Source organism: Cetorhinus maximus, chromosome 4 (assembly GCF_964194155.1).
Source record: "Cetorhinus maximus chromosome 4, sCetMax3.hap1.1, whole genome shotgun sequence".
NCBI classification, from domain to species: domain Eukaryota; kingdom Metazoa; phylum Chordata; class Chondrichthyes; order Lamniformes; family Cetorhinidae; genus Cetorhinus; species Cetorhinus maximus.
Genome location: NC_135882.1, coordinates 134,766,311 through 134,838,212, shown reverse-complemented (window position 1 = coordinate 134,838,212; position 71,902 = coordinate 134,766,311). Strand labels below are relative to the sequence as shown.

At 46.3% G+C, this 71,902-nt stretch overlaps 2 protein-coding genes across 3 annotated transcripts in view; both read right to left on the bottom strand.

Annotated features, from left to right (window-relative positions):
- LOC144679917 (uncharacterized) overlaps positions 1–7,901 on the bottom strand; it is a 16,371-nt gene extending 8,470 nt beyond the window's left edge. The window contains exons 1-2 of one of the 2 annotated variants that reach the window (XM_078540881.1): positions 7,626–7,901; positions 399–601 (exon numbers count right to left, since the gene is read on the bottom strand). In XM_078540881.1, the coding sequence (XP_078397007.1) occupies positions 399–601; positions 7,626–7,663 (241 nt within the window). In that variant the 5' untranslated portion in view covers positions 7,664–7,901. Of the gene's footprint in view, positions 1–398; positions 602–7,519; positions 7,580–7,625 lie in introns of those variants that run through there. The other variant, XM_078540882.1, reaches the window with a different exon arrangement.
- Positions 7,902–11,389: 3,488 nt separating this feature from the next.
- Positions 11,390–41,727, bottom strand: LOC144679363 (basic phospholipase A2 nigroxin A-like). The gene is made up of 4 exons (XM_078539730.1): positions 41,547–41,727; positions 29,285–29,477; positions 16,092–16,207; positions 11,390–11,894 (listed from the first exon to the last, which is right to left on the bottom strand). Exons 1-4 carry the CDS (start codon positions 41,584–41,586, stop codon positions 11,761–11,763), a joined length of 483 nt encoding a protein of 160 aa, XP_078395856.1. The 5' UTR covers positions 41,587–41,727; the 3' UTR covers positions 11,390–11,760.
- Positions 41,728–71,902: the final 30,175 nt, after the last annotated feature.

Here is a 71,902-nt window from a genome sequence, read left to right as displayed (position 1 = left end):
GCATCACCCCCATGCAGAGATGAGGAGAAACTTCTTTAGCCAGAGAGTGGTGAATCTATGGAATTCATTGCCACAGAAGGCTGTGGAGGCCAGGTCATTGAGTGTATTTAAGACCAAGATAGATAGGTTCTTGATTGGTAAGGGGATCAAAGGTTACGGGGAAAAGGCAGGAGAATGGGGTTGAGAAACTTATCAGCCATGATTGAATGGCGGAACAGACTCAATGGGCCGAATGGCCTAATTTCTGCTCCTATGTCTTATGGTCTTATACCACCAATCCCAGCCTCCGCTTCTCAATCGCGGCTTGTGCCCTTCCTGCTCGCCATCAACCACAACCCACCTTCCCAGCCACATACCCTCCAGACATGAGTGCCCCTTCCTAATGTCAGCTCAAGTACCTTCCTCCTTCTCAAAGATGATGTAAGCACAGTCTTTAACACTGGTTGGATATTCCACGTCCAGCACTTCACCCCCTCCATTTCTTGGCTTCTGGAAATAAATGGTCAGTTTATCCAACATCCGTGGCACAGGGATGGTTTTGGGAACATTCAGAACCTGAATTTTCTTTGGATTTTGTAACATCATTCCTGGTTCCTGGAATCTGTGAAGCACAAATCTTTAGTTGAATTAAATTTTATTTTGACATTGTGTACATGTGTCCGAACAACGCTTAGAGCGAGCATAAAAACAGAAAATGCTGGAAAAACTCAGCAGGTCTGACAGCATCTGTGGAGAGAGAAACAGAATTAACGTTTTGAGTCTGTGTGACTCTTCTTCAGAGTTCGCAGACTCAAAACATCAACTCAGTTTCTCTCTCCATAGATGCTGTCAGACTTGCTGAGTTTTTCCAGCCCATTTTCTGTTTTTATTTCATATTTCCAGCATCCGCAGTATTTTGCTTTGAACTTAGATACAGCAGGTAAGGGAAGATGCAGAATTTTTTTAAACAGAACAGGTTGTTATGATCTGGAGTGCAATGCCTGAAGGGGTGGTGGGAGCATTATTCAATACTAACTTTCAAAAGAAAATATAATATACACTTAAATAGAAAATATTTGCAAGGCTCTAGGGAAAGAGCAGAGAGTGTGGCGAATTGGCCAACGCTTGCAAAGAGCCAGCACAGGCAAGATTGGCCAAATGGCCTACCTCTGTGCTATATGATTCTATGCGCCGCCATAAGAATAGGACCTCTAAGAACCCAGAGCTGGATAGCTGCGTAGATGAATTGAAAGTTACAACAATAAGCAGAGATAGATACAGTGAAATGCTTGTGGAACATAGTGGTTCCTGAGCAGCTGGGGAAGGAAATGGTGCAGGATGAATTAAGTCAAATGCAAGGCTGGATGGACATTGTGGGACTGGGGCAAAAAAAACTTTCTTGGACGTTTCCTTTAGAAGGTTAGGACGGTTAGGGTAGATCTGACAAAATTGTACATGGTCTGTGGAAGAAGTGGGCTTGTTGGGCTAAAAAACCTCTTCTCATTTTGTTGCTTATTACAGAATGAGAGACTGCCAATAAAGAGAGAACTTGCATTTAGCCCTGTCACAATCTCAGAACATCCCAAAGATGAAATTTTGAAATGTGGTCACTATTGTCTCGTAGGAAATGTAGCAGCAAATTTGCACACAATGAGCTCACAATGAGCACAGAGATAAGTCGGTCTCAGTGATATAAAAACAAAGTGCTGGAAAAAACTCAGCAGGTCTGGCAGCATCTGTGGAGAGAGAAAAACAGAGTTAACATTGAGTCCAATATGACACTTCTTTGGAAGCTCTGAAGAAATGACCAAGACTTCTAAGGGGCAATTGATCTTTTCGACTGTGAGTTTACACAGGGTCATAGAATATTCTGAAGTAGGGTGGACTACTGATGAAGAGTTGCAGCCTCTTCCAGATAAGTATCCACAGTAGCAGGAGCAGCAACTACAGCATTCTACACAGTCACATGCAGGTGGATAGAACAGAGGATGGCTGCAGGGCACCACATTAACAAAAGGTGATACTGTCAGCACAGGATCTCTAGTTCAAGAGTCAGTGTCTTGTACCTTTTAGAGCAGCAGTGCCTGCAAAGGCTATGGTTCTGGAGGCAGGTGGTTGCAGACTGCACCTCTTGGAGAAAGATATAACACAATCGATGAACCAACAAAAGTAAAAGCCACTTCCTGTTCCCTTTGGTGTAACAGAGGAAGCTTTTTGATTAACCTGTAGAAATTCTCCTTCTACTTCACTGACTTTTTAAATTAACTTGCAAAATTCTTTTCATTCTCAAAAAGCAAGTGTTGCTCGCAAGTATTGCATATCCCTGGTTGCCCCAAGAATGTGATTGAACCACAGCAATGTGTTGAAAGCATTCTCACAGTGCTGCTGAGTATAAAGTTCGAGGATTTTGACTCAATAACAACAAAGGAACAGCAATATAAGTTCAAGTCAGAATGGTATGCGACTTGAAGGAGAACATGGAAGGATGATGATCCTATGAACTAGAAATCCAGAGAATTGGAATTCAAATCCCACCTTATGAGTTTGAAAATTTGATTTTTTTCAAAACACAGTTCTGCACATATACATACACTTACATGCAGAAAATATCATTACTAATCTTGGAATTGCATGTACTCTTCTTCAAAAACATTATTTCTCATCACTCTCTTGTCAACATATCCATTATCGAAATATAAAGTTCGATAGGGATGAAAGGTCATCAACCCGAAACATTAACTCTGTTTCTTTCTCCACCGGTGCTACCTAACCTGCTGAACATTTACAGCATTTTCTGTTTTTATTTATGATTTCTAGCATCCACAGTATTTTGCTTTTGTAAAAAAAAACCCTAGGCAAATTGCTCCTGTCACTTTGTAATAAAAGCTCTGGCCACTAGGTGTCACTGCACCATTCTTTTCCTCACAATTTCTGAAAATATTTTATTCAAACTTTTCTTCATCAATAACTAAAATTTAAGTCCAAAATGTATTCAATTTGCCTTAAAACCTTCACTAAATTTCTTACTTGATGGCCTGAGCCCCTTTCAAAAGCCTTGGATTTGATCATTTGCTGCAGCTGAAGACAGGCCTGCAGTCTGATCATGTGCAACGTTCACAATTTCCCAAGATGCACGAGTATAATTTAAGATAGCCAACTGATAAACTGCGTCTCTCTCAATATCTACTAAAATCTGGGTGCTTACCTTTCAAAATGATTTGGAGGGGACAAATTCCTAAACCTTTATTCAAGTTTATTAACTTTTTTCCTCCAAACAGCAGAAAGAACGTGTTTGTATATGACAGAGGGGCAGACTTCTTAATCTGTTCATCACAATTAGGAAATTCCTCCTTTCGAAAGCCAGTGGGCATCATTAAACCAGCCGGAAATGAACAAACAGAAAAACTGCAGAACTGCAGCTGATGACAGAAACACAGTCCTCCGCTATCAGCTACACCATCAATACAAATGACTTAATTCAACATGCCAGAAACAGCATTTACCGATGAGGGCCCAATATTTTACCATGCAATGCTATTTAATCTGCTTCATCTGGTGTCATCACCATTCAGGCCCGATTGTGAAAGGTGTATTTGCAATAGGTAATTTTTTTAAAAACTAAGAAAACAGTCAGTGATCAGCCATTACCATTGTTTAGCGGATCCTTTCTTTGGTTCCAGTGGGAGTTGGTGTCCGGGAATGGAAACACAGCCCAGGAGTCAATACCTGGAGTTGGGATACCTGACCCAGGCCACTTGCACAGGGTTATTTCACATTATGAGAAATTCAAGGCCATAAAATCTTTCATACAAACATACGTACGTACATTGAACATACGAATTAAGAGCAGGAGCAGGCCACTCGGCCCTTTGAGCCTGCTCCAGCATTCAATAAGATCATGGCTGATCTGATTATAACCTCAACCCCACATTCCCACCTACCCCCCGCCCCCTTTCACTCCCTTGCTTATCGAGAATCTAGCTACCCCTGCATTAAAAATATTCAAAGACACTTCTTCCGCACTGCCTTTTGAGGAAGGGAGTTCCAAAGACTCAATTCTCCAAGAGAAAAAATTTCTTAACTCTGTCCTAAATGGGCGACCCCTTATTTTTAACAGTACTAGATTCTCCCAAAAGAGGGAGCATCCTCTCCTACATCCTTCCTTAAATATGGAGACTAATAATGTACACTGTACTCCAGATGTGATCTCACCAGCGCCCTGTATAACTGAAACATAACTTCCCTACTTTTGTATTCAATTCCCCTTGGAATAAAAGATAACATTCTATTAGCTTTCCTAATTGCTTGCTGTACATGCATACTAGCCTTTTGCAATTCATGCACCATGACACCTTGATCCCTCTGCATCTCAAGAGCTCTGCAATCTCTTGCCATTTAGATAACATGCTTTATTTTTATTTTTCCTGCCTAAATGGACAAGTTCACTCTTTCCCACATTATACTCCATTTACCAGGTCTTTGATCACTCACTTGACTATTTATATCCCTTGTAGCTTCCTTGTGTCCTCTTCACATCTTACTATCTTACCTATCTTTATATCATCAGCAAATTTAGCAACTATACCATTGGTCCCTTCATCCAAGTCATTGATATAAATTGTAAAAAGTTGAGGCCCCAGCACTGATCCCTGTGGCACACCACTCATCGTATCTTGCCAACCAGAAAATGACCCATTTATGTCTACTCTCTATTTCCTGTTAGCTAGCCAATCTTCTATTCATACCAATATGTTACCCCCTACAACATGAACTTCTATTTTTTTGCAGTAACCTTTGATGTGGCACCTTATCAAGGTACATTCACCAGTTCCCCTTTATCCACAGCATATGTTACTTCTTCAAAGAACTCCAATAAATTGGCTAAACGTGATTTCTCTTTCACAAAATCATGTTGACTCTGTCTGATTACCTTGAATTTTTCTAAGTGACCTGCTATATCATCTTTAATAATAGCTTTTAACATTTTCCCTATGACAAATGTTAAGCTAACTGGCCTGCAGTTTCCTGCTTTCTGTCTCCCTCCCTTTTTGAATAAAGGAGTTACATTCACTATTTTCCAATCTAATGGAACCTTCCCCGAATCTCGGGAGTCAGCACTGAAGGAGGCCATTCGGCCTATTGTGCCTGTACTGGTGCTTTGAAACATCTGCAAGTACTTCAAATTGGTATTTATGAAGGAAAAGGATGCTGACAAAATGTTGGTAGAAGCAGAGATGGTAAAGATAATGGCTGGGCTGAAAAACAATAGGCAAGGTGTACTGAGGACAGCTATGCTTAGAGTGGATAAGTTATCTGGTCCTGATAGCTTGCAAGCAGGTTGCTAAAGGAAGTGGGGATGGAGGTAGCAGAAAGGCTTACCATAATCTTCCAATTTTCCCCAGATACAGCAGGAGATCCCAAAGGTTGGCAAGTGGCAAATTATTCAAGAAAGGGTGTAAGGACAGTCCTAGTAACAACAGACAGGTCAGTTTAACAACAGTGGTAGGGTAAGGTATTAGAAACAATAATCAGGGAATAAAATCAACATGAACTTGGGAGAGGTTTGAGTTAATTAAGGAGGGCTAGCAAGGACTTGTAAAAGGCAGATCCTGCTTGACTAATTCAATTGAACTTTTTGATGAAGTAACAGAGAATATTGATGCATCAAATGGATGTTGGCTATATGGATTTTAAGAAAGCTTTTGACAAAGTACCACATAAAAGTCTGGTTAACAAAATTGATGTTCATGGAATAAGAGGGTCAATGTCAGCTTGGATAAAACAAAAACTGGCTTATGGACAGAAAACAGCGAGTGGTGATAAATGATTGTTTTTCAGACTGGAGGATGGTAGACGTGGTGTTTCCCACAAGGGCCAGTGCTAGGACCACTGTTTTTTATATTATTTTGATATTGAATTACGGTCAACGTTCAAAATGTGTTGATGATACCTCCAAACTTGGAGGTGTGGCAAACAGTGAGGATGATAACAAATGACTGCAAAAAGATATAGTAGGCTAGTAGAATGGGCAGACAATCAGCAGATGGAAGTTAATATTAAGAAATGTGAGATGATGCATTTTGGCAGAAAGATTAGCAGAAGCAATATAAACTTAATGGCCGAGCTCTAAAGAGTGTGCAGGGACAGGAGGACATGGAGGTTCAGGTTTTTTTTATTCATTCATGGGTTGTGGGCTTTGCTGGCTGGGCCAGCATTTATTGCCCATCCCTAACTGCCCTTGAGAAGGTAATGGTGAGCTGCCTTCTTGAATCACGGCAGTCCATATGGTGTAGGTACACCCACAGTGCTGCCGGGAAGGGAGTTCCTGGGATTTTGACCCAGTGACAATGAAGGAACAGCGATATATTTCCAAGTCAGGATGGTGAGTGACTTGGAGGGGAACTTCCAGGTGGTGGTGTTCCCATCTATCTGCTGCCCTTGTCCTTCTAGACAGTAGCGGTCATGGGTTTGGAAGGTGCTGTCGAAGGAGCCTTGGTGAATTACTGCAGTGCATCTTGTAGATGGTACACGCTGCTGCCACTGTGCGTTGGTGGTGCATATATCTTTGAAGGTGACAGGACATAATGAGAGAGTAGTTAGCAATACATATAGGATCTTGAGCTTCATGAATAGAATTAAGTACAAAACAAGGAAATTATGTTTAACCATTATATCTAGTTTAGGTCACAACTGAGGTAATGCATCTTGTTCTGGGTCACCAAACTTAGGAAGGATGCAAAGGCCCTTAAAGAAGCAGAAGGGATTTACCAGAATGGTTCCAGGGATGAAGGATTTTAGCTAGTGAAGGGGACTCAGATTTAAGGTTTTGTGCAAGGGATACAATGGGGGATGTGAGGAAAAGCATGTTTACACAGCAAGTGTTAATGATCTGAAACTCACTGTCTATGAGGGTGGCGGAAGCAGAGGTGAGCAATGATTTCAAGAGGGAGAAGGGGGAATGAGACTGTATCACTCTATGGAGGCTGCACAAACTCAATGGGCTGAATGGCCTCCTGCGCCATAAAAACTGTATATTATATAGTATATCTTCAATTAATCGCACTCCCCTTCTCCTTCCCCATAGTCCTGTAAAAATTTTTTCATCTGCACGATAAATTTTGTTTTGAAAATTATTATTTAATGTGTTTCCTCCAGCCTTTCAGGCAGTGCATTCCAGATCATAATTTGTCCTGTTGAAAAAAATTCTGCTTCCCTTCTCTCTCCCTGATTCTTTAACCACTATTCTCCCTCGTCTTTTCATGGGCCAAATCCGAGAGTGGCATCTCATGTCACTCGAAACTCTTTTAAACGGCCACAGCCCCTTCAACTCACTCCAGTCGAAACCCTGGAAATCTGGCATATCCCTCGGCACAGGCACCCCCCTTCCATCAGAGGACACCAACCACCATAAAAGCACATTTTCCTTGCCACTAAGTCAAAAAGCCTGACAACTTTGCCCAGAAACCGGTTCTGCTTTACGAACCAGTTTCCTTCTGACAAGTGAAAACAGAACATGCCAGAAATAGTCAAGAGGTCGCACAGCGTCTGCAGGATTTCGCTTTTCCTTGTAAGAAATATCCGACAGTGAGAGCTCAGAGGGACAGGGTGGGGGGGAGTTCCTGTCGCCCCAAGTCTATGGCTCTTACCTGTCCGGGGCAAAGCGGGCGGATTCGCGGCGTTTCATTGTAAAGATCGCTCACTTGGCCAGGCTTTCCGCTTCTGGGCTAAGTCTCCGGGCGGGGAAAACGAAAGTGAAATCGATTGTGGAGGATTTTTGCGTCAACAGTTCTCTCCAGAGCCTCCCTCGATCCATTCCATATTTACCCTCTGAGATGTTTATTTCATACTCTGAATCACAGAGTATTGAGGAGAGAAGGAAGAGTAAGCGCTTTAAAAGGGCTATGAACCCATTTTTAAAAAATGTTGGTCAATTTTGTTTTCCCTGCCCTTTAACCTTCACGCTCCCTCCCCCAGTCCCAGCCAATCCCAAATCACAGAATGACGTGACACAAAAGGAGACCATTCGGCCCATCCTACCTGTGCCAACTGTTTGGTTGAGCTCCCACTCCCCCTGCTCTTTCCCCATAGCCCTGTAAATAGATTTCCTCTTAAGCATTTATCCTTTTGAAAGTTCCTATAGAATCTGCTTCTACTGCCCTGTCGGGCACTGCATTCTGGAGCACTGTGTGAAAAACGTTTCCTCATGTTGTGCCCGGTTCTTTTACCAATCATCTTAAATCTGTGTCCCCTGCTTACTGACCTGCCACTGGAAACAGGTTCTTTTTACTTACACTATCAAATCCATTCACCATGTTGAACAACTGTATTAAATGTTCTCTTGACGTTCTCTGCTCTATGTAATAGAAGGCCTTCAGCCCTGGCACTCTTGTAGTGAATCTCTTCTGCAAATAGGAATGTCAGAAGATGAAAAAAAAAAAGGATCTGTCTAGATTACCTTCTACCATCCTTCTAGTGGAATCGTGCTAATGGAGTTGTTGACAAATAATAGAAATCCTTCATTAAGTAGATTGCAACAGACCCAGACAATATGTGAAGAGAAAGCTCCAGTGGTGGAGAGTTTTCAGAACCATAGGTTCAGTCACTTGTTTCTCCCAAGCATGTTACACTTACCACATCAAATCTCAAATTACCCACGTACTGAATCCTAAAATGTCCATTAGTTAAACATTTCCACCCACATGCCAAGGTTTTTTGACTCATAATGCCTTCCCCTTTTCCATTTTCATTCCCCTATCTTTCCCTTTCATGAAACGTGGATGATGTATTTTCACAGGTGCAGTCACCTGCTACCTCACCTCCACATCTCCGTCTTCAGCTTTGAGCCTAGATAGAGAATGATGTGGGCTGTTCATCTGCGGTTGGCACTTGAGCCTTATGCTGCTGTAAGTGGATCACAGTCACTTCTAAGTAACCAAGATCATGCTCAATACTTACTGAAAAGGGTTCTGTTACTGTATCATAGGTAGGTCGAATTATATAGGATAAATTTTCCAATTGTTTAGACCCAGGATAAAGGAATCCTTGCATTGTATCTACTTGTTCAGAGCTGCCTTAAGAGTGATTGATGCAATAGTGTAGAGGGAGCTTTGCTCTGTATCTAACCTGTGCTGTGCTTGTTCTAGTAGTTTGATGGAACAGTGCAGTGACCTTCTCTCCATCATAAGATCAAAAGTGGGGATGTTCACTGATGATTGCAGAATGTCCAGCACCATTCATGACTCCTCAGATACTGAAGCAGTCCGTGTCCATGTGCAGCAAGACCTGGATAACATTCAGGCAAGTAACATTTGTGCCACACAAGTGTCACAGACAATGACCATCTCCAACAATCTAACTATCTCCCCTTGACATTCAATGGCACTACCATCGACGACGCTTAAACGATGTTTTACCTGCCGGCCGCAATGGCGGGTTTTCATGCCATATCGTCCCAAACCCACCGCATTGTGCATTCCCGGAAAACACGCTGTTTCCATGGCAGGTGGGCTTTCATTCTCTCGCCACACCATCACCTCGCCGCTTCATCATGCCAGGCACCACATTTAAAGTACAGCCGCTTCCAGCCCAGGACTGCAGCAAAGAGGACATGGCCCCGAAAGGCAGGAAGGCTACAGCTCTAAGTGCCTTTTGGATGTGTGGAAGCCCGCTGTGATATCCTCTACCCCCACTCTGGCTGCAGGAGGGGAAGCTACGTTACCACTCCAGGTAGGCAATGCCATTCAGCCCCTCGAACCTGCCCTGCCATTTAATAAAATCATGACTGATTTGATAGTAACCTGAAAACTGCATCCCACCTACCCCCAATAACCTTGCTTACCAAGATTCTATCCACCTTTGCCTTAAAAATATCAAAGACTCAGCTTCCACCACCTTCTCAGGAAGAGAATTCCAAAGACTCACGATTAAATAAGCGACCCCTTATTTTTAAACAGTGACCCCTAGTTCTAGATTCTCCCACAAGAGGAAACATCCTCTCCACATCCACCCTGTCAAGGCACCTCAGGATCTTATATGTTTCAATCAAATCACCTCTTATTCTTCTAAACTCCAGCAGATACAAGCCCAGCCTGTCCAACCTTTCCTCATAAGACAACTCACCCATTGCAGGTATTAGTCTGGTAAACCTTCTATGACAGCTTCCAACGCATTTACATCCTTCCTTAAATAAGGTGACCAATACTGTACACAGTACTCCAATTGTGGTCTCACTAGTTCCCTGTACAACTGAAGCATAACCTCCTTACTTTTGTATTTTTGTATTCAATTCTCATCCATGCAGCCAGGGTATGGCAACCATCTCATCACTCTAAACTCACACACTCAAGCCCACCACACATTCATTGGCATCTCACTCACTGCCAGCTCAAGGGACATTCCCACCCATTCTAACTCACAAACCTTATATGTCCATCTGACCTCATCTCCTCTGGAGACGGCCTCCTCAGCCCTCACCATCTTGAGGCCACTTGCACAGGTCAACATGTGCCCCCACACACACCATGGGATATCCTCCTTCCCCAATACAGCTCTCGTTCTGACCCTCTTCCATTGCCTTAGGCCACTTCTCCCACTTCCCCAAGCAAGACCTTGCCCTGCAGCCGTTGAAAAGCCACTCACATATGGCTGATCTGTTAGGTAGACACCTAAATGCTGCCCCTCTAAAAATGCTGTGGTGCTGTCTGTGAAGCCTGGTGCTGATGACTATGATTGCTGACCGAAGGAAGGTAGGCAAACAAACCTTGAAATCCCGAGCGAAGTGCAGCCTACCAGGTGCACACCGCTTATGTGCTGTTTTCCTGCCGACGTGGGTGGATGATCCAGCCGGGGGGGGGGGGGGGGGGCGTGGGGGGTGGTGGGGGGGTGGTGTGATGGTGTGATTAGACTGGCAGGCTGGCCTTAAAATGATATGCTGAGGTATTACAATGAGGTACCCAACGCCCAATGGTGGGAAACGTGGTCCACCATCAGTGGGCTGAGCGGACAATCGCAAACTGGTTTCACGCTGTTGTGAAACCGATTGCGCCATATTGTCCGTTCATGCCACCGAACATGCCCGACACCAGCGGGCACAGAAAATCCCGGCCCATGTCTAACCATGCTATAATATCAGGAAGTATTTAATGGAGCAGTGTAGTATATCTGAGTCCACAGCTCACTGTGCTTTAACACCTCGGATTGCTTGAAGCTGCAGTCGGCACTCAAAGTGTTACATACTTTTGATTATCTTGATATCTGAGAAAAAATATCAAGCACTGAGATAAAATGACATCCACAGTAACAGGACACACAAGCATATAATGAGCAAACTGTGGCCATAGTACAGATTGTCCATTTTCAGAAGCTTTAATATTCGTCGTTGAGTTGCAAGCAAGAGAAAATACCTAAATTATTGTTAAATCAGTTATCTCTGTTCCTTGTGTCTATTCTTTTCATTTTTTTATTGAAGGAAGCCATGTGAAAGGTTCCAGACTGGCAGTACGGGACATGAGAAGGAAAGAATAACAGAGAAGATGTGTTAAATCAAAAAGTAGCAGTTCACTGAAGGCCAGTTTGCATGTCAGGTGCTATTCTGTCTCCTCTTGATTTTCAGTGCATATGTTGTTATTCCTGTTTCTCTTTGCTATTCTCACTTGCTATGCATCCTCCTTGATCATCTTGTGTGTTTGGTGGTCCTTTGCAAGCTCTGACAGCAGAAGATAGACCTCCTTTCTCAGTTTTGCACTGTTTCCCGTGTCCTCATTGTGTTTTCTGAGCCAGTGTTTAGCTGCACCTATTCTGGTGTGTGTATCGCACGTATCTGGAGCTGTAGTCAGTCTGGTAGCTGACGCAATTCGCAAACTGCCGGTCACACTCACACAACAGGTACTTGCATTTACTGCCCAGGACTCCTATGGCTGAGGAAACAAAGGTGAGGTTAGTGAATGAAGACTGTTTAGCCAGTTAGTATGGGTAGGACACATCACATAACGAGTCGATTATTGTCCAGCAACATTAGTGAAAGAGTTTCAGTCTGGAATGCTAGCCAGTCTGGACATGGGAGAAGACCGTCCAGCCTCTTAGGTTCATTCCTTCTATAATCCACATGGAATCTCCCTTCTTATAGTTCCTCTCTACCCATTTAATCTTATTCCACAAACCCTGTACACCTTACTCTTTTACAGCCCCTAGCCACCAATTTAGTCTCCTCCTGCACACTGTGCACACTCTGTCCTGTCGTGAGGTGGAAGGTTTGAGGGAGATATTAATCACCTAGTCATGGAAGCTAGGCATATGGGCAATTAAAATGCCCCATATGACTTGGCCCCTTGTAACTCCACCCCATCCCACTGCTTTCTTGTGGGCCCCACTGTCAACCCTTCTGAGAGAGACACCAGCCTAAAAACATAGGGGCTCTTCTTTAACTATGCAGATGGTGCTCCAATAATGCCAGGGCAGACCTGTTACAAAGAGGGGCTGGGGCCAGTGGAGGCCTAGAAAAGTAACTTTATTTGATTTGGGCCCAACAAGGAAATCTTGGATCCACCTGCCCTCACTTTCCGACCATTTGACGGAGACTGACAGTGAGTATGCAAGCGAGATTTGTTGCAAAGGGATAGACAGCTTTTCATCTGCCAGGGCCTCGTAGCACTCATCCCATTCTCCATTAACACCACCCCCAGGGATTCTATTCACCCATTTAATCTCCTCCCAAAGACCCTGTACTCTCTCCCTATCACGGGGCTGGATTTTCAAAATGCTTTGGCAGGGGAGGGGTGGTGGGGGCAGTGCGAGCATGGGTGTGGATTGAAGATCACGGTCTAGATATACACCGAGTTGGGATGACTCAGGAGCCCTTTAAAAATGGCAAGTGGGTCCCGATTCTGGGATTTCTGACCCCATTCTCGAGCTGTCTGATTTTCGGGAGTGCCGTTAAAGGATGCAGCTGATTCCTGTCAAAAGCCCATATCCAGTACTCCTGACCTGGCCACACCTTTGCAGGGATAAGCAAGTACTACTCATTCACAACTTCCTGTCTGGCTAGGTTTTTAAAGAGTCCTGGTTCACAGCCCCTCAGAGGAGTCATGAACCCTAATCTGCATAAGGTAACAGGTAAGTTCAAAAAGTCTTCCTCATGCCCCCAATGCTAGGCTCTGCCCTTTTACCTACAGCCCCTGGCCCCTCATGTCCCCTTCACCAAGCTCTGTGCTTCCACCCAAGCCACCGTGGCTGCCTGTGCTCTCTATGCCAGACTATGGCATGTCCATGCCCATTGACACACTGTCCACTATCTAGAACTAATGGACCCTAGAATATATAGTTGGATGTGTAAAAAAAAGCTTTGAAATAAAGTAATTCATTCATAACTTTCTCCTATGTTGAAAAAAGTAATTTCGCTGCAAGCATTCATCCAAGCCCTTTAAAGTATCAATAACAAAAACCACAAATCCTTGACACCACTTAACTTGTGCAAACAAACATTGTGAAATTTGCAGCAGGGAGCCTGAGCTGTCAATTAAATAATGTTTTCTGTGGGAGGCAGGTGTTTTAGTACTCTAATGGATATCTAGGCTCTCAGTCAAGCATACCTAATGAGGGTTGGCTGAGAGTCCAGACATCCATTAAACTTGTTGAATCAGCTGCTCCCCAGAGAAAACAGAGTTCCTGGAAGGCATCTCTGAATTTCACTGCATCTGGGACCCACTTGAATTTTCAAAGTGAGGATGAGCAGGAGGTGCCTCAGGCACCATTTGCCTCCAAATGATGGCCAGTTAAGCTGCGTGAGGATCGTGTTAATGGGGATGGGGAGGGAGAGATCGGAATTTTCAATCTATAAACTGGAAAACCTGGACACACTGGTGCAGGTTAGTGCACAGCTGTCGAGCTTAGTGCGGGCTGAAGTTAAAGATTGTTTTCATATGGTGAAAAATCTCAGGACTTGGGCCAGGATTTTAAGGCCCCTCCTGCCCGGTGGGATATTATGGTCCCGTCAAACTGAACGGAGATTTAAACGGCTCACTGCATCCGCCGAGATGAGACATGACTCAGCGGGGCCATAAAATCCTGGCCCTAGTGATCTTGCTTCGGATTGTGTACGTTACTTCACATTTGGCCACTTGACCATTTCTGTGCGTGGTGAGGCTGCTGGCTCTCTGAGGCTTCATCATGGGTCTGCTATCTGCCTTTGCCACTTGTGCTTTGCAGGCAGCTCCCGCTCCTGGTTACGTTCGGTGCCACTAATTGGGCATCAAGCTCACCAGCACCCTAATCAGAGCATTTACATTTCAGGATCGCGTCATGTGAGCAACACAAATGTTGCACGAAGCCGGGATGCAAAGATTATCCGGGCATCGGGTTCCCCACTTCAAACTGAAAATCAAGCCCACCCCACTCCATTTACTCTCCTTCAGAAATATTCTGGATAATAAATTCCTGAGTTTTCACAGAATACAGCAAAACTCCAGAATATTGTTTCATCCATCCTATTCACCCTGATCTGTCAAGCAACTGCAGGCAATAGTTCCCAGCAGCATGGAAAGCATCCTGTTACTTGTAGAAGACAAGAGCACAAGAAATTATGGAGCAGGAGTAGACCACATAGCCTGTCAAGCCTGCTCCAACATTCAGTACGGTCATGGCTAATCTTGGACTTCAACTCCACTTTCCAGCCTGCTTCCCATATCCCCTGATTCCCTGACAGACCAAATATCTGTCTATCCCAGCCTTAAATGTATTGAGCAATGGAACATCCACAACTCTCTGGGCAGAGAATCCCAAAGATTTGCAACCCTTTGAGTGAAGTAATTTCCCTTCATCTCAGATAATTGGCTGTGTCCCCGTGTTTTAGATTCCCTGCCCAGTGGAAACAATCTCTCAGCACCTACCCTTTCAAGACCGTTCAGTATCTTGTATGTTACAATGAGATCGCCTCTCAGTCTTCTAAACTCCAGATAATATAGGCCCAATTTACACAGCCTTTCATCATAGGATAACCACCTCATCCCAGGGACTGATTTAGTGAAGTCCTTGCCATTCTTTACCCAGAGGAAGATCAGCATTTGGGAGTACATGCCAGGATGGGTTCCTGAGGTCCAAAGTATGGGGGCCCTTTAAGAAACAGCTGGATGATGAAATGGGAAGTTGATGGAGTTGGTTTTCCAGAAAGTTGAGGTTGAATGGGAACCAGTGACGTGACCTCAGTCGGTGCCTGCCCCTTTGATATCCAATTTCATTCCCACTCCCTTTTACCCAGCTCCTTGGATATCCAATCTCATTCCCAATCCCATTTATCCAGCCCCTTTTTAGTGAAGCAAACTGTTTCAATTTCAGCTGCTGTTGCCGGGAGTCTATTCCATCTTCACTGCTCCTCAGACAAGAATTTTCAGCTCACCTCTCAATTCATTTACATTTTATTAACTTGAACTCCTTGTTCTTTAGTTCTGTTATCAAAGGGTAATTCAAACGTCTGAATCTTGTTTCAGTGAGTTTGATACCCACAGATAGCATGGCAGAGCTTACCCAGCCGTGTGCCCTTTGATCCTGGTTTGGGTTCCGAGATCACCATGGATACTTAAGGAATTAAAAATGAATTGTCATGAGTAACCCAGGAGAATAATCACCCGGGTTTATAAAACTATCAGAGGGGGACAGAAAAAGGTAATTGACTGACAGCCAAGAATCAACCAGAGCCTGTTGGATGTCCAATCAATGTGGGAAGGTGGTTTGATGTGAAGGCAACCATGTTGTGTGAACAATGGCGGGAGTTTGGGATGATGCTGCGGCCAATTTGATGTTGGAGGTCATATAATGATATCTCTCAGAATGTATCCAACCTAAAATGCCAACCCTATCTGGCATATTTTCTGGTATTGGAGAATTTTTATAATTTCAGCCTCTGCATCTAGAATAATGGCAAACCTGTGTAAATTTGAAAAACATTTACCTCCTCAATCCTGTTTGGATTTGGCACCAGCTGAAACTGTCATCAGCGCAGAATGGGGAGACTATTCTGCAGTTATGTCTGGAGCATGTTACCACTAGAATGGCTCAGAGGCTAAACCCTTACAGTAATTCTCACCAAGAGAGGAAGGAAGCAAGAAGGTGAGTGAACGTACCACATTGTACCTGCTGCCTTGGAGTACACTGAAAGGAATATCTCGTGAGGTACGGGTGGAAGAAACGACACTGTGAGTTCAGCCTCTCATAACATTTGTCATGTTTCATGCAGCACCTGCAGAATAAACAGACAGAATCAGCAGCCCTTTACAGTAAATAAATCAGAGACCTGCACTAACAATCCTGACAATTATGAGTTCAAACCCCTTCAATACAGTTTGAGAATTTAAATTCAATTCTGTCGTTTGCTAGTATGGAAATAGTTGTTCGCTAGTACAGAACTTGAGTATTGCTGGCAAAAAGAGACTTTTTTTGTCAAAGCTTTTTGCCTTGCATTCATCAGGGCAATTTGCAAGAGACTGCCAACGTCAGGGGAAACAACAAATTTAAACTGTATGAGCAGAGAGTGCTGATTGGCAAGTGGACTCTGATTGGTAGAGGCATTGCCCTGGATAATACACCAGTTGATGGTAGCTGACAATTAACTGCCAAGCATTGTTTGAAATTTAAACTAGGCACCTTGCCTCTGATTGGTCAAGACTTTACCCAGGGGAATGAACCAGCGAATGGCTGTCACTTATTTTGTTTAGCTGAAACAGGCACAACATGTGTACATGTTCTTTTTGTCTGCAAAGAACAGGCCCATGTGTATTAATATATGTACACGCAAATGTGCCACATTGCGAGTCTGACTGACAATCTTAAATTTGTTGTCAGCATAATTCTTACTGCACTGAGGATCTAGAAATAAAAAGCTGATATCAGTAAAAGTGACCATGAAGCTGTGAGATTGTCATAAAAACCAACTAATTCATGGTTGACCTTTAGAGAAGAAATTCTGCCGTCCTCACTGTGTGGCCTCTAAGTTTCTCAGCTGCTTCATCAATAACCTTCCTTCCATCATAAGGTCAGAAGTGGGGATTTCCGCTGATGATTACACAATGTTCAGCACCATTCGTAATTCCTCAGATATTGAAGCAGTTCATGCCAAGATAGAGAACATTCAGGCTTGGGCTGATAAGTGGCAAGTAACAAGTGCCACACAAGTGCCAGGCAATAACCATCTCCAACAAGAGAGAATCTAACCATCTCCCCTTGACATTCAATGGCATTATATCGCTAAATCTCCAATATCCACATTCTGGAGGTTACTATTGACCAGAAACTGGTCATATTGTTGCTACAAGAGCAGGTCAGAGTCTGGGAATTCTGCAGAGGGTAACTCACCTCCTGACACCACAAAGTCTGTCCTCTAACTACAAGTCAGGAGTGTGATGGGATACCCCCCACTTGCCTGGATGAGTGTGGCTCCGATCACACTCAAGAAGCTCAACGTCATCCAGGACTAAGCAGGCAATTTGATCAGCACCCCATCCGCCAATTTAAATATTCAGTCTCTCAACCACCGACGCACAGTGGTGGCAATTTGTAGAGTGTATAAGTTGCACTGCAGCAACTCACCAAGGCTCCTTCGACAGTATCTTCCAAACCCACGACCGCTACCCCTTAGAAGGACATGGGCAACAGACTCATGGGAACATCACCATCTGCAAGTTCCCCTTCAAGTCACTCACCATCCTGACTTGGAATTATAATCCCTGTTCCTTCATTGTCACCGGATCAAAATCTTGGAACCCCCTTCCTAACAGCACTGTGGGTGTACCTGCACCAGATGTACTGCAGCAGTTCAAGAAGACTACCACCTTCTCAAGGGCAACTAAGGATGGCAGTAAATGCTGAGCTAGCCAGCGATGCCCGCATCCTGTGATAGAATAAAAAAGAACTCCCAGGCAAAAGCTATTGATTCTTACCTGCCTTATGAAATGGCCTGACAAGCTACCATCACTTCCTCAGGGCAACCAAGGATGGGTAACAGATGCCAGCCTTGCCAGCAATGCCCACATCCTAAGCAGAAGGTCAACTCTATGGGTGAGACTTTAAACTGAGGTCCATGCCACCCCCACAGGTTCAGCTGGCTCTGTCTGAAGATGAGCAGGGACTCTGAGAAAACATAGAATTCATAGAATACACAGCACAGATACACTAATGCAGTCTTAGGGTTAGCGTTAGGCTCAACCAGTACATCCCAGTTTCACTTGAACCTCCTTCCATCCTTTCTCTTCTAACTCTATCAACATAAGCCTCTATTATTCACTCCCTCATGTGTTTATCTAGCCTCCTCTTATATGTATCTATGGTATTCACCTCAACCACTCCCAGTGGTAGCGAGTTCCACATTCCCCCCACTCTCTAGGTAAAGGAATGATGGTAATGCCATTGAACATCAAAGGGCAATGGTTGGATTCTCTCTTATTGGAGATGGTCATTGCCTGACACTTGTGTGACGCGAATGTTACTTGCCACTTGTCAGACCAGGCCTGGATTTTGTCTAGGTCTTGCTGCATTTGGACATGGGCTGCTTCAGTACATGAGGAGTCACGAATGGCGCTGACCATCATGGAATCATCAGCAAACATCCCCACTTCTGACCTTATGATGGAAGGAAGGTCATTGATGAAGCCGTTGAAAATGGTTGGGCCAAGGATACTATCCTGAGGAACTCCTGCAGTGTTGTCCTGGAGCTGAGATGACTGACCTCCAACAACTGCAACCACCTTCCTTTGTGCTAGGTATTACTCCAACCAGTGGAGAGTTTTCCCCCTGATTCCCATTGACTCCAGTTTTGCTAGGGCTCCTTGATGCCACGCTCGGTCAAATGCAGCCTTGATGTCAGGGGCAGTCACTCTCACCTCACCTCATATGCAACCTACTTATTTTTCTTGCCAAAATGTAATACCTCATATTTATCTATGTTGAAATTCATTTCCCAATTAAATGCTGTGCCCACTCAACAAGTTTATTGATGTCTTAAAATTTGTTGCATTCCTTGCTGGATTGACTACCCCTCTTTACCTCCCTTCCGCCCCCCCAAACAAAAAAAACATTATTGCCATCTGCAAACTTAGCAATTTTATTTTTGATTCCAAAGTCTAATATAAAATGTGCACGTTGTGGTCCCAACACTGGTCTGTGTTCCCACCTTCTGGCATTCTGAATAACTACCATTTAGTACCATAACTATGCCACTCTATGCTATACCATAACTACCGCTCTCTGTTCCCAATTCTGCTACTTGTCCCCTGGCTCTGTAGACTCTGATCTTATTCATTGATGTATTATGTAGCATCTTACCTAAGGCCTTTTGGAATTTGGGGTAAATTACTTTTATTACATTCCCTTTGCCTATGCTTTCTGTTACTTCTTCAAAGAATTCAGTGAGGTTAATCAAGCAAAACTTTCCCTTTTGAAATCCATGAGGATTATTCATTATTATATTTTCAGTTTCTAGATTTTTTTTTCTATTTCCTCCTTTAAAAGTGATTCCATTCTTTTTATAATCATCAATGTTAAGCTGATTGGTCCACAGTTCCCTGGATATGTTCTATCTCAGTTCTAAAATATAGGTATAGCGTTAGCTATAACGTAAGGAAAAGGTAATGGATTAGCTACAAGTTCAGAGCAGTTTATGTTACGTGGAAACTGGATAGGTGCAATACTTGCTAATTACATCAATACTTGTTAATTGCAGTGACACACTGCTGAATTGAATAGAACAACTTGAATTGAATAGAGCTGCTAATCACAGGAAACTGGTTGAAATCAGTGGAGGTTGATTGAAACCAGACAGCTAATCACACCGGGATAGGAAGAAGACCTTATTTGTCTAAGCGAATGGAAGACAACTCAGGGATATGGTAACCAACCAACAGCCAATCCTGCCCCCAACTAACCAATCACATCCATAAGAGGATTGTGCATGAGCTCTTTCAAAAACTCTTCTGTAAGTCACCCCCTGAAAAAGTCCTATACAGGAGAGCTCAAGAAGGAAGACAGAAGATACGTATCAACAGGGAGCGCTAAGAAAGAAGACATTTATCAATGGGAAGAGGTCTGGTAAACCAAGCAAGAAGATTTTGGCCAGAGATCACTTCTAAGCGACCTGCCATCATCTTAGATTGACCACCTGAGGGGTAACTGTATGATTTAACTGAAACTGTTTTGTTTAAAATTTTCAATAAAGGTGCTGGATTTATTTTGAGACTGTGTCAGTTGTAATTCTTGGTCTCTGAATCTAAGAGAGGTAAAATCACCATTCACTATGCATGATCTAATCATTAAACATGTATAATAGTGCCACTGCTACCTTCTCTAGATTCTTTTAAAATGCGAGGATCCAATCCATCTGGACTAGAGGCTTTATCCTCCTGAGTGGCTTACAATTTCGCCTCATTTTAAATGCAGTTATATCATTGCTAATCTCATATTTCAATGTTGTGCTTCCCTGGTAAATATTGAATTAAAGTAATTATTTAATATGTCTGCTGGTTTGTTATTGCCTGCAATTTTACCCTTTGCACCCCTTAAAGGCCTTATATATAACATAAGCAATGGATCTAAATTGTTTTTGATTCATTCACAGGATGTGGGCTTTGCTGGCTGGGCCAGCATTTATTGCCCATCTCCAGTTGCCCTTGAGAAGGTGGTGGCGAGCTGCTGCCTTGAACCGCTGCAGTCCATGTGGTGTAGATACACCCACAGTGCTGTTAGGAAGGGAGTGCCAGGATTTTGACCCAATGACAGTGAAGGAACGGCGATATATTTCCAAGTCAGGATGGTGAGTGACTTGGAGGGGAACTTCCAGGTGGTGGTGTTCTCATCTATCTCCTGCCCTTGTCCTTCTAGATGGTAGTGGTTGTGGGTTTGGAAGGTACTGTCGAATACTTCTAATCTGTTCTCCCCACAGAGTGTTTTGTGTCTTTGTGAATTTGCAGTGAGAATTTGCACTGGGTGGATTTTACACAGGGAGCTTTTGGTGGAAGAATATGTTAGGAATCTGAATAAAGGAAAGAACTCGCATTGATATTGTGCCTTTCATGATCTCAGGATGTCCCAAAGTGCTTTACAGCAAGTCAAGTACATTTGATAGTCACTGTTATAATGTAGGGAAATGTGGCCCTTCTGTTACTTTCTGACCCATATGTAGTACCCACACTAGTTTCTGATCCTATATATACACTCAGCTGCTGAAACTCCCACATCCAAAATACACATTATACATTACTCTCGGTGCCATGGCTCAGTGGTTGCACTCTTGCCTGAGCTAGAAAGTCAAGTTCCACTCCAAAGGCTTGAGCACAAAAATCTAGGTTGACAGTTCGGCACAGTAATGAGGGAATGTTGCACTGAGGTGCTGCCTTTTGGATGACAAATAAACCAAGTCCCCTCTCGTCTGGATGTAAAAGATCCCAAGGCACTATTCGAAGAAGAGCAAGGGAATTGTCCCCGTGGCCTTACCAACATTTATCCCCCACCGATAGCTTAAATAGATTATTTGGTTATTTCTTTCATTGGAGTTTGTGGGATCTTGCTGTTCTTAAGTTGACAGTCCCATTTCACCATATTTCAACAGTGACTACATTTCAAAAGTGCCTCATTGGCTTTAAAGTGCTTTCAGATGTTCTGATGCCATGAAATGGCTATATAAATTTAAATCCCTTCCATTCTCAGCTTCAACTGAGTTGGACTGGCTTCAGTTGCCCACCAGAGGGAGCTATCAGCCTAGAGCTGGAAGCTTTGTTGAAAAGTGCTGTGAAATCGCAGGGCTTGGAGGGAATGCCTGTCAACCATCCCACTCCTAGCAGCAACTTCATCCCTTGAAGTGACTCTGATGATAAATGCATTGTATAGCTTAGTACTGAGCTGCAAAGACTAGCAAGGTCCAGGTTTGATCATGTCCATGCTGAGTTGTTTTAAATGAAGTTGCTCCTACTGTTTCAATAAAAGTATAAATAGCTCACGTGTTGCGATTTCGAATTCTGGGTTTACAAGGACTCCCATCTTTCCTTCTCTTGAAGGTTCATCTTCTTTAATGGAGTATGGTTCCAATTAAAGGCATTATTCATTGTGAACCAGGCCAGCTCATGTCTTCTAGCTGCTCCCTCCCTATGTCTGACTGCCACTATGGGCGGAATTGTCCCAGATTTGCACTAAGTGCGGTAGGGGGTGGGAAAAATGACGTTTTACCCGTCAGCCGCAATGGTGGCTTCTCACGCCGTATCATCCCAATCCCGCCGCAATAATTATGCATTCCTGGAAAACATGTAATTTTGATGGCGGGTGGGCTCTCATTCCCCTGCCACACCATCACCTCGCCGCTTCCTCACGCCGAGCACCATATTTAAAGTGCAGCCACACACACACCTCTCAGTGCTTCCAGCCCAGGACTGCTGCGTGGAAGACATGGCCCCGAAAGGCAAGGAGACTGGAGCCCCATGATTTAATGATGCGTCCCTCGAGCACCTTTTGGACGCAGTGGATGCCCGTCATGATGCCCTCTACCCCCACCTCTGACCACAGGAGGGGCAACAACATCACTAATCCAGCGTGGGAGGCGGTGGCAGCAGTGATCAGCGTCAATACCCTGCAAAAGAGGACAGCCACCCAGTGCCGCAACAGGATAAATGGTCTCAACATTCTGCCAGGGTAAGTCACTCTTCTCATCACTCTCAACTCACACACTCAAACCCATCACACATCCACAGGGATCTCACACCTCAAGGGACAACACCACTAACTCTCACACACACCCTCACATCTACATCAGGCATTTATCCTCTGGCGCTCGAGTCCTCATCCTGTCCATGGCTCTGCTCACCACACTAACATTTCACGCAGTGCCATGTGTCCTGCTCACACTCTCTCCAACTGTTTCCATGCAGGAGAAGCTGGCTAACAACAGCAGGGAGAGGTCCTATACTAGGGGTGGAGTGGCCCACATTAGATCCCTCACTCATTTGAGGAGTGTACCATCATGCTGACTGGTGGGGTCGTGGACCGCACCTGCGGTGATGGTAAGGTTGGCAGCGAACACCCACATGAGGATCCTACACCACATCATCCTTCCCTTAACACAACTGAGAGTGCTCTCTCTCCCGCTTTTGACTCTGCTACAATGCACTAATTATCTCTACTTTGGTTCCCAGGGAGCTGTGCCAAGCAACCGACACCCTCAGCCAGCCAGTCCCTCAGCTCCATCCACATCCTCACCTCCAGCCAAGAGGACACCACCTCCATTGAAGAGCTGGAAATAAGTAGCCTGGAAGACCCGTCACAGCGCTTACCCACACCCTCCACCAGCGCAGAGACACACACCTCGGTGGGACCTAGGGGACAATTCCCTTGCTCTTCTTCTAATAGTGCCTTGGGATCTTTTACATCCAGATGAGAGGGGACTTGGCTCGAGTTCACAATCTGGTTGTCAGCGCATGGACGTGTGTCCGCAGCCGGAAGAGGCAGGTTCAGCTGAGCTCCCTGGCAGTCGGAGAACTGTTGGGTAAGAGGCATCTGAGAGGTCCAAGTCAGATGACAAAGCCTCTGGATTCGGCCTTCCAACTCATCCTGGAGAGTCAGCAGAAGGCGGGGGAACATCATGCAGGGCTGTTGGAAGCCCTCAACAGAGTGGCACATGAGTTGGAGGTGTGCATCCTCTTCCTCTCCGATGAAGTGCTGCCCACATGTGCATGTAAGGAGGTCTCCAAGGGGAGGATAGCGGACGCCATAGAGACCCTGGTCCAGCAGAATGTGGAGATGTGCGCAGACCTGCACTCCATCACGGTAGCCATGGGTGAGTTCCTGCAGTGGCAACGCGAGAGGGAAACAGGGCACCTCAACATCCCCCCCAGGTGCTCCTTCCCCTCAAGGAGTCAAGCCTGGGCCCTCGGGCACCCGAAGGGAGGAGGAGCGGCAGCTGGACACCCCTGGGTCATCCACTCAGGAATCTGAGGCTGTCCTCTCCCTCCTGAGTCCACTTTGCATGTGACCCCCCTCAACCTCATCCTCTGTCACCACAGAGGGAACAGCTGGCCCACAGGAGCCCCCAAGGCGTCGGGTCTCCAGGGGACCACTGCTGAAGGCATCAGAGGCAAGAGGGTCAACCATTGCACAGGCTGTCTCCACCCTGCTGCGGATGTCAGGGCAGCACCTAGAAGGCTAAGGCATTCAAAAGTTAAAAAATTCTGATCACAAGTGGTTGGACGGGTGAACACATTTTGTCACTTTATAATCTGAAAATATATTCACTTTCACTGAATAATATGTAATGGTGTCTTTCAGCTTCATTGACAGGCTTCATGTGTCGTCCCCTTGCATCTCCCCCACTAGCAGTTCAGCTGCACAAAACCGCCCCTCGAGTGATTCTGGAGGGAGCAGTGTGTGTGTGGCAGGGCCTTTCGGAGCCTCGTGGAATCACATTCCCACGCACACAGATCCTTCCCGTATCAAACTCATCTCACTGTCCCGAGCATTTTCAATGCTGCCTGCTGGGGTTCTCTTTCAGTTATCCACCTGAGCTGACCTGAATCTCCACCCACCCACTGATCACACTCCCATACAGCACCTGATCTCGCCCACCACGACTCTCATTTCACTTTTGATTTAACCAGCATGGTAATTGATGCAGAACACGACTTGACAACCCCCATCCTTCCCCCAACTCCCCAGTCACCCATTTCCTGTCTTCCATCACTGTCGATCCCCCTGGCATCATCTTCCACTTCCCCTCCGTGACCTACCAGCCACAGCCCTTTTCCTTTTGGGATGTCCAGGTGAACGTGCACGTTCCCCACCTTCCTGAAAATCCCACCCCCATCCACATTGAAACTCCGTGACCTCCTTCTTCCAGGGTCTGTGTCTGCCTCTGAGTCCCCACAAACCACCCTCGCCGTCCCCTCTACCACTACCATCACTCCTTCCCCCTCCCACCCTACTGCCTCATTCTGCCCTCGGTCATTCTCACCACGCCCTCATACCATTCCCTCATACCACGCGCTCATACCACGCGCTCATACCACGCGCTCATACCACGCGCTCGTACCATTCGCTCATACCACGTGCTCATACCATGCCTACCCTCAGTTCGATGCCCAGGGGGCAGTAATGGACTCATCAGAGCCTCCCCTGCACGTTCATCTGGACATCCCCGCCCTGCCCCCAGAATCCTTTCCCCCCTTAGTCCTTACCTCTTTCTGACTCCTTCAGACACCCTTACTACTTCTTCCAGCCTTATTTCTACCTCCTTTCTCCCCCTGGACTCCTTTCCCTCTCCGAGTTTTTCCATCCCTCTGAACTCCTTCCCTTACACCTTCCACCCCTCCTTATACCTACCTCCCCAGTTGCTATCCCCCATTACTCCCTCCTCCCCTGTAGCCCCTCCTCACTCCCCACACCAGACCACCCCCCCCCACCCCCCCCAGCACCTCTTCCTCTCCTAGTTGATCCTAGATCTTCCTCTCCACCCCCTCGACCATCATCCATTGTGAGCAGACCCTCAGTGGTGACTTTTCACCTTCCGTGAGCTGCTTCGCAGCACAGCCATGTCCATGAGAACCCACCCAGCATGCCATGGACATTCCTCCAGGGTGCAGTTGCTGTTGGGCTGCAGCATCTTCTGCTTCTTGGATGTCCGCGATGTGAGCAAGGCCCTGGAGGTGAGTCCTGAATTCTGCACGTCACACATGGCAAGATATGTTCTGCACCGACGTGTTTTGCTGTGAACGTGGGTGGATGATCCAGTGTGGGGGGGATAATTCCGGTGGGCTGGCCTTATAATGATATGCAGATTTATTACAATGAGGCTCTTCACGTCCGACAGTGGGAAATGCGGCCAACCATAGACGGGCAGAGCAGACAATTGCAAACTGATTTCCCAACGTGATGAAACTGATTTTTGGCCTTTTCGCCATATTGTCCACTCGCACTGCCAAACACACCCGACGCCAAAGGGCACGGAAAATTCCAGCCTCTATGTATGTGTGAAACCCTTTTCCAGCTCTCTCTCCTTAGGTGTTTTTCTCTCTATCTCTCTTTTTTTAATTCATTCATGGGATATGGGCACCACTGGCAAGGCAAGCATTTGTTGCCCATGAGAGCTGTTAAGAGTCAATGACACTGCTGTGGGTCTGGAGTCACGTGTAGGCCAGACCAGGTAGGAATGGCAGATTTCCTTCCTGGTATCTGGTTTCTGACTTTGTACTATCTTTGTCTCTGTGTATTTCTCTCTTTGCCTTTTATTCACGTGTTTCTGTCTTTATCTCTCCAGCTCTGAATCTTTGTCTATCTCTGACCATGTACATTTCTTTCTTTCTGAACGTATGTGTCTCTGTCTCCATCTCACTGTCTTTCCCTCCATTGCTTTCTCTGCATACCCCCCTCTCTCTCTCCACATCTACGTCTCTCTCCCTGTCTTATCTGTGTTTGTATGTACCTGGTATCTCTCTATATATGTTGCCCTCTCTCTCTACAGGCTGAATTTTTATGTTAGAGGCGGATAACGTGAGTCAGGAAATTTCCCTGCTTGGCGCACCTGCCTCGGGGGAAAGTGTCTCAAAAGGTGTGATTTTCTTTCTAAGAGAGCTGGGGGAGGTGGGGTTGGGCGGTGGAGCGTGTGCGTGCTGGAGTCGGGCTCTCCGCCCCTGGAAACAGTTCATGGGGGCCCAGAAAATGCCAAGTGCCAAGGCTGGCTGCTTAGAAGGCCCCCCCCTTCGTTCTCTGTTTTGAACAATATTAGGCCCTCTAGCCCCCTCACACACATCCCCTCAACCCCCATCCACTCCCCAGGCACCATCCATGCAAACTCATGAATGGCTCCTCATATGCTCCATGTCAACCCATGCACTTCCACCCACCCCATTGGCCCCTCATACCCTCTATGCCAATTCATAACACTTCCATGCCCATTCACCCAATATGTACTTTGTACCAAACCAATGAACTCAATAGGAACAACAGTGGAAAAGCTTAAAAATAAATCCATTCATAACTCTCTTTAAAAACTGCTGCTACTACACAGTATAAAAGTATCAATCGGATAAAAGTGTCAATCAACCAGACTTTCAAAGTATCAAAAGCAGAAACTATAAGCACTTAACCCCTCTTTATCTTGTGTAAATAAACATTGAGTCACTGACAAAATAGATCTAAGAAAAAAATCTGTCAATCAAGCAGGACAATTAGGGATGGGCAATAAATGCTGGCCTAACCAGCAACGCCCACATCCCATAAATGAATAAAAGAAAAATGTCATTGCAGTTTCTGGGAGATTACTGTGCACAAATTGGTTGGCATGTTTGATACTTCAAGGCCAGGATGTTTCTGTCGTCGGGCAGGCTCGGTGGGGGCGGGCGGGGGTGGACGGGAAGCCAACAGCCACTGGCAATCGAAGCTGACCGCAATTTCATGCTGGTGGGCCAAGTGACACCTGCCCAGTGTGAAATGTGTGCTTCAGCGCTCAGTGCTGCCTGTGTGGAAGTGGGGAGAAGGGCGAGAATGCGAGTTCACATGGGTGTGTGGGTGTGCACTGGAAAAGCTCCCTGAGGAACGGAGCTGCCTCAGGGAGATGAAGAGTTTTGACAAATAAAAATAAAGATTTTTGAAATGTTAAAATGTTAAAAGACATGTCCCCTCATGTGACTCTGCCACATGAGCAGGGCCACGTTAGGAAGGAATTAGGTTGAAGCTTTTTAATGACGGATCGAAACCTCACCCCGCCCGTGGGTGAGGTTTTTGCAAAAAAGGCAAAGGCCGCTTGGCCTTTTGGCCTGCCCACTAACTGTAACCTTACAAATGCAACACCGACCCCCACCAAAAACAAAACACTCTGATTGATTTCAGTTCACGGGACTGATGAGAATTCCTGTTTGAAAAGAGGTTTCAAAGGAGTTCTATATGCATTAGCGTGACTGAACATCAGTACTTTGCCCTAAATGGTTCTCCGTCTTTTCTCTCTGCTCTGCTGCTTGGCCCTGGATGACTCAGGAATTCATGCACTGCAACTCCACCCGGAAAAAGCCGGCGGCTCAGCCATCCCAAAAAGCCATTATGTCTCAACCTTTTTGCTGATCCTATCCTTTCAAAATTCAATCTAAACTTTGCTCATGTGAATTATTCCCTTTTCCAACTGGACTCCGCTTTCTTCTCCAAACACTTGCAAAACCATAAGACCTTTTTTTGTTTCTTTCCCCACTTCCAACTCCATTTCCTCAGTTCCTATTCTAATTATAAATTGCTCACTGGGGAAAATATTGCTCAGGGCTCGTTTTTGCTGGACACCTTAAAATTTTCTCTGTCCCACGGATGAGAATCCTTGATCTACGAGATGCATTGGAGCAATGCACCAGGGGTTTTGGCAACACCTCCCAAGCCAGCAATCTCCACCACTTAGTAGGGCAAGTGCAGTAGGTCATGGGGTGGGTAGGCTCTACTTTGGTTTGACACTGTAGAACTTTGCAGCATAGAAGGACACCATTCAGCCACTGTAACTGGCTCTTTGCAGTTTGTGGGATCTTGCTGATGCGGAAAGTGCTAAATAATTGCAGATCCTTTAGAATACTAACCCCACTGTCTCCTCATTACAACAACTCACTCCCTTTTAAATGCATGGAGTGTCCCTTCCTTAATGATCATTTCTGACAACCTGTTGTACATCCACTGTGAGAATAAATGGCATCTCTCCAAACTTGTCCTTCGCAGCATGGATTCCCACGCTCATTTAGCTTCCTCAGAGTACCTTTAAAATATTGGGTTTATCTTTCCTGTCCTACTTCGTATCTTAAACCTGCTTCACCGGAACAGGTCAGCTGACCCACCCGATATTACACATCAGAGTCAATGGAATGTAAAATTAGTTGGGGTGTAAAAAGGGCAACAGAACAAACTGCCCCAATTCCACTGGACAGTATTATTAAGTTTGAGGGTTATACATCATAATAGATGTAACGAGGGAGGTAGATTCCAATTACTCCCTTTTCCATACTGGTGGCTTCTGTTACTAACATGCAACCCTCCCCACATAATTTTCTTCTCAGTGCCCCAGCCAAGTGATGGGAGAGATGGACATCTAACTCCTTGCCTCCCGTCCCTTGTGTGTGTGGATGTTGGGCAAGGCAGGATTGGATTGGCAGGACATGCCACAGCAGGATGGCTACTCAGGTGAGTCACCAAGAGGGGCTGGCAATGTAAAACAGCAGTCCCCGCTCACTGTTCAGTCAATGCCATTTAAGGAAAGATGTCAGAGTTGGAAAGGATGCTTAAATAAGGAAACAGTAAGGATGATGTAAAATATTCAAGCTAGCACTACCAATCAGTCCCGTCTACCGGTTTCCCAGCTCCACGCACACCGCACCAGCAGCCATAGTTAAGGTATCTCCAAGTTATCTGAAGGAAGTTCTTCCCTGTAGTGCAGGACAGCACTTTAGCTAGTTGCCAGATATCTCGTTTGCGACGCACGTGCTGTCCATGTACTTGTAGCATCAACAGTGAGACCAAGAGGCCTGTGTAGAAAAGGAAAGTTAAGGTTTTAGCCATGGACAGAAATTTCTAGAATCCATCATTTGAAATAAAATTTCAGGAAATGCACAGTTAATCAAGGACAGTTACCATGTACTTGCTAAAGGAAAATCATACATGACAAAGTTAATAAGAACCTTTTGAAGTCATGACAGGAATGGAGTTGATCTGTCTGGATTTTTAGATGTCTTATTATTCATCTCATGAAAAGCTTGTGAGAAAAAAATCAGGCACATGGTACAAAAGAGAATGAAGCAACATAGATAGAAAGTTGGATGTTGAACATGAAATAGAGTTTGAGTAAATGGGTATTGCTCAGATTAGAGAAAAGTTGGGAGCAGTGACCCCAATGGTCAGCGCTGAATAGACCTACGTTCTTGATGAAATCTTGATTTTATTCAGATGATTTGAACTAGGGCATAGAGTAAAAAATAATAATCAACCGATTCAGCCACTGTTAACATTTGTGTGCAGTTTGGACATCCCATTATGTAACCGGCATTAAAGAACATATATAGGAGATTCATAAGGCTGATGTCAGAAATGGCAAACTATAATTATGAGGAGAGACTTGAGATAGTGGGACTGTTTCCACAGAAGCTAAGAGGAGATTTAATAGACGTGTTTATAAAGCTATGAAGGATTTTGGCAGAGTGATAAGGAAAGGCTATTAGTTTTGGTTGTGGAATCAGTGATGAGGAGTCATTAATTTCACATTTTCATGCAGACAGTGTTGGAATATGGATTGCTTTGCCCCAAGCATCTCATGAGGAAAAATTGGATAAATGTTTGAAGCTGAGGAAGGTAGAGGGCTATATGGTGAAAATGGGGCAGTGGGATAAGTTTTGGATCATTCTGGCAAAGAGCCAGTTACAGTGGCTGAATGGTGTCCTTCTATGCTGCAAAGTTCTACAGTGTCAAACCAAAGTAGAGCCTACCCACCCCATGACCTACTGCACTTGCCCTACTAAGTGGTGGAGACTGCTGGCTTGGGAGGTGTTGCCAAAACCCCTGGTGCATTGCTCCAATGCATCTCGTAGATCAAGGATTCTCATCCGTGGGACAGAGAAAATTTTAAGGTGTCCAGCAAAAACGAGCCCTGAGCAATATTTTCCCCAGTGAGCAATTTATAATTAGAATAGGAACTGAGGAAATGGAGTTGGAAGTGGGGAAAGAAACAAAAAAAGGTCTTATGGTTTTGCAAGTGTTTGGAGAAGAAAGCGGAGTCCAGTTGGAAAAGGGAATAATTCACATGAGCAAAGTTTAGATTGAATTTTGAAAGGATAGGATCAGCAAAAAGGTTGAGAGATAATGGCTTTTTGGGATGGCTGAGCCACCGGCTTTTTCCGGGTGGAGTTGCAGTGCATGAATTCCTGAGTCATCCAGGGCCAAGCAGCAGAGCAGAGAGAAAAGACGGAGAACCATTTAGGGCAAAGTACTGATGTTCAGTCACGCTAATGCATATAGAACTCCTTTGAAACCTCTTTTCAAACAGGAATTCTCATCAGTCCCGTGAACTGAAATCAATCAGAGTGTTTTGTTTTTGGTGGGGGCAGTGTTGCATTTGCAGACTTAGTCCAAACTCAGTTAAGATCTCTGGTTGGTTGAATAAAATGAACAGGAATGTTAACTGAAATGACATAGGGACCGGCAGTTCATTTATATTGCTGTTGCTGGCCTAGATGGGCAACAAAAGGACCTGATTTACCACATGCCACCCTCCTGGGAGATAGGGTGACAATACAGTCTAGGTGCTGGGGGGGTTTGGTATCTTCATTTTGCATATTAATTTTGCCAAGATGTGAACATAAATTAACGTAGCCAGCCTTGTTTGTTAACTTATACCCAGAGTAACTTTGTATTTTCCCTACTTTTATTTTAATTTTAAAATGCAAACATTTTGATGAATTTTTTTATACGTTACAGAGAGGGTAATTAGGACGGTATTCTCCAGATTTTTGAAGAATGAAAGATAATTTCATTGAAACCTATAAAATACTTAAAGGGATAGACAGGTTAGATGCAAGTAAAACGTATCCCTTGGTTGGGGAGACTAGGACCAGGCAACACAATTTCAAAACAAGGGGAAAGCAACTTCAGACCAAGATGAGGAGAAATGTATTAACTCAGAAGGTTGTCAGTGTTTGGAATTCTCTACCCCATAGGGCTGTGGAAACTCAGTGATTGAGTATGTTTAAAGCAGAGATTGACAGTTGTCCAAATACCAATGATATAAAGGGATGTGAGGATAGTGTGGGATAAAGGCATTGAAGTGGATGATCAGCCATGATGTTATTGAATGGTGGAGAAAACTTGATGGGCTGAATGGCCTACTCCTGCTCCTATTTTCCTACGACTAAAGAAATGAACCAGTAGACATTGTCAAGTCAGACATCATATACCATCTCCCCAGAAATACTCATTTCTAGAACTGATGATGGAACAACCTGCTACACCTGGGAACTGCAAACTCCTTTAGTTAGAATGTTGAATCTATAACACCATCCTCTGTCCCATGAAAGCCGTTAGAAGAGTCCACTGACAGTTCACCAGATGGCTCTCTCAGAACTGAGTTCAGTAAGATGCCACCAGAGACATTTTGATATGAATGATCTGAATACAGCACTGCTTCTGGAGCACTGAAAATGTTGATCCCATTTGATACAACCTACATATACGATTCTGCATTTCCAGTAATCAGATCAATGAAAACAAGGATGAACATTGACCACCACATGCGTGTGTGCTTGTCAAAGATATCTCCACATTTTGACATAGTTATTGCTAAGGCTGTTATCATTGTTGTGGGTTTTAGATGGGGTTGTTCATTGTCTGCATTTAAAAATACTGCTGGAGGCAAGGCTGTTGGTAAACACTACCCTTTATTGAACATAATACTAACTATATACAATATAGACTCGACACAAGGCTCTACATAGATCTATCTGTCACCATGCTTTGTCATGTGATCTTACATCACTGATGATGTGGACTATAGATTTACATATTTAACATTAATCCTTTATAACTGCATCTCCCCCAACTCTCTTACTCCCATAAATAACTCCCATTATCCTACATCTCCTCACAAAGTCTCTGCCTTCATCTCTGGCTCATAGAGATAACCCATTGCTGTGGTTTCACCAGTCTCCCTGACCTTGTTCTCAGCTCTCTCGGAGGTTGCATAGGATTCAAATTTTCATATTCTCTCTTCAAACCTCAGAGACTATTGATTCTCTGTTCAGGTTGTCTTCCAGACCATGAGGGTAGGTAGTCCATTCCATTGATGGTCTTCTTCTTGTTGATATAAATGCACTTCTATTTCGTCTCAATATCCCATTCATAGTTTCAACAGGATAAGATCTCAGGTTTTTTCAGTACTTATCCTTCTCGGTTCTGGTCTCTAATCCAGACTGATTCACCTCGTTGGAGTTCTGGTGAATCATGCACTCTGTGTCATTGATTGTAGCTTCTGGCCTGATTTTCATGATATTCTTCCTCCTCCTCCCTTACTCTCTCAACATCAATTGATTTTAGACATGGTATGAGTGTATGTGGAAGGGCAGGAATTTGTGACTGTAGTCTTCTTCCCATCAGAAGGGAAGCCAACCCTGAAATGATGTGGTGCGATAGCTCAGAGTTGATATCGTCATTCTTTTTCAGCAAAGCTTTGACTGTCCTTACCCCACTTTTGGCCTCACCATTTGCTTGTGGGTCCTGGGTGAACTAGTTGTGTGGACAAATCCATAGTCTTATGGAAATTTCTTGAACCCTTCATTCAGAAACTGTGACCATCATCTAACATGACACAATTTGGAATGCCATGTATGGCAAAATTTTCTTTTAGTGAATTAATGATTGCCTCTGGGGTTGTACCACAAAGACAATTGACCCCAATCCATCTGGAGTAATAGTCAACAACAAAAAGAATGTCTTCTCCTTGAGCTCGAAAAGGTCCATTCCCCAAATCCCCACCCCACTCCCTAAGATGGCCAAACCTTCCCCACCCAATACCCCGGACTTACCTCTCTCTGGGATCTATTGGGCCTTCTTTTTGATCCCAGCAGTCCCCACAACTGAGCTCTTGGCTTTGCCAGGACTGGTGGAGCTGCTGGCCGATCCGATTGGCCGGCAGCTCCCAAGGACAGGATGTCCTCCTCCCTAGTGAGGGGCAGAAGTGTCACTGTCAGCCAATTTAGCCTACCTGCATTTTATTATGGCTGCAGGGCTGGCTTACGTGGAGTGAGTCGGCTTCTAGCCAACTTTCCTTCCAGGGGAGTGCTAGCTGCCCGAACCCCCGTAACATGGAGCCCATGGTGTGCCAATATGCCCGGCAAAATGAGCAACTGTTTGATTTTTTTGGAACAAGAGTTTCTGATGTTCTTGAGCAATTGTGATAGTGGTTTGTTCACATGGACCAGACTGGGTAGATTAATTTGATTGACCACGGCCATGAAGTGTCGAAGCTCCATAACATTGTGGGGCTGTGGAAAATCCTTCATTACCATGGTTCTTTGGGATCAGCCCTGATGCCTGATGTGTGAATGATGTGTCCCAAGAAGTTAATTATTGGTTGTGACAACTCACACATCATTGACAGTTGCTCTCACCATTGTATCATGCATGACTGAGATGGACCCCTAGATCAGGATGTTATCCATGTGGCAGATAACTCCTGCTAATCCCTCCAAAATGCCTGTCATTGCTCTCCAAAGTCTCTGGAGCTGATGTGATTCCAAAAACTGAAGCAGTATCTCCTGAAGGGTGTGATAAATGAAGTCTGTAGTATAGATTCCTCGTCCAATGATAGTTGCCAGAAGCCATTGTTTGCATCCAACTTTGTAATAATGGTACTTTTTGTTATATTTGCCAAGCTTCCATCCATGGATGCCAATGGGTAGATCTCCCTTTCCACTGCTTTGTTTAACTGTGTGAGGTCAACAGAGATTTATGTTGGGCCATTTGGTTTCAATACTGGAACTCTGTTATCATCATTGTGGGTCTCAGATGGGGATGTTCATGGTCGGCATTTACAGATAATGCTGGAGGCAAGGCTGTTGGTAAACTTGACCTTTTATTTAACAAACTACTAACTATGTACAATATAGGACCGAATTTTCCATGCCCGTTGGCATCGGGAGTCCTGGCAGGCATGAGCAAACAGTGTGCCGGTCAGGCCAACAATCACTTTCACGCCGTTGTAAAACCGTTGTTTGCGATTGTCTGCTCTGCCTCAATGGCAAACCGCGATTCCCTCCGCCACACCTTGGAAACTTCATTTTAATACGTCAGCATATCGTTATAAGCCCTGCTTGCCGGAATCATCCCCCCACGTCAAATTTACCACCCACATCAACAGGAAAACACACCGGTGCAGAACATTTCTTGACAAGCCTGATGTGCAGAAGTCGGAACTTAATGTTAGGGCCTTGCTCACATCAAGGTCATCGGAGGAGCAAAAGATGTTGGAGCCCTCTACAGCAATCGGACCCCGGAGGAACACATGCATTGCATGCTGGGTGGATTCTCATGGACATGGCTCAGCCGCAAAGCAGCTCTCGGAAGGTGGAAGGTCAACATGATGTCTGGGGTCTGCTTCGGGACATCAGTGCCTTGGCCATAGTCTGCCACAGATGATCGCTGAGGGGGTGGAGAGGAAGGTCCAGTTGTGAGTGGAAGAGGAAGATTTACCTGGGGTGGGGATGGGAAAGGAAGGTCCAGGTTTGACTGGGAGAGGAAGGTGTACCAGGGGAGGGTGATGTTGGGGGAGGGGAGAAACAATATTGTTAGAGGGCGAGAAGTGAGGTTGTGAGGGCAGGAATGAGGGAAGGAGGGGTGAGGTTGGGAGGGTGTGTAGGGAATATGAGGGGAGGAGGGTATAATGCGGCAACTGGGGAGGTAGATGTAAGGAGAGAGGAAGGAGTTCGGAGGGGTGAAGAAGTTCAGAGAGGGGAAAGACTTCAGGTGGAAGAAGGAGTTTGGAGGGAGGAAGGACTTTGGGTGGAGGAAGGAGTTCAGAGGGGGCAGGAGTCCAAGAGGAGGAAGGAATTTGGAGGGTGGAAGGAGTCGGGGGAGGAAGGAGTTTGGAGGGACAGAAGTTCAGGGGGAGGAAGGAGTTGGAAGATGGATGGACTCCAGGTGAACGTGTAAGGGAGGGGGCTGTGGAGTCAATGACTGTCTCCTGAGGAGCAAAAGGTGGGTGGGAGCGGTAGGAGGGAATGGTGAGAATGAGGGAGGACAGAGTGAGCTGGTAGGATAGGAGGGTGAGGGTGGGATGGTAGCAGTAGATGGGTTGACGAGAGTGGTTGTTGGGGACTCAGAGGCAGACATGGACCATGGGGGTGGGAAGGAGGTGGTCGGGAAGGTCAATGTGGATGGGGTGGGATTGTCAGGGAATGTGCACATTCACCTGGACATCTCGAAGTAAAAGGATTCTGGCTGGTAGGTGGCGGTGGGGAGGTGGGAGGTGATGCCGGGGGTGGGGGTGGGGGTGGAGGGTGGTCGACAGTGATGGGGGGCAAGGACATGGGTGACTGGGGAAAGGGAAAGGACGGGGAGCTAAAGACATACGTCACCAGCAGTATCTGGTAAAATTGAATGTGAGCGGAGTCTCATGTTGGGCGGGAACAAGTGCTGCATGGGAGTGTGATCAGTGGGTGGCCGGAGCTCCAGGTCAGCTCAGATGGACAATTGAACAACTGAAAGAGAACCCAGCAGGCAGCACTGAAAATGCTCAGGACATTGAAATGAGTGCGATGGAGGAAGGATCCGCGTGCATGAGGCTCCGAAATGCCTGCTGCATACATACTTCTGCCAGAATCACTTGTGGGACAGTTGCTGCTAGTGGCGGGTGGGGGCGGGGGTGGGGGCGGGGGCGGGGTGGTGGTGGAGGGTGGGGGAGAAACCGTGAAATCTGTAAATAAAGCTGAAAGGCAACATTACACATTATTCAGTGAAAGTGAATATATTTCCAGATTATAAAGTGACAAAATGTTTTCACCCGTGCAACCATTTGTGATAAAAAATGCTTAACTTTTCTAGGCCTACTATTTCTTCTAGGTGCTGCCCTGATATCTGTAGCAGGGGTGGAGACAGCCTGTGCAATGGTTGGCCATGTTGCCTCTGATGACTTCGGCATGGACCCTCTGGAGAGCCGAGGCCATGGGGGCCCCAGCTTGCTTTGGCTGTCCTCCAGTGGGCCAGCTGCTCCCTCTGCGGTGACAGAGGACAAGCTTGGTGGGGGGGGTCACAGGCAAAGGGGACAGAAAGGGAGTGAACAGCCTCTGAGATTCCTGAGTGGATGACCCAAGGGTGCCCAGCTGCCGCTCCTCCTCCCTTCGGGTGCCTGAGGGCCCAGGCTGACTCCTTGAGGGGAAGGAGCACCTGGAGGGATGTTGAGGTGTCCCGTTTCCCTCTCAAGTTGGCACTGCAGGAACTCACCCATGGCTACCAGGATGGAGTGCAGGTCTGCTTGCATCTCCTCATTCTGCTGGACCAGGGTCTCCATGGTGTCCACCATCCTCCCCATGGAGACCTCCATACAGGCGGATGCACTCCTCCGACTCGTGTGCTACTCTGTTGAGGCATCCAATAGCTCTGCACGGTGTTCCCCCACCTTCTGCTGATTCTCAATGATGAGTTGGAATGCCGAGTCCAAAAGCTCGTCATCTGACTCAGCCTGATAGATGCCCCTTCCGCAGCAGTCCTCCGAGTGCCGGGGAGCTCAGCTGAATATGCCTTCTCCTGCTGCAGACACGAGTCCATGCAGTGAACATCACGCGGACACGTTTCTGTGTGGTGACCACCAGATTGTGAACCCATGCCTGCTCTAGATCTAGGTCCCACCCAGGTGTGTTTCTCTGTGCTGGTGGAGGGTGTGGGTAAGTGCCGTACTGGGTCTTCCAGGCTCTGGACGGTCTTGAGCGACTGGCTGGCTGAGGGTGTGGGGGTCACTTGGCAGAGCTTCCTGTGAACCAAAGTAGAGATGATTAGTGCATGGCAGCAGAGTCAAAAGTAGGAGAGACAGCACTCACAGTTGCGTTGAGGGAGGGATGATGTGGTGCAGGATCCTCACAAGGGTGTTTGCCGCTGACTCCATTGTCACCGCAGGCACGATCCACATCCTCATCAGCCAGTGCGATGACACACTCCTCAAAGTGAGTGAGGGGCCTAATATGGGCCACTCCACCCCCCCCATCTGGTATCTCTCCCTGCTGCTGTGAGCCAGCTTCTCCTGCTTAAAACCAAATGGAGTGTGAACAGGATGCATGTCATTGCATGAAATATTTGTGTGGTGACCAGAGCCATGGATGGGATGAGGATGCGAGCTCCAGAGGATATGAGCCTGATGGAGACGAGAGGGTGTGTGTGAGAGTTAGTGGTGTTGTCCCTTGAGGTGTGCGATCCTATAAATGTGTGATGGATTTGTGAGTTGAGAGTACTGAGAAGAGTGACATAGCCTGGTGGAACAGATGAGACTATTCTTCATCATTCAGCACTGGGTGGCTGTCCTTTTTTGCAGGCATTGGCGTTGACCACTGCTGCCACCACCTACCATGCTGGATTGGTGGCTTTTCTTGTTGACTTTCACCCAGAGCAGGGGTAGAGGACATCATGGCAGGCCTCCACTGCATCCAGTAGGTGCTTGAGGGAGGCATTGCTAAATCTGGGGGCAGTGTGTTTTCTCCCCTTGGCAGCCAACAGTTCGCAGCAGCTTCCTATCCCTCGAAGCTCTTTGCAGGGGTGGCCTTTAAATGTAGCGCCCGGTTTACTGAAGGCCTGATGTGATGGTGGGGCGGGCGAATGAGAGGACACCCCACCAGTGACCCAGTATGTTTTCTGGGAATGCATGATTAATGAGAAGGGATTGGGAGCCGCCATTGCAGCCAGCGGATAAAACGTCCTTTTTCCCGTCCGCTACTGCACTTAGTGCAAATCTAAGATGATTCTGCCCATAGACTCAAAACAAGGATCTACAGAGAGCTATTTCTCCCCATGCTCTGTTGTCATGTGATCTTACCTCTCTGATAATGTAGACTATGTATTTATATTTTTGACATTAATCTATTTATGCTGCACTCAGCACCAGCAACAATTTCATATGAAGTGAAAATAATAATAAATATGTTTTATTTCATGACTAATTTTTATGCAGTAAACAATACTTGTGTTACAGGGGGTCTGTGCAAGTTTTATAACACAGGAACGGGCCTCAAAAGCAAAAACGTTTGATAAGCCCTTTTGTCGATGGTGTACACTATAGCTAAAATTATATGGATTGTGGAGGGAGTGTATGCTTAAGCCAGAGGATGGGGTGCCAAGCTTTGAGTGGTTTCAAGCTTCTTGAGTGTTACTGGAGCTGCATCCACCCAGGCAAGTGAAGAGTCTTCCATCACATTTCTGACTTATGCTCCCTAACTGCTGAAGGGGGTTTGGAGAATCGGGAGATGAGCCATTCACTGCCGAATAGCCAGCATCTGCCTGCTCTAGTTAAATGCGGTATTCATGTGGCCGTTCCAGTTGAGTTTCTGGCTAAACATTGTCCCCAGGATGTGGGGGATACCGCAGCGCCATTGAATGTCGAAGAGAGTTGGTTAGGCTCCCTCTTGTTGGAGAGGATCCTTATCTGGCACTTGTGTAGCATATTACTTGCTACTTATTAGATTGGGTGTTGCAGCATGTGGGCATGGACTGTTTTACCATCTGAGGAATTGTAAGTATGATAATCCAGTGGAAGTGTGTTCAAATCCCACCATAGCAGTTTGAGGATTTGAGTTCAATTTGAAAAAATTTAGAAATAACAAGCTGGCATTAGTAAAAGTGACTATGAAGCTGTCCTTTATGTCTTTAATTTCTTTCATTTTGTTAGCCTTTGTCTCATATTTATATCATTTCTGCCATTTTATATATCCCCTGTTTTCTATTTTAACACTTGACAAGTGATCCTCTCTTGTGTTTGTCGGGTAAGGTGGAGTGACAATTGGTTGAAAAATGGTAAAGCCTGCCCGCCCTTTGCCTCAACAAGCACTGTTGACTTTACTTATGAACAAATACAAAATTGGGTTTTAAACTTAACTTTGGCAAAGCTTAATATAGTTAAGAGTGTTTGCAGTATGCCTGATCTTTTTCTTTATCAACAAAACAAAATCCGTCAGTGTCTATTCACTGTCGCCTGTTTCGTGCTATCACCTGCGTCAAATCTCAATGTGTTTGTCACATTTTCCTGTCTGCTATCTTAATAGAGGACTAATGAGGAAGGCTGTAGAAAGCATGCTGATTACCTCAGCTGTGGCTCAGTTGGTAGCACACATGCTCTCGGGATGGGGGTTTGGGGGTGGTAAAGAGGTAACCATCATTTTGAGGATCCAGCCCCATTTACATTGGGTTGGTCAGCTGCATCGTGTCAACACAACATTGCAATGCACCTCACTGGATTAAGTCTTGTGACTGTGGGGCTGTCTTGGGTGGCCTGCATGGTTGTTTGGAGTGAAAGTTTGTGTTCAAAATGGGGAGTGGTTCTGGGTTGAGAGTGGTCCAGGTTATTTTTGTCTTCATAGAGAATTTGTACTGAGGAAGGGCTGTGCAAATTAAGCTATCAAATGTCAGCTATCACACAATTAGTAGCACACTCACCTCTGAATCACAAGGTTCTAGCCTCAAATCCCATCCCAGGGCTTGAGCACAAAAATCAAGTCCCAAGTCCCACAAAAATAATATTAAACTTAGTTGGCTCTGCATGGTGCACATTGTGATCATTTCCAAACCACAATGGCATTTAGGGTTGTAGTACTCACTATTTTTACATTCAAAAGGCTTTAGAACCAGAAATGTGTGTTCTTTCAATGGAGCTGATCACATTGTTGGCGTTAATGAGGCAGCAAAGTTACTGACCCCATATTGAAACTGTTAACACACAATGATAGAGTGGTAGAACCATAGAATGGTTACAGCATAGAAGGAGGCCATTCAGCCTATCTTGTCTCTGCCAACAACAATTCACCTAGACATAAGGTGAAACAAGCTAAAATCCACCAGTGTGTATATTATTTTTTTCTCTATCTCTTTTTCTGATCATTTTAAAATCCTGTCCATTTGTAATACAGTTTTAATGAAGAGTTCACAGATGCTGATGACCTGCTATGTATTTCCAGCAGCCCCTGCCTCAACAAGCACTGTTGACTTTACTTATGAACAAATACAAAATTGGGTTTTAAAGTTAACTTTGGCAGTAGCTTAATATAGTTAAGAACGTTTGCAGTATGCTTGATCTTTTTCTTTATCAACAAAACAAAATCCGTCAGTGTCTATTCACTGTCGCCTGTTTCGTGCTATCACCTGAGTCAAACATCAATGTGTTTGCCACATTTTCCTGTCTGCTATCTTAATAGAGGACTAATGAGGAAGGCTGTACAAAGCATGCTGATCACCTCAGCTGTGGCTCAACTGGTAGCACACTTGCCTCTGAATCACAGAGGTTCTGGGTTCACGTCCCACTCTGACATTTCAGTGCTGAGGGAGTTCTGCATTGTCAGAGGTGCCATCTTTTGGATGAGACATTAAACCGAGGCCCCACCTGCCTGCCTGATGTACAAAATCCAATGGCACTATTTCAAAGAAGAGCAGTAGAGTTATCCCTGGTGTCCTGGCCAATATTTACCCCTCGATCAGCATCACAAAAAACAGATTATCTGGTTGTTGTCAGATAGCTATTTGTGGGAGCTTGCTGAGCACAAATTGGCTGCTACATTACAGCAGTGACAACACTTCAAAAAGCATTTCCTTAGCCGTAAAGCCCTTTGAGACATTCCATGGTTGTGAAAACTGCTACATAAATGCAAGTCTTTCTTTCTATAGTTATATGGCTATTTCTATTAGCCTCACAGTGCTGTGTATTTGGCATTGTTATCTCTGAATTTTTATGCTTTCTATCAATAGCGCATTCCAAACACTGAAATTAACTTTGACTTAAGTTAATAACTTCCTATCTCTCTGAAATTAACTCTGTTATTCTGGAAGAATATATATATATATAAATTAAAATGATTTGTACTCACCAGTATAAATCCACAAGATAGTCCCACGTTTAACTGGCATGTTTGAAAACTTTCTGCGCTGGCTGCAAGCTGCCTTTTCCCTCCAAACCTCAATGGCTCCATCTGCTTTCCTTTGAGGTTTTAATCTTGCTTTTCTTTGCTGTAATTATAGCAAATTAGATGCAAAAGTTACCCACACTGACACTCCCCTCCTAATCCTTGAAGCACGATTACTTCCTAGGAGAACACGCATTGTGCTAAATAAGCCTGAATCCTTCTCTCACTGGACTTAGCAACTAGGGAGACCTCGGTGTCGTGGGGTCCATCCCCTGACTTAGTGCTGATGTGGTTTTTAGAGAGTGGCTGAGTGGACATTGACCAGGCATCCACTTTAATATTGTTTCCACAGATCCATGAATCATTCCCATATACTGATAACAACAATAATGACAACTTATATTTATATAGACTCTAAATTAGTAAAACATTCCTCGGGACTTCACAGAAGCAAAATCAAAAAAATGAGATGCATACTAGTCCCACAGTTGTAGATGGTAGTGAATAGTTAAGAGTGCGGAACAAATACAGCGACTGTAGAGCTGACAGCGTGCCAGACGGGAGGGAATTGCTCCCTTTCATATCACCACTTAATGGACACCATCACCTGACCTAACACTTTGCTTCAGTTGTTAATCTCATGGAAAGTTCTTTCTTTGCAGAAGAAAGAAATCATTTCTTTTGAAAAAAAAACACCCAATTTTCATTAGCTCACCAAATATGCAGGCATGGCAGGGGTTGAAGATATTGAATTGCTCCGCTGTGTTTTCAAAGATTTTGAAGACTGATCTTTAGTATGCATCTGAAACTGCACTGCCAGGTTAAACCTGAATTGGACACAGACAGACGAGAATCCATTCATATGAAGCATTCAACTCCCTCTGATTGGTAAGATTTAAACATTTCAGTCAGATCTGACTAAGTTACTAGTTATGGGATAACAGCAAGTTCTGTCTGTGCCCTGGTCAATGTTCTTCCCTGCATCACCGACTAAAATAGATTAACTAGTCATTTAACTTGTTATTTGTGAGTTCTTGTGTGCATAATGATATGTTTTCATATAACAATAGTGACTACACTTCAAAGGCTGCAATCTCCAACTACCCCTCCAAGTCACACAGCATCCTGACTTGGACATATATCGCATTCCTTCATCAACTTTGGATAAGAATTCTGGAGCTCCGGATCTAACATCATAGTGGGAGCCCTTTCGCCACACAGACTACAGTTGTTCAAGAAGAAGGCTCACCGCCACCTTTTCAAGAGCAACTAATGTTGACCTTGCTAGTGACGCCCAGATCCTAACAACGAATAGGATAGATCAGCCATGATCATGTTGAATGGAGGAGCAGGCTTAACGGGCCATATATTCCTTGCTGCTATTTCTTCTGTTCTTAGAAATTTTACCAAATAGTGGACCGTTTTTTATTCTTACACAGTATTTGGGTGTCACTGGCTAGGCTAGCATTTTTATTGCCCATCTCTAACTGCCCTTGAGAAGGTGGTGGTAAGCCGCCTTCTTGAACTGCTGCAGTCCATGTGTTGTAGGTACACCCACAGTGCTGGTAAGGAGGAAGTTCCAGGATTTTGACCCAGTGACAGTGAAGGAACGGCGATATAGTTTCAAGTCAGGGTGGTGAGTGGTTGGGAGGGGAACTTCCAGGTGCAGGTGTTCCCATGTGTCTGCTGCCCTTGTCCTTCTAGATGATAGTAGTTGTAGGTTTGGAAGATGCTGTTTAAGGAACCTTGGTGAATTCCTGCAGTGCATCTTGTAGATGGTACACACTGTTGCCGCTGTGTGACGATGGTGAAGGGAATGAATGTTGGTGGATCAGGTGTCAATTAATTGGGCTGCTTTGTCCTGGATGGTGTCAAATTTCTTGAATGTTGTTGGAGCTGCACTCATCCAGGCAAGTGGAGCATATTCCGTCACACTCCTAACTTGTGCCTTGTAGATGGCACAAGACAGGCTTTGGGGAGTCAGAAGGTGAGTTACTTGCCGCAGGATTCCTAGCCTCAGACTGGCTCTTGTAGCCACAGTGTTTATATACGAACATATGAACAAGGAGCAGGTATAAGCCTTTCAGCCCTTCGAGCCTGCTCCATCATTTAATAAGATCATGGCTGCTCTGATAGTAACCTGCAATCTGCACCCCATCTACCACTAATAACCTATCACCCTCTTGCTTACCAAGAATCTATCCACCTTAAAAATATTCACAGACTCTGCTTCCACCAACTTTTCAGGAAGAGAGTTCCAAAGCCTCACAGCATCTGAGAAAAAATGTTTCACCTCATCTCTGTTTTAAATGGGTGACCCCTAGTTCTAGATTCCTTCACAAGAGGAAACATCCTCTCCACATCCACCCCTCAGGATCTTATATGTTTCAATCAAGTTGCCTCTTACTCTTCTAAACTCCAGCAGATAGAAGCCTAGCCTGTCCAATCTTTTCTCAGAAGACAATCCGCCCATTCCAGGTAATAGTCTAGTAAACCTTTTCTGAACTGCTTCCAATGCATTTACATGTTTCCTTAAATAAGGAGACTAATACTGTACACAACACTCCAGATGTGGTCTCACCAGTGCCCTGTACAACTGAAGCATAACCTCCCTATTCTTGTTTTCAATTCCCCTTGCAATAGATGATAACATTCTATTCGCTTTGCTAATTACTTACTGCACCTGCATACTAACCTTTTGCGATTCACACACGAGGACACCCAGATCCCTCTGCATCTCAGAGTTCCGCAATCTCTCACTATTTAGATCATATGCTTCCTTTTTATAGTCCTGTCAAAATGGACAACCTCACATTTTCCCTCATTATACTCCATTTGCCAGACCTTTGCCCACTCACTTAACCTATCTATTTTCTTTTGTAGCCTCCTGATGTCCTCTTCACAACTTTATTTCCTACCTATCTTCATGCCATCAGCACATTTAGCAACAATACTATTGGTCCTTTCATCCAAATCATTTATATAAACTGTAACACCACTTGTCACATGCTACCAACCAGAAAATGAGCCATTTATGCCTACTCTGCTTCCTGTTAGCTAGCCAATCTTCTATCCATGCCAATATGGTTCCCTGGCACCATGAGCTTTTATTTTCCGCAATAACCTTTGATGAGGCACCTTATCAAATGCCTTCTGAAAATCTAAGCGCAGTACATCCACTGGATCCCCTTTATCCACAACACCTATTACTTCTTCAAAGAACTCCAATAAATTGGTTAAACATGATTTCCAAATGCTTCAGCCTTGTAGTTTGCACTGATGTGCTGGGCTCCCCTATCATTAAGGATGGGGATATTTGTGGAGCCTCCTCCTCCAGTGAGTTGTTTAATTGTCCACCACCATTCACAACTGGATGCGGCAAGACTGAAGAGCTTAGACTTGATTCATTGGTTGTGGGATTGCTTAGCTCTGTCTATCACACTCTGCTTCCACTGTTTGGCAGTAGTCCTGTGATGTAGCTTCACCTGTTGACACCTCACTTTTAGGTATGTCTAGTGCTGCAATAGATTACAATGTTACACATTGTAACATCTCCACTTTCCATCCATGAATGAATAGAGAATGAGGTTTATTTTCCCTGTTGTGGGAACTGCACAATGACCCCTTCACAAGGTGGACTTCTAAACATGTCAATCTTTTTATGATTTAATTACTTTTGGGGGCGGATGGGGGGAACCACAGGATACTATTGAAGCCTGAAACCAACTAACTCACCTGAAGTCCATGTTATACCGAGAACAATGCACATTGGGTGAAATTTAAGTACATTTAATCTATTGTGACTGACAATCATCAGTAGATATTGAGAAGCATTCCGATCTTTCCAAATCATTTATCTCCTGAAGTGCCACTTTCTTTTGCCTAAAAATAGGAAGGGTATATTTTAACCCAACATTTACTGAGAAAGGCCTCCTGTGGTTTGAATTTTGTGCCATGTGGCGAGGGAGGAGGGAGGGAGGGATGATTAAATTGCAGGTTAGCTAAACTTCTATATTTGAATTATGGTTTAATTTTCAGCTCCAATACACAAAAAGCAACAGATGATTTTTGGATTGGGGATGATTGTTCCTGGATATCTTAGGTGCTAAAGTGCCTCCGATGTGGCCAAAATCACGCCTTGCACAAGATACTGCCTTGGTAATGGAGTTGAATCTTGGCTAGGAACGGGCACCCACTGAATTGTTAAGCGGCTGACTGCCACTTAAATTGCCTTCTATTGCTCAATAAGGAGGCTGCATGGCATTTTGATTGATTGATCTTGACCTAATGTCCTCTCCTAACAGACACCAGCTAATTGGGAGTAAACAATTTATTGCAGTGGTTTTCGTTTGCAACTTAAAGGTGTATCACTTTTTACTGTTCATGCGGCTAGAGGTTTGAAGGAGACTATTCAAACACATTGGGAGACTTGCTGGGACACTATGTCAAGGCTTTACCCACATTCGATCAACATTTATTCTGGAAATCCTCTGAGGACTTCACTGAAAAAATAAAGTTCTGTCCTTTGTGTAAAATTAAAGCGCATGAGATTGGGGGTTAATGTATTGAGATGGCTAGAAAACTGGTTGGGAGACAGGAATCAAAGAGTAGGAATAAACGGGTCTTTTTCCGAATGGCAGGCAGTGACTAGTGGAGTACCGCAGGGATCGGTGCTGGGACCCCAGCTATTCACAATATATATCAATGATTTAGATGAAGGAACTAAATGTAATATCTCCAGATTTGCAGATGACATGAAGCTGGGTGGGAGGGTGAGCTGTGAAGGGGATGCAGAAATGCTTCAGTGTGATTTGGGCAAACTGAGTGAGTGGGCAAATGCATGGCAGATGCAGTATAATGTGGATAAATGTGAGGTTATCCACTTTGGTAGCAAAAACAGGAAGGCAGATTATTATCTGAATGGCTATAAATTGAGAGAGGGGAATGTGCAACAAGACCTGGGTGTCCTCATACACCAGTCGCTGAAGGTAAGCATGCAGATGCAGCAGGCGGTAAAGAAGGCATATGGTATGTTGGCCTTCATAGCGAGAGGATTCGAGTACAGGAGCAGCGATGTCTTGCTGCAATTATACAGGGCCTTGGTGAGACCACACCTAGAATATCGTGTGCAGTTTTGGTCTCCTTATCTGAGGAAGGAAGTTCTTGCTATAGAGGGAGTGCAGCGAAGGTTTACCAGACTGATTCCTGGGATGGCGGGACTGACATATGAGGAGAGTTTGAGCCAGTTAGGATTATATTTGCTGGAGTTTGGAAGAATGAGGGGGGATCTCATAGAAATCTATAAAATTCTAACAGGACTAGGCAGGGTAGATGCAGGGAGGATGTTCCCGATGGTGAGGGAGTCCAGAACCAGGGGTCACAGTCTGAGGATATGGGGTAGAACATTTAGGACTGAGATGAGGAGGAATTTCTTTACCCAGAGAGAGGTGAACCTGTAGAATTTGCTACCACAGAAAATAGTTGAGGCCAAAACATTGTATGTTTTCAAGAAGGAGTTAGATATAGCTTTTGGGGTGAAAAGGATCAAAGGATATGGGGAGAAAGCAGGAGCAGGCTATTGAGTTGGATGATCTGCCATGATCATGATGAATGGCAGAGCAGGCTCGAAGGGCCGAATGGTCTACTCCTGCTCCTATTTTCTATGTTTCGATGTTTCTATGTTTATTTCCACATTCCAGGAGCCACAAGAGTTAAAAGAGTGCTTGGTCATTGGCTTCTTGCTAGTGGTCCCCTTGATTCTACAGGAGGAATGCAAGGACGATATGAGGCCAGGCAGAGCAGCACCTGCTGGTGCAGGAGAGAGGGACAGGAGGGCAAGGTGGGCTCTTTGCCCCAGGAGTGTACAGGACATACCTCCTCTACTAGTAACTTCTGAACTAGGACCTCCAGTCCTCCATCGGAGAACCTGTGGGTCCTCTCACATGGTCTCTGAGCTATCCTGAAATATCCCGCTGTGGATCAGCCAGCAAATTCCATAAAGAGCCCATATTGTTCTCCAAAAATTAGTCTAAACAGCTCTTCAATGCTAAACCTGCAGGGGCAGAATTTTCTGCCTGTCAGGCGGGCGGTGCGGGAGTGGGCACAGGTCCGCTTTGCCATTTTTCGTGGGTGGGCCAATTAAGGCCCGGCCAGTGTGAAATGCAGCTCCTGAGGACAGCGGGAGTGGGCGAGCGGCGGGGGGACTGCAATGACTGTTAGGTCCAATGGCGACCTGGCGGCCTGTTTTAAAAAGCTGCTGCAGCCTTTCAGAGGCTGTGAATCATGGCCAGTGGAAGGGCTCCCCAGAGAGCTGCTGCTGAGCAGACCAGGCAGGGGGACACGGAGACCCTCGTTCCTCAGACGATTGCCTTGCTGCTCTCCTTGAGGAGGTGACAGCACGAGCAGGAGGTCCTTGTACCCAAGGATGGGAGGAGGAGGCCCCCCCACATGACCAAACATGCCTGGGAGGAGGTGGCGGAGGTGTTGAGCTCCCGCGACGTGGTGCGGCGCACCAGGATCCAGTGTCGCAAATGCTTCAATGACTTGCTGCATTCGGGAAGGGTAAGTACCATGTTGGCATTGGTCATTTAACCCAGCAGGTAGGCTTTCCCCCCTGGCGCCCACCACCCCACAAGTCTGAGTGCAGTGACTGCATTGAATCATTGACGGCATGTGTCCTTCGCTGGGTGGGCCAGCAGATATTGCCCATACCGAGGTCATCCTGAGAGAGTGGTGAAGAGATGGGTTCTGCCCCCGCAATATGTGTTACACTGAGACCCACATGACTGTTTTGGGGGCAACCTGGAGGAGCTGCACTGAGGCACAGAGCTGGAACTCCAGGATATGTCAAAGTCAGGGTGATGACATGCTGGGAGGGGAGCTTCAAGGTGGCGTGGCAATGAACCATCTGCTGCTCTCTGCGCTCCATGCGTTTGCGCCTCCTTGCTATGGAAAGTTTGACCGTGTAGTGCCTAATGTGATGTCGGCAGCATTTGGCCAAGAGCGGGCGGGGGGACAGGCCTAGCAACTTTGTGTGAGTGTTTGGCAGCAGTGGGGTGAGGAGACATTGGAGCCCTGCACTGTCCCACTCTGGTTGGGGTGGGCCGTCCGCGAAGAGAGTCCAAGTACAAGTAACACTAATCAATGCTCTTCTCTCCTTTCCAGGAGAAGAATGTACATAATGCCGCCAAGTGGGTGAGGACTGGCGGTGGCCCGGCACAGTTGGCGATTCTCAGCCTCTTTGAGCAGGAGGCCCTAGATTTGGAGAGGCGCCATGTGCCCAGATCCACAGGTGTCAGTGAGGCTGGGGTGCCACGGGCAGGTATGTTTGCCCAGCAGTGAGGTCACCATTGTTCTCCCAACAGCCATGGCAGTGCTGAATGTTTAGTGATTGAAGTTTGCAACGTGGCTTGGCCATTGCTTGTGGGAGGATGAGCGCATAATGATCCGGGGACAGGGATGCACTTTGACATTGTCTCCACGTTAACTGATCCAATGTCCCTGTTCTTCTTTTCAGCATCAGTGGAGCAGGGCCAGGAGGAGGAGCAGCAGAGGCCCCCTCTCACACCTGAGGCCCTGAAGTCTCGGACTCACCAGCGTCGCACCATCTCTGCCAGGTATCGGATGCAACAGTCACTGGCAGAGGGGCGGAGGACCTGATGCCCTCATCCGGAGCGCCCTGAGAGGAGCCCACGTAGGCGACAGGCAGCTGCCGCGCCGACATGAGGTCGCTTCAGACCTCCCTGCTCACCATGGATGGATGGGCACCAAGCTGGGAAACTTGGTGCCCAGACCATCTCCCACACTGGCACTGACCAGCTGAGGTCAATGCCGATGTGAGGGCTAGCTGGTCCGAGCGCATCCCCAGTAAGCCCTGATTGGTTTCCTGGAGGAACCTCTCTATGAGAGTCGCCACTGTCTCCATGAAGGGCGCATGGCGCTCGGCCATGAGGCTCATTGCTTCGGCGATAGTCCATGTAGACTCCTCCACCACGGAGACCAAGCCAAGCATGGCCTCATGTATCTCCCCCAGATGCTCCCACACACCCGGCCGCATTTCCTGCATTGCGGATGACTCCAGATGCACATCATCAGTCACCGACTGAGCATGTGCCTGGTCCCCTGCAGTCCTCCGACTGCTGGCGCCATGGGCACTCTCTGTCTCTGCCAGCTCCTCCAGTGAATGTGAAGTGCCCTCACCACTGTGCTCCGGGACACTAGCTGATGTTCTAATTCCCACCGAGATGCTAGTATCTGCGCTGGTACCTGCCTGGCAGAGATGGTGTGACGCTGGTGAGACTTCAGGGCCTCAGGTGTGAGAGGGTACCTCTGCTGTTCCTCCTCCCGGCCCTGCTCTGCTGATGCTGAAAGGAAGAACAAGGACATTGGAGGTTAACATGGAGATGTGCATCCCTGATCCTCGGATCATTATGCGCTCATCCTTCCATAAGCAATGGTCGAGTCATGTTGCAAACTTCATCACTGAACATTCAGCACCGCCATGGCTGTTGGGAGAACAGTGTTGACCTCACTGCTCAGCATACACACCTGCCTGTGGCAACCCAGCCTCACTGACACCGATGGACCTGGGTGCATGGTGCCTCTCTAAATCTAGGACCTCCTGCTCGAAGTGGCTGAGAATCGCCAACTGGGCCAGCCCTCCACCAGCCCTCACCCGCTCAGCAGCATTCTGTGCATTCATCTCCTGAAAGGGAGAGAAGAGCATTGATTAGTGCTCCCAGGCGGGGCCAGTACAGTCTCCATGGGCCAGAGGACGGCCACCAAGGTAATCGAGGCCAACAGGACAGCAGAGTGAGCAGGCTGTCTCAGATGCCACTCCCAGCGAGGGGGCAACACCAAGACGTAGCACCCAAAAACGTAAACATAAGGCACCTTAGGCACACCACAGGTTTATCACTGGTGTTTTTATGTTGGCCTGCAATGAGGCCTTTATGAGTTGGTATGATGTTTAACACCTTTGTCATTCTGTTTGCTTAAGTTCCTTTTGTTGTAATATTAAATTCAGACATGTCACCATGGCTGAGGGTGCCTCTCTTCTTCTGCAGGTTGATGGTTGCCAATAATGTTATGAGTGATTTGTGGGACATTCAGCTTTATTAACAAGGCCCTTAGTTAATGTTCCTATCCAGGCAGAATTTGCACTCAGGTATTGAGTATGGAGCCTGCAACCCAGGCTTGTCCTGGAAGTCCATTTGTGTTGTGCTGGCTGAAGGTTTGTTCAGTTTAAGCCTCCCTGGTGTCCCTGCCTCCCTGGAGTATGCCCGGGTCAGCACCTACCCCTTCAGCATTTCCCTGTGCATGCTCATCCTCGGACTCACTACTGGACTCATCGTGTGCAGCTGCAGCCACTGCGTCTACATCTTCGTCATCCATAGCGTCTCCCCTTTCCAGCGCAAGATTGTGGAGAGCACAGCATGCAATCACTATCAGACACATGATCTGGGGGGTAGTGGAGTGCACCCCTGAGCTGTCCAGGCATCGGAAGCGCATCTTGAGAAGACCGATGGCTCTCTCCACCACAGCCCTTGTAGAGGTTTGGCTCCTATTGTACCACTGCTCAGCTTCTGTTCTTGGGTGGTGGAGAGGCGTCATGAGCCTTCTGAGGAGATAGCCCTTGTCACCCAGCAGTCATCCATCAAGCCAGGCTAGAGCTCTGAAGAGATCCAGCACCTGGGAGTGTCTAAGGATGTAGGCGTCGTGGCAGCCGCCTGGGTACCTTGCACAGACTTGCAAAATCTGCATCCTGTGATCACACACTATCTGCACGTTCATGGAGTGGAAGCCCTTCCTGTTGACGAAGGCACTGGGCTCACCCCCTGGCACCTTGATGGCCACATGTGTGCAGTCTATTGCACCCTGGACGCGGGGGAAGCCAGCAATGGCCGCGAAGCCCTGGCTCCCTGTGTCTGACTTGCCTGATCCCAGTAGTAGTGGATGAAGGTCAATGCCCGTCTGAACAGAGCGTCTGTAACTTGTTTGACACCAGTGTGGACAGCTGATTGGGAGACACCGCAAAGATCACCCACCGACCCCTGGAAGGAGCCAGAGGCATAGAGGTTGAGGGCAGCTGTGACCTTTAGAGCCATGGCATGGGGTGTCCACCCACACAGTTCGCAGAGATCTCAGGCCCGATTATCTGACAGATATAGTTGACTGTCTCCCTTGAGAGACAGAGCCTCCCTCGGCACTGCACCTCAGACATATTGAGGTAGCTGCTTTACCGCCTGTATAGCCTGGCAACAGGATAGTGGCATCTTCTGCGGCCCCTTGCACCTTGGACTACCTCTTGGCCCTGCCCTCCCTTGTGCCTGTGCCTATCCTCCCAAAGGTGGCTCCCCTGGAGGCTACATGTGCACTCCTGGCCTCCTCCCCCTTCTAGCCCTCCCTTCCTCCTCAAAGGAGGTGCCTCCATTGGAGAGTTCAGCTCCCATTCCTAGGCTAAGGAAAGGCTTTTTGAAACCTGCAGGCCCAAAAAAGGTTCCTCACTGCAGAGTGCTGACCTGAAGGTTGTGAGTTCAGTCCACTTTAAAAAATCAGTATTTGACTGAGCACACTAGCGACTCCACTGAGCCCTCTTATCCCACCCATGGATGAGGCTTATACAAATGTATCCTACCTGTCTGCCCATTGCACCCGTGTGCCAACCCAAAAATCGCATGAGCGCCGAAAAATCACCATCAATTAGCGCTTCAAGGGCCTTAAGTGGCCTGTTAATTAATGGCAGGCATGCATTGGATATCATCGTGCGCCTGCCCAATGAAATATCGCGATGGGGCGTGGTGACATCGGGACGCTCGCCCAACATCACCGCGTGTCATTTTACGTGTCGGCGTGCGGGTCCTGCCCCCGCACGCCAACGGGAAAATTTTGCCCCAGATGTCTATTTTAGTACCTCCAAGCAAATTCAAATTATTGTCAACAGCAATTAGGACCAAAATTGTGTGCTAAAACAAAACTTTCAAAGTAACATTTCTTTTTAGAACCGCACCCATTTAGCACCTCTTTTCACCCTTTCACCAAAAGAACCTCCAACTTTTGTTATATTTTTTCCCCCTCAGACGACTGTGTAATTGAAAACGATTCATTATTTTTAGGAGCACAAAGATTCTTCATGGATAATCATTATTTTTAATATAAATGAGACGGAATAAAGATCATCTTAATCTCCTGAAGTGTGAGATCAGAAGCTGTAGTCTGTCATAAGCAGTATAGAGTTCTGTCTGGAGTAGCTGAAAGGCAAGGGTAATTTAATAGCTCTTTGCGGTTTATTGAGGTACCAAAGGATTAATCTAATTCCTTGATTTTGGCTCATTCCTCATCTTTTTTTTGTTTTGAGGTAAAGTGCTAGATTTCTGAAATGAACCAGATATTACACGACAGCTGAAAAATCTTTGTGCAAAAGAGACTGGTATTCTTTGGTAACCCTAATTACCTAGATGCATCCTCATTTAAGGCATGATAAAGAATCAGGTCCAAGTCCTGGGACACCAATTCCAGAGGTTCACCACAAACCAGCAATGATTAGACTTGGTAAGGGATCATTTCTAACGCAACCCAAAAAATCAGCATCCTGCCTGGCAGTAATGGGTTTAATCATAGGCTGGGCCTCTGCTCACTTGGGATAGCTTTCCATATTTGTCCATGATTTCTGGAAAGGAACACTAATTTGCCTGGTCAGCTAGACATTAAAGGTCCCATGACTCATTTTTCAAAGAAGAACAGCAGTTCTTGTGTACTGGCCAACACTTCTTCCTCAACCAAAACTATCAGATTAACTAGTTATTCATCTCATTTGCTGTTTGTGGAACCTTGCTGTGCACAAAATGACTGCTACAATGATCTACAAAACAACAATAACTGCATTCAAATGTCATTCATGAGGTGCTTTATCATGCTAAGCTGCTAAATAAATACAAGTCTGACAGTGTAAAATTAGTCCATTGTTGTTTTAAAGACTTGGGGCAGAATCGTCCCAGATTTGCACTAAGTGGGGTGCGTAAAAGGTCGTTTTACCCATCGACTGCAATGGCTGCTTCTCAAGCCGTATCGTCCCAAACCGGCCTCATTAATTATACATTCCCAGGAAACATGCTGCTTCCATGCTGGGTGGGCTCTCATTCGCCCGCCATGCTATCACTTCGTCACTTCATCACTCTGGCGCCATATTTAAAGTGTAGCTGCACACAGACTTCTCAGTGCTTCCAGTCCAGAACTGCTGCACGGAAGACATGGCGCCGAAAGGCAAGAAGGCTGCAACCCCCAAGTTCAATGACGCATCCCCTGAGCATCTTTGAAAGCAGTGGAGACCCCGCTGTGATGTCCTCTACCCTGGCTCTGGCTGCAGGATGGGCAGCAACATCACCAAGCCGGCTCAGGAGATGGTGGCAGTGGTGGTCAGCATCAATGCCCTGCAAAAGAGAACAGCCACCCAGTGCCGCAAAAGGATGAATGATTTCCTCCATTCCGCCAGGATAAGTCTCTTTTCTCATCACTCTCAGCTCACACACTCACAAACCTATCACACATCCACAGGGATCTCACACTCCGTCAGTTCAAGAGACATCTCCATTCATTCTCTCACACATACCTTCATTCTCCTCATCCTGTCCATGGGACCACTCATCACCCACACATGCCAGGCACACTTATCATCTGGCCTGGCAGGCGTCCTGCTTACACTCTCTCCATCTCTACTCATGCAGGACAAGCTGGCACACAGCAAGAGGGAGAGGTCGCAGATTGGTGGATGAAATTAAGGTCCTCACAGACTTTGAAAACAGAATCATTCAGCTGGCCGGCAAAGATCTGGACTGTCCCTGTGCTGATGGTGAGGTCAGCTGTACTCTACCAAGTGAGGATCCAGCAATACAACATCCATCAGACAACCATGCTATGTGTGATGTGTCCTGTTTCACAGGCCACTGCCAAGCACTAATTATCCCTCCCAGGCACATCTGGGAAACGGCCAAGAGAATCCACCACCCAGGACCTCCAATCCAGCCCCGAGAGAAGCTCAGAAGAAGAATCCGCTGAGACCCTCCATGAAGACACGTCACAGCGCGCACCCACACCCTCCACCGGCACAGGGACACACACCTCGGTCAGACCTAGCTTCAGAGTAGCCTCAGGATCACAATCTGATGAACACATCATACTTTCTGATCCGTGGCAGGCGGCAGCAGGGACTTCCCAGGCCTGCAGCACTCGGAAGCCTGCTGGAGGCCAGAAATTTGCTGAGTCCAAGTCAGACAACGAGCCTCTGGACTCGGTCGTGCCACAGTTGCTGGAGCTGAAGGCAAGCTCAGGAATATCAGGGAGGGATGTCCGCTGCATTCCTGAGATTGCAAGGCATGATGAAGGAGTCCGTCCGCCTTCAGTCTGAGGTGACGGTACCAGCATGCCAAAGCACCGAGGTCAACACTGGTAGGCTGGCGGCTGCAATGGAGACATTGGTCCAGGACATTGCCCCTGCATTGCTGCGTGGGCCAAAATCCATCACCGATGCTATAGTTGGCCTCCAACAGTGTGTACACGAGAGGGATGTGGGGCAGCCCAATCTTGCTCCAGTTACCCCTTCTCCTAAAGGAGTCAGCCAGGCGCCGTTGGGCAACCATAGGGAGGAGAATCAGCGGGTGTACCCCTCAGGGCCATCCATCCAGGTGACTCGGGGAGTGTCCGGCCCACCCGAATCCCCTCTTCCTGTGACCTCAGCAGCTCCAGCTCCACAGGCCGAGGAGGGTGCCGCTGCCACACAGCAGGACCCCGAAAGCAGGCCAGGGCCCTCCAAAACTCAGCTCTCCAAGGTCATCATAGACACAAGGCAAAGCAGTCAGCAGGCTGCCTCCACCCCCGCTGTGGCTGTCTGGGGAGCACCAAAACATAGCGACAGGGTTAGGAAAGTTAAGAAGATGTAACTCTTTTGAGTCAACCAAGTAAAGTTAAGAAGATGTAACTCTTTTGGGAGTCAACCAATTAAACTAAATCAACAAAATAAGGGATAAAACAAACACAGCCCCTAAGTCAGATCAGCAGTAAAACCGAGGACAAAGTTTAAAGGAAACTTACTGACATCAAATCAAAATGTGATTAAAGGGGTCGATAAAACACCCCAGTCCCCGTGGTGCCCACTGGGCACGGAAGGCCTCGAGGGTGGCAGCAGACACCGCGTGCTCCCTTTCCAGGGACATCCGGCCGCAAACGTAGCCGCGGAAGAGGGACAAACAATCGGGTGGGACCACCCCCTCGATCACCCGCTGCCTGGACCTGTTGATGGCCAACTTGGCCAGGCCCAGGAGCAGGTTCACGAGGAGGTCCTCCTCCTTCCCGACCCCCCTCCGCACCGGGTGTCCGTAGATCAGGAGCGTGGGAGAGAAGTGCAAACAAAACAGTAACAAAAGGTTTTTCAAGTAACTGAAAAGGGAGTGCAGCCTACCATACCCTACATAAGCATGTTCCACGGACTCCACGTTAAGAAGATGTAACTCTTTTCGAGTCAAAACAATAAACTAGATTAACAAAAACAAGGGAGAAATCAAGCACAGCCACTAAGTCAGGTCAGCTGTAAAATCAAGGAAAAAAACTTTTAAAGGAACCTTACAAACATCAAACTAAGATGTGATTAAAGGGGTCAACAAAACACCCCAGTCCCCGCGGTGCCCACCGGGCACGGAAGGCCTCGATGGTGCCAGCAGACACCGCGTGCTCCCTTTCCAGGGACATCCGGCCGCGAACGTAGCCGCGGAAGAGGGACAAACAATCGGGCGGGACTCCCCCGTCAATCGCCCGCTGCCTGGACCTGTTGATGGCCAACTTGGCCAGGCCCAGGAGCAGGTTCACGAGGAGGTCCTCCTCCTTCCCGACCCCCTTCCGCACCGGGTGTCCGTAGATCAGGAGCGTGGGACTGAAGTGCAAACAAAATAGTAATAAAAGATTTTTTAAATAACTAAAAAGGGAGTGCAGCCTACCACACCCTACATAAGCATGTTCCACGGACTCCACATTAAGAAGATGTAGTTGTACAGCCTGGGCAAGGCTGTTAATCACTTGTTCACTATTATAAATAAACTCACAAGAATGTCTCCCTTCCTATGGCTCCTTGTTCTGATGAGCAGTGTTTATGTCACTCAGATGTGAAACCTTCCTGCACAAGATAAAGGCAGGTGCCTCAGTCCAGGGCCTCTTCCCTGTGCTTTGTGCAGCCTTCGGAACAAAGTGATGGTCCAGCCTCACACACCCTGGACACATTACTGATGCCTGCACCTTGATGGTGCTTGTCATTGCTGCCAGAATGTCAGGGGCAGCATCACAGAGTTCCGTCGTTCTCTCTGTGCTCTCAGCACCTTTAAGGTGGGGTTGGCCCCATCTCTTCAGCATCTGTAACCAGTGACGCTGCGCTCCTGAAGGGGTCAGGTGCTGAAGGCGAACAAAGGATCAGGTGCTTTTAAAGTTTCATGGCTCTGTCTCCATGATATGACCCTGATAACAGAGTGCGAGAGAGCTGCCCTCGGCAGACAAGAGTCGGACATTCACAGAAGCTATATGAAGATCTTTGGTGTGTCCTCACTGCATGTCGGCATCATCCTCCTGCAACCGAGCGACTATTTGGGCTTCCACTGCATCTCAATGACAGGAACATTATCACAGAGGGTATTAGCACAGCCATAAGCCAGACTGGAGTCAAACGTTCATAGATGCAATGTGAGGATCCACAGTGTCTGCTCACTGCATGTCATCATCATCCTCCACAAATCTAGCGGCTGTAAGGGCCTCCTAAGTGCGACTGCCTCGTCTGGCCAGTACGAGGGCCTCATTGCCACCATCGTTGCCTTTGAGGACTTCCTCGCCCTCATCACCTTTGACGTCCTCCTCATTGGAGGAGACCTCCAGCTCCTGCATCTGCTCCTCAGCCAGCTCCTGTCCCCAGGTTGTAAAAGGCACAGCAGGTAATGACGATGCGTGACACCGTCTGGGAACTGTATTTCAGCACTCCAAAAGACCGGTCCAGGTACTGGAATCTTATTTTCAGCATCCCAGTGGTTTGCTCCACCAAATTGCAAGTTGCAGCATGAGCCTCGTTATACTTTCACTCTGCTACAGTCTGAGGTCGCCGCACGGGTGTCATCTGACACGTCCTCTGTGGGTAGCCCTTGTCCCCTCGGAGCCAACCCTGCAACCTTTGCGGACCCTGGAAGACATCAGGGACCTGTGGCTTACTGAGAATATAGGAGTCCTGGACGATCCCTGGAAACCGTGCACATACCTGCAGTATGTGTTTGTAGTGGTCGTGCACCAGCTGCACATTCAGTGAATGGAAGCCCTCACAGTTGACATAGTTGACCCCTTGTTGTGATGGAGATCTGAGCGCCATGTGAGTGCAGTCAATCGCACCCTGCACTTGTTAGAAACCCGGGTTCTGGGCAAATCCAATTGCTCTTGCATCCTGACTCTCTTGGTCTTGGGCAAAATGCACAAAGTTGTGTTCCCTCGCGAAGGTGGCATCCGTGACCTCATGGATGCATTTGTGGGTGGAGGTGTGTGATATCTCACAGAGGTCACATGTAGAGCCCTGAAAGGAGCCGCTGGTGTAAAAACTTAGTGCCAGGGTCACTTTCACGGCCACTGGCAGTGGATGCCCTCCATGTCCTCGTAGCACCAAATCCTGTAGTATCTGGCAGATGTGACCAACCAGTTCCCTAGTCTTTGGCGACACTAGTTGTTGGTCATCCACAGGAATGAAAGATGGCATCTATAGACCCTGGGTCTAGCTAGGCACTGATAAATGAAGGTTTGCTCTGGCTCTTCAGCAGCATGTGCTGGAACCCCAGCTGTCCCTTCTTCCGGTGCTGCTCCTCTCTCTGCTCAGCCAGGTAACTCCGTCACTCTCTTCACCATTGTCTCCGCTCTCTGTACGCCATGAGGCATACAGCTAGTTCACCAGCCTCCATGCTCCTGATGTACGCCTCCTGCAGGATGAAAGACAGAGACATGTGGGTTAGCTTGGGTATACTTAGAACCTTTCTTGCTTAAGTCTGAAGGCCCCTTAATGCATCCCAGAGAGTTATGGCCACCACTTGGATGGCCAGAGTTTAGTGCGCTGCATGGCTGCCCGAAACCCCACCCTCCTCTGCCCCACTCCACCTGACCGATTGGCGGCAGCTTTGCCCATTGGACTGCATGCTGTGCTCTCAGCTCAGGTGCAGAGATTCTCCTAACCCACACTGTAAGCTGCACTGTTAGCTTGAATCATGGGGGATGCTGGTCCAAACCAGGATGATAACATTGCAAGAGGCTGTGAGCTTCTCCACCAGTGACTTCTCCACGGCCAGCTTTAGCTCAGAGATTGTACAACATGCTCAGCCATCCAACTGTTCTGCAGTCCACTAAGCTGCTCATTATTTTGCAGCCTGTGCCCAAGGGGTGAAAAGCTCTGGAGCATTTACTGGCACTTTCAGGCCTCTGTGTTGCTTGAGTAGGTAGATAAGCTAGTGGCCCAACTCCACGCATATCAATGTGGCTGTGTCTGAATTGTCTCAGCTGCAGAGAAGTGGTCACTTTATATAAGGTTCCCCTATTGCATGGCTGCTTCTCTCTCCCCCATCCTGCACATGCTTGTGCACTATCCTCAACCACAGGGCAGCCCTCCCACCACACCACCCACCCCCCACCCCAACATGCCTCAACTTCAGGGTAGCCCTTGTTCCCACCCCCAAGTCACCTCAACCACAGGGCAGCCCTTGTCTCCACCCCCAAGTCGCCTCAACCTTGAAGTCCAACAGCTAACCCGAGCAAGCGCTGCGCAACGTTACAGTGTATTCACCTCTGAGTTCCCTGCAAAATACAGCCCGCCAAGTGCATGTTTTATATATGCTGCTGCTAAACATTTTGGCGTGCAAGCAACATCAAACAAACAATTTTTAGGCAACTAATACTCTAAACTATGCGATAACCCTTATTAATACTTTTACACAATTGATAACCCCATGCTGCACGTACATACACTTTACGGTACATTCTCCATATGATTGCAGTCTTTTCAGGAAACAGTCTAAAGTCACTCTGAGCTTCCAGCAGTTTCACATATCCCTGTTTCGCCAAGTTTTAACATGAAGTGACCATCGAATGGTGCTTTCATCAGTTTTCAAAGAAACCCTGAACCGCCTTTTTAAAAAAATTTATTCATTCATGCAATGTGGGCATCGTTGCCTAGGTCAGCATCTATTGCCCATCCCTAATTGCCCTTGTTCAGAGGGCATTTAAGAGTCAACCACATTGCTGTGGGTCTGAAGTCACATGTAGGCCAGACCAGCTAAAGGCTGCAGATTTCCTTCTCTAAAGGACATTAATGAACCAGATGGGTTTTTATGACAATCGGCAATGGTTTCATGGTCATCATCAGACTTTTAGTTCTAGATTTTTATTGGATTCAAATTTCACCATCTGTCATGATGGGATTCAAACCCAGAGTATTACCCTGGGTCTCTGAAATTGTCATTTAGTAGTACATAAGTTGAGTATTTCTGAAAAAAGAACTATGCTATTGAAGCTTTTCATCTTGCGCTCATCAGAACAATTCACAAGAATACCAATTGTAAAGGGAACAACAATGTATACTGCATGAGAAGAGAATGCTGATGGGTTGACAAGTGGACTCTGATTGGTAGAGGCATTGCCATGGAGAATGCACCGGGGAACAGTTAGCTGCCAAGCTTTTGTTCAAATTCAAATCAGGCAATCTGACTCTGATTGGTCAAGGCATTGGGGAGTGAACCAGGAAATGGCTGTCCCCCAAGCATTTTTTTAGTTGAAAATGGTGCAATGCCTGGGCAGGGCCCTATGTATGAATATATGTAGCTTCTAGCACGTGTAAGTGAGCCATACTGCGAGCCCAACTGATAATCTTAAATTGGTTGTCAGTGTAATTCTTAGCACAATCAGGATTGTTTAGCAAGTGTTGGCCAGTCACAGAATTGCATCTAATATTGGACACGATGTTTTGAGTATTGCAATCACGGGCTGTTTGGGTATGGTCAGTACTTTATCAATTGTTAACAGCCAAAGGTATATGCTGTTCAATATGATCTGCCGGTCATTGGGATATATGGCCTATATACCTGCCATTACACTAGCACTGAAATTCATATACACATTACTCATTTATGTAATAGGCAGAATGTCTTTTTGGCTTGATGGCAGCATCCTGTTAGTGATGAACACCACTTGTGTTGCTATTGCATAGTAGCAGTATGCGATGGCTAGCTTTACCTGTTGCTCAAGTTTTTGAGCCACCTTGCCCTTCCATGGTAATCTGAGATAAACTGTGCAACCTTCAGGACCGAAAGTGGTGGCCTTAGGCCTTTCATGCGTTTGCACATTATACAGCAAACAATGATCTGATCAGGGCAGCCATTATCCCGCAGGATGGCCTTGATGCGCCCTTTTACATATAGATCTTTGAGTTGCCTCAATGTGATAAGACACATTATACATGTAAGGCATATTATAAATAAAAGGACTGATAAACTGATTTATTCCAATAGAAATCAGGAACAGGAAATGTGACTGAATGCTTTTTCTCCATTTAGCCATGGGACAACATGTATTGATTGTGTACTTACTGTCTTGTGTGAATCATTGCTGTCCACTTCAGACATTGTCAGTGGTCATCATCTGGGATTTGCTGTTTAATCTTTACGCTATTTCGATATGAAATTTTAGTTGATAATCACAAAGCAATGATGTTAAACCAGTTGCTGAAATAAGCAAATATGTAATTTGTGCAGACTGTCTCTGATGTGTAGTTCTGCATTATGCAATGGCTCTGGTCAGTCTGCTTCTGATCCTCTAGTTAGAAGTGAGTGCTAACACTATCTTAATTAGTCGGTTACCAATCAGCGTGTTACTGAGGCCGGTTACTCCAGGTTTGATCTCCAATCTTTGCTAAGGTAGCCTCCCTCCACAGGAGGCAGCAGTTGGGCTACTGCAACTGGACTCAATGCTTAGAGGTCGTTCATCCAATGCTTCTTCTTCCATTCTTAACCCTTGTCTGAATGTCCACCAACGTGGGTATGAAGTAAGAACTGGAACATGGTGTGGTATGATCCTCTTTACATTTGAGTCACTCACTGACTGGCCTCACACTTGAAATGTGGGCACTTGGGTGAGATATTGTAAGGCATAAGGCGCCAATGGAACTGCCCCTTTAGTAGTCAGTTCCTTTGATGGGATCGGAGCAGGAAAAGTACCCTTTTAATAATCAGTGCCTCCTATAATGGAGTGCGGCAATGCCTTGGATGGAGAGGTGGGGAAGGAACAGCATCCATTTATTAGGCAATGCCTCCAACAGTGACCCATCTAATTGGTTGTTATGTGCTGTGATGGTTTGGACTACTCTGGACCCTGCCTGTGCTGTGGTGTGAGTGACAGGATAACAGTGCTCTGTTGTATCACCCGGCAGAGGATTGCAACCTTGATTTGTCCCTGGGTGCTGGTACAGAGACCAGGACCTGGCTGCCCTAGGGGTGGGGTGCTGATGGGCTGAATGGTCTCCTTCGGTGCGATATTATTATGATCCTATCAAATAATCTCCTTTATTAAATATAATCAAATTATTTACCCTTTGAAATTGAAAACTAAGGAACAGGAGAAAAAAGCATGTCTCCCATCAAATCAACAAGAGGGTTTCTGAACTCTTCCTCAAGCCCTTGTGCAGGACAAAAGCCTTTCATTCACATTACCAAACAATTTGACCCACATTTATGGATGCCAGGATAAAGTTGGCTGGTAAATATAATCCCATAGGGCACAGTATTGGTTCATTTCATAATGACACAAGCAGGAACCATGTCTGTAGTGCTAATGATACCTTGGCTTATTCCTGAATTAGAAGATTGTGGATCTGAGATTCCCTCACCAAAGTCTGAGATTATAATCTTAGTTGTTACTCCCGTGCACTACTGACACTCCTTTGCTAGTAACTATTGGATTCTGTTCAAGGATCCTGGTATCCTGGGGAACATTCTTCCTTCAACCAATACAATAACAACTTTCATTTATGTAGCACATTTAAAATAGTAAAGTGCCCCAAGATGCTTCGCAAGAGCGTAATCAGACAAAAATTGAAACTAAGCCAAAAAAAGACGAGGTCAGGTGATCAAATTCTGGGCAAAAGAACAGGTTTTAAGCAGTGTCTTAAAAGAGGAAGGAGAGAGGACAGAGGTGGAGAGATAGAGCTTTGGAGAGGGAATCCAGATTTTAGGGTCCAGATTCTGAAGGCACACATGGCCAATAGTGGAGCATAGAAGTGAGGGATTCATAACAAGAACAACAACTTATATTTATGTAGCACCTTTAAGGTAATAAAATGCATTTCAGAAGAGCATTATAAAGCAAAGTATGACACTGTGCAATGTAAGGAGATATTAGATCAAGTGACCAAAATGGTCAAAGGGGTAGATTTTGTGGAGTGTCTTAAAGGAGGTAGAGAGGTGTAGAGTATGTAACTGAGAGCTTGGGGCTAAGCAACTGAAGACGCGGCCACCAATGGTGGAGAAATTAAAATCGTGGATGCCCAGAAGTATGAGAATTTTAAATCAAGATGTTTGACTGGGATCCAATATAGGCCAGCGAGCACAGGGGTTAAAACGGAATGGGATTTGGTGTGAATTAAGACATGGGTAGCAGAGTTTGGAAAACCTCAAGTTTATGGAGGGTAGAATGTGGGAGGCCAGCCAGGAGTGCTTTGGAATGGTCAAGTCTAGAGATAACAGGCATGAATGAGGGTTTCAGCAGCAGTTGAGATGAGATGGGGCAAAATCTGGTGATGTTACGGAGGTGGAAATAGGCAAAATTAGTACTGGCACAAATATGAAGTCAGAAGCTCATCTCGGGGTTGAATGTAACACCAAGGTTGCAAACAGACAGGCTTAATCTCAGACTGTTGCCAAGGACAGAGGTGGATTCAGCAGTTAGGGAATGGAATTTGGAGTGGGGACCAAAAACATTGGCTTCAATTTTCCCAATATTTACTTGGAGGAAGTTTCTGTTCATCCAATTCTGTATTTTGGATAAGCAGTCTGATAATTTAGCAACAGTGGAGAAGTTGAGAGAAGCACTGGTAAGGTAGAGTTGGGTGTCATCAGCGAACATATGAAAACAGTGCTGTGCTTTCTGATGATGGCGCTAAGGAGCAGCATGTAGATGAGAAATAGGAGGGGGCCAAGGATAGATCCTTGGAGGACACCAGAGCTAACGGTGTGGGAGCAGGAGGAGAAGCCATTGCAAGTGATTCTCTGAACAAACTTAGAGGAATGTAGAGTCTTTGGAGGGCTGTAGGGCTAGAGGAGGTTACAGAGATTGGGAAATCACTAAAAAATAGATTAACTGGCCATTTATCTCATTGTTGCTTATAGGACTTTATGTAAAATGGTGGATTATCAGCCATCATTGCATTTCAAAGTAATTAATTTGGAATGTTTTTCAAAGACAAGATAAAGGAATCTATAAATCAAGACTTCCCCATTTTGAAATTGTGTACAGGAGTGTTGCCAGTTGGCATTTGTTAGCAATCACCAGCCTTCTAACTTGTCATTCTAACAGATCTCCTACAATATTGCTGACATTAAGTCAGATGGCATGAACTTAAATTTAAATCAGTATCTTTTTTCTGGTTTACGCTCTCTCTCTCTCTCTCTATCTATCTCTCTCATTTTATTTGTATTTTGTTTTCATTTTTGGGATGTAGGCATCACTGGTGAGGCTGGCACTTATTGTCCATCTCTTGGTGTCCCAAGGAGGTGATAGTAGGCCTTCTTCTTTCTAGCAGCTTGATACATCTAAATGTCTGGCTAGGATACTAATTACAATTACATTGGTGTGGAACTGGAGTCAGGTACTGGCCTGATCAGGTAAGGATGGAAGATTTCCTTCCCTATATGACATTATTCAATATTTAAGTTTTTACGCAATTCAACAGCTTCCTGGTCATTTTTACTGATACCAGCTTTTTATTTACAGATTTTTAAAACAAAATTCAAATTCTCAAACAAGGTGGGATTTCAACCCGCTCTCCTCTTAGTGAGGTAGGTATTGCCAAGTCGTGAGTCTATCAGATACAAAAGACATTGAGGAAGGTTGAGAAACGCCCTGGCCGGGATTTTCCATGTCCACCAATGTCGGAGGTGTTCGGCGGTGTGAGTGGACAATATGGTGAGAAGGCCAAAAATCGGCCTCATGACGTCGTGAAACCAGTTTGCGATCGTCCGCTCCACCTGCCAATCACGGGCTGCATTCCCCGCCATCAGGCATTGGAAACCTCATTGTAATACATCAGCATATCTTTATAAGGCCAGCCTGCCGGATTCATTCACTCCACCTCTCACCCCGCTGGACTGTCCGCACACGTCGGCAAGAAAACACACCAACGTGTTTCACAACAGCATATATAAGGCGTGCACTTGGCGGGCTGCACTTAGCTTGGGACTTGAAGGTTTGTTTGCCTACCTTGCTTAAGTCAGAACTCGCAGTCATCAGCACCAGGCTTCACAGGCAGCACCACACCACTTTTAGGGGGCCTCATGGGTAGGTTACTACCTACGAGATCAGCCATATGTGGGTGGCTTTTCAATGGCTGCAGGGCAAGGTGTTTCTTGGGGAAGGGAGAGAAGTGGCCTGAGGCAAGGGAAGAGGCTGCAGGACGAGAGCTGTACTGGGGAAGGAGGGTATCCCAGGGTGTGTGTGGGGGCACATGTTGATCTGTGCAAGTGGCCTCAAGGTGGTTAGGGCTGAGGAGGCAGTCTCCAGAGGAGATGAGGCCAGATGGACATGTGAGGGTATGTGTGAGAGAATGGGTGGTGATATCCCTTGATCTGGCAGTGAGTGAGATACCAGTGAATGTGTGATAGGCTTGAGCATGAGTTTAGAGTGATGACATGTTTGCCATTCCCTGGCAGCATGGATGATATCATTCATCCTCTACCTGCATTGAATAGCCAACATCTTCTGTGCAGCATTGGCACTGATCATCACTGCCATCGCCTACCAAGCTGGAGTGGTTATGTAGCTGCCCCTCCTGCGGTCAAATCGCCGGAATCAAATTAAGCTCCCTGCCAGAGCATTCTGTTTTACGCCTGTATATAAGAAACATGCACCTGGTGAGCTTCACTTCATCCACAACTTTCAGGTCAGTAGATGCTGCTTTCACCTTCCTTTTACACCATTACTGATATATATCGCTTGACTGTAGCCCAAGCTGCGCCAAAGCTGGGCTTGGAAGGCACGACCAGCAGGGAGGGGTGAGAGGGAGGCAGGACTAGGTGGGTGGGGGTGTGATGAGGGCAATGGTGAAAGACCGTCTGGGGATGGTGCCATACTGTCGGGGGTATGTATAAGTGACTGGGGAATGAAGCCACACTGTCGGGGGTATGTATAAGTGACTGTGAAATGAGGCTACACTCTCAGGGGTATGTATAAGTGACTGGGGAATGAGGCTACACTGTTCGGAGTATATATAAGTGACTCTGGGGAATGAAGCCACACTGTTGGGGGTATGTATAAGTGACTAGGGAATGAAGCCACACTGTCAGGTGTATGCATAATTGACTGGGAAATGAGGCCACACTGTTGGGGGTATGTATAAGTGACTCTGGGGAATGAGGCTGCCCTGTCAGGGGTTTGTATAAGTGACTGGGGAATGAGTCCACACTGCCGAGGATACGTATAGGAGACTCTGGGAAATGAGGCCACACTGTTGGGGTTATGTATAAGAGACTCTGGAGAATGAGGCCACACTGTTGGGGATATTTATAATTGACTAGAGAATGAGGCCACACTGTCGGGGGTATGTATAATTGACTGGGAAATGAGGCCACACTGTCAGTGGTATGTATAAGAGACTCTGGGGAATGAGGCCACACTGTTGGGGATATTTATAATTGACTGGGGAATGAGACCACACTGTTGGGGTTATGTATAATTGACTGGGAAATGAGGCCACACTGTTGGGGTTATGTATAAGTGACTCTGGGGAATGAGGCTGCCCTGTCGGGGGTTTGTATAAGTGACTGGGGAATGAGGCCACACTGTTGGGGTTATGTATAAGAGACTCTGGGAAGTGAGGCCACACTGTTGGGGATATTTATAATTGACTGGGGAATGAGGCTGCCCTGTCGGGGGTATGTATAATTGACTAGGGAATGAGGCCATACTGTCGGGGATATGTATAATTGACCAGGGAATGAGGCCACACTGTTGGGGTTATGTATAACAGACTCTGGGAAATGAGGCCACACTGTTGGGGATATTTATAATTGACTGGGGAATGAGACCACACTGTCAGAGGTATGTATAATTGACCAGGGAATGAGGCCACACTGTCAGGGTATGTATAAATGACTGGGGAATGAGGCCATAGAACCATAGAACCATAGAACACTACAGCACAGAAAACAGGCCATTCGGCCCTTCTAGTCTGTGCCGAAATATTATTCCGCTAGTCCCATTGACCTGCACCTAGTCCATAACCCTCCAGACCTCTCCCATCCATGTATCTATCTAATTTATTCTTAAAACTTAAGAGTGAGCCCGCATTTACCACATCAGATGGTAGCTCGTTCCACACTCTCACCACTCTGTGAGTGAAGAAGTTCCCCCTAATGTTCCCCCTAAACTTTTCCCCTTTCACCCTAAAGCCACGTCCTCTCGTGTTTATTTCTCCTAATCTAAGTGGAAAGAGCCTACTTGCATTTACTCTGTCTATATCCCTCACAATTTTGTAAACTTCTATCAAATCTCCCCTCATTATTCTACGCTCCAAGGAGTAAAGTCCTAACCTGTTTAATCTTTCCCTGTAACTCAACTCCTCAAGACCCGGCAACATCCTAGTAAATCTTCTCTGCACTCTCTCAATCTTACTGATATCCTTCCTGTAGTTAGGCGACCAGAACTGCACACAATACTCCAAAGTTGGCCTCACCAATGTCTTATACAACCTCACCATAACATCCCAACTCCTATACTCAATACTTTGATTTATGAAGGCCAGTATGCCAAAAGCTTTCTTTACAACCTTGTCTACCTGTGATGCCACTTTCAGGGAATTATGTATCTGAACTCCCAGATTGCTTTGTTCCTCCCCACACCTCAGTGCCCTACCATTTACTGTGTATGTTCTACCTTGGTTTGTCCTTCCAAAATGTAACACCTCACATTGACCATACTGTCAGTAGTATGTATAATTGACTGGGGAATGAGGCCACATTGTCAGGGGTATGTATAAGTGACTCTGGGGAATGAGGCCACACTGTCGGGGGTATGTATAATTGACTAGAGAATGAGGCCATACTGTCGGGGGTATGTATAATTGACTGGGGAACGAGGCCACATTGTCAGTGGTATGTATAAGAGACTCTGGGGAATGAGGCCACACTATCGGGGATATGTATAATTGACTGGAGAATGAGGCCACACTGTCAGTGGTATGTAGAAGAGACTCTGGGGAAAGAGGCCACACTGTTGGGGATATTTATAATTGACTGGGGAATGAGACCACACTGTCAGTGGTTTGTATAAGTGACTCTGGGGAATGAGGCCGCCCTGTCGGGGGTTTGTATAAGTGACTGGGGAATGAGGCCACACTGCCCGGGATACGTATAAGAAACTCTGGGGAATGAGGCCACACTGTCGGGGTATGTATAAGTGACTGGGGAATGAGGCCACACTGTCGGGGTATGTATAAGTGACTCTGGGAAATGAGGCCACACTGTTGGGGATATGTATAAGTGACTGGGGAATGAGGCCACACTGTCGGGGTTTGTATAAGTGACTCTGGGAAATGAGGCCACACTGTCGGGGTTTGTATAAGTGACTCTGGGGAATGAGGCCACACTGTTGGGGATATGTATAAGTGACTCTGGGGAATGAGGCCACACTGTCGGCGTATGTATTAGTGACTGGGGAATGAGTCCACACGGTTGGGGGTATGTATAAGTGACTCGGGGGAATGAGGCCACGCTGTCGTGGCCATGTTAGAGGGTTCTGCATGGCCTGCATGTCTTGGTCCTGGCGTTGGGCAAGGGGGAGGCCTCTTTAGGCATTGAAAATTGTGCACAGAATTGTGTGAAGAATATGTCCCGTCATCTACAGCATTTGGCCCTGGGGATTTGAGGCATGGCACCGGGATGTAAAGGGGACAGTCACATTCAGTGGAGACATTTGGATCCGGTTCGGTGGTAATTCCAATGTCATGGGGGATGTATTGGATGGTCTCATGGAGAAGGTCTCTAATAGTAAGGGTACATGTGGCCTCAAGAAGGGGTGGGATCAGATTAACAAAGGACATGGGGGCATCGACATTGAAATAAACAGGAGAACAGGAATATCTACATAAATCATAATGGGCTCAAGGGTAACAGGGGAGGCTGGATGGTCACAGGAGAGAGTGGCATTAGGAGGTGGTGACTGTGGAAGAGGCTGGGAGGAACTTGCTGAGGGACAGGGGGAAGTTGGAAGCTGCTGGATGCACTCATAAATTTCAGAAGAACCATCCTTGTCTTTGCTTTGTAATGAGGGACTCTCAGGGACATCCCATGCTGGCGACTTTGAAGGAAACCACTGCACTGAACTCTTTTGTCAGCAAGTCCTTCCAGGGCTCCACTGGGGACCTTTCTGGAATCTCCCAATCGGCGACACAGAAATGCATAAGGGAGATGATAAATACCCTTTGCACTCGAGCTCACTAGCATATCCAGTTCTGCATGGATGCGAAAAGCCAGGTTGCCAGAGCTGCGGGATTCACAGAGATATCTGGTTTCCCACAAGTACAGGGCTCCATTGACTGCACACATGTGGCCTTGAGAGCTCCCTGGCAGCAGCCTGTGAGATTCATCAACTGAAAAGGATTTCACTCTCCGAACATCCAGCTCATGTGTGATCACAGAAGGCAAATCCTGCACGTTTGTGCTAGGTGCCCAGGAAGCTCTCATGTCTCTTACAACTTGACACACTCACATGTACCACAGATCTTTGATGGACCTCGACGCTTCCAGGCCTGGCTCCTCAGGGACATGAAGCCTGTTTGCTACCCACATAGTGCTGCTGAAGAAAGATAGAGCGCTGCACATTCTGCCTCTAGCTTGCTGATAGAGCAGATGATAGGCCTCCTGAAGATGTGTTTCCAATGTTTGGATGGGTCAGGCGAGGCTCTCCAATACTCACACAGAAAGTGTCCAGGATCATCGTTGTCCGCTGCACCCTGCATAACCTAGTGCTACAGGCGGAGGATGTTTTGCCTGAGGGGGCATGGGTTAGGATTTTACGGCCCCGCCATGGCGTGTCTCTCCCCAGTGGACATGGCGAGCCATTTAAATCTCCATTCAATTCGGTGGGACTGTAATATCCTGCCAGGCGGGAGGGGCTGTAAAATCCTGGCTATAGAGAAGTGAGAAGTCCCCTCCAATGAGGAGGATGTTGAAGGGGACGGATCTGATCAGGACCAGGATGTAGATGAACCACATGAAGAGGCTATAGCATGTGAACAATGCGGCAATTGTGCCCATGGCAATCTGTTGGCTTTCTTAAAGATTAAGGAAATATCAGTCTACCCTAAAATTGGGTTCATCCTTGGAAGCCTTTAAAACACAGTTTAATCAGTAGCCTTGGTGACATATGGCTGCTGTAGAACCTGAACAGCACTCTCTTCTACCACGACTTTAGGCAACTTTACATAGTAAATGCCCTCACCAAGTCATTGAGCATGGCAGCTTATAAGTGGCTGGAAATCCAAATTACTCGGGGATGCACTTGTGTTCACCCTGACACTGCTCAGTAAGGTGGGTCAGCCACATATATCACTTCTTCAAGCATAACCAGATGGAGGGCTCAACAGGGAGCATGAGAGAAGCATATATTCCATTGCCAACGCTCCTCAATGTAGAAAGATGAGGCATCATTTTGTTAATGCCAGCCGATTGCCATTCAGACATTATAAAACAATAAGCATAAACATCTTGATTGCGCAGTTAAGTTTTGGGGTTTGTTTGCATTGTCCTTACTGAGAGTGCCTCACCAGGATATGGTTTGCTGAGGTGCAACCACTCAGGACCCTGCAATCGTTGGAAGCCTTAAAGTCTCTGTCATCGATGATCTTTGTGTTAGGGTGATACCTTAAGCAATCATTTTGGACACACCAGCTAAGGAAGCTTTGTTTCCTGCATGGACCCTGCAGAGGCCTTAGAAAGTTGGCTTTGCATCACAGTCCTCAAGATGGTACAGCACACAAGGCTGTTCGTGTCTCTATGTCCTAAGACACTGAAAGCGCTGTCATGCAATGATTTCCTATTCAAGTAGAGTGCTATGCCTTTACCCAGGGATAACTGAAACCCTTACTAAGGAGGCATGTAGGTCCAAATAAAAATAATTTGAGCTCAGGAAATGGCTTCAGAATATGAACACACACCTCTCAAATCATACACTTTTTAACGCCTCTTGCAGTCAAGGTTATGGTGCCCATTGTACCTGCACTTACCTTGTTCAGCATCATGCTTGGTGAGAATGACAATTTACCAAGGAAGGACATTCAGCATTAAACACAGACACATCTTCCACAAGACAGGTATGGAAGTCAATGGGCTTCGGTTGCTATTATTGCAGTGCCCAAAAACAGCTTCTCACACCTGAAAAATAATTCTAAACGACACTTGGGACGGACAAATTTGATTTAAGTCATCACAACTACTCGTGCCATCCACAGACAACTGGCACAGCAGCAGGAAATGCAATAACCTCAATGAGCACTTCTCCCAAGGTCAAAGCATGGTTACCTTTGATAATTGGCTGATGGGAGTATTGGCCAGGCTGCAGTCACAAATGATGTGCATTGCCTGATGTTACACATGTGGGATTATAGACCACTCACTCTGGTGACAATGTGGAAGAACTGAAGCAATTGAAGCTGCTGATGGAACTACACTGTGGGCCAACATTCTGAAGCCTTAACTGACCATGAAACTTCAAAGAAAATAATATAAAAATGGAATCCATGAGACTTGGAAAAGCATAGATTCAACCTATATTTACAAAAGTTGCAACTATACACAAAGAGTGTACATTCATGCCACCAGTGTATATTCAATACGTTTTAATCTTTCTAGCCCTACAGGTACATTTAGGTGAAGTCCCTACATCCGCAGCTGAGGTGGAGGCAGCCTGCTGACTGCTATGCCCTGTTGACTGAGATTACTTTGGCGTGAGCTCTCTGGTGGTCCAATTGCCTGAGGGCCCTGCCTGCTCAGGGTCTCCTGCTCAGGTGC

What these genes read in the sequence shown, in the direction of transcription:
- LOC144679363 (XM_078539730.1), bottom strand. Translation starts at nt 41,586, where the DNA reads ATGCCAGTTAAACGTGGGACTATCTTGTGGATTTATACTG. An exon ending in TATCTTGTGGATTTATACTG is followed by an intron (nt 29,478 to 41,546) that starts GTGAGTACAAAT and finishes TTTTCTACACAG; the next exon opens with GCCTCTTGGTCTCACTGTTG. An exon ending in AAGGCAGCAGGTACAATGTG is followed by an intron (nt 11,895 to 16,091) that starts GTACGTTCACTC and finishes TTGTTTCCTCAG; the next exon opens with CCATAGGAGTCCTGGGCAGT.